Consider the following 72089-nt stretch of genomic DNA (forward strand, 5'->3'; position numbering starts at 1 on the left):
TTGCCGATGAGGAGACTGAGGGAGATGGGTAAAGTGATTGCTTAGGGTCATACGCTGATTTGAACTCAGATCTTCTGAACTCCTGATCTGGCATTCTAGTCACTCTGCCACCTAGCTGTCTCAAAAAGGTCCTTACAGCCCCTGGGCTTCCAGAATGAAGATAAATACCCTTTTCTACAATCACTCTACCTCTAACCAAGTGGACCTGTTCATCAGAAAATATTATCTAATGCTATAGAACAATCCTATGCAGCTTCTACTTGAAGACACAGTTCAGCTACTCCTTGGTTGCAGAGACAATGGAAAAAAAGAGAGACACGGAGTTGGGGGTGACAATCACTGAGTTTCATGCTGATCAAGTTTTATCAGCTCTTGCTTGTTTCTGAGAGGCTGGAAAAATTGAACCACAAAGGATGGGATCTTCCGGGCTGAGGGAGAAGAGGGGAAAAGGAAAGGAAGAAATTATTTAGATTGACATGCTCTCTCATGATCGCTTGCAAAAACAATCACTTTCTGATGATACAGCAGCCTTATCATGAGGTGTAATTTATAGGTACCATTTCAAGGGGGGAAACCCACAAAATCTAACAGCATAGAAATGCAGAAGGAAATATTGCTTAGAAAAAAAAAACAATAAACTCCTCCTGTGCTTTATATGTTGAAAAGGTTTGACTGTAAATTCCGATTTTGACATCCATCCCAGAGCCACTTTAAAGGCAGCCCACAGACTCAACAGGGAGAGAGTAAACACTAAATCATAATTACCTCATAAAAGCAAAGCCTGTTTCTCAGAATGCCTGAGATCTGGTTTGGTTTCTCAAAATATCATAAATCCATTGTGTTCTTTCCTGTTTTACTTAATGGCCAATTAATGGTTCATATTAAAAAAAAAAAATTAAAACCAGGACTTTGAAGGGGGTGGGAGAGGGGGAGGGAAGGGAAGGTCTCTAAACTTTGGCCGCCAGATAGCCATGGAGGGCAGATTTCTCCAATCTCATTAGAGTGCTGTTCATTAGAGAACTGAAATGTTTGATGAAAATTACAACCACAGCAAGCTGTAGCAAGAAAACCTTGCCATGCTCCATACCCATTGATATGATCTTGTTCCTATTAGCATACCGAAAAGGAAAATATTTTTCAACACAATCTTGAGTCAGTTTTAATATCCTACAGGGTGACACCTGACACTCCTGTAAGAGGTCTAGCACCTCTCTGGGTAGTCCCTTCTATCAGCTTCTCGAAATGAACAATCTGTGCCACTGATGTGGCCAATGTAATTAGCAAGAACAGTATGATGGATGAGAATGAAGGAGACACACAGACACACCGGGCAGTGTGCAGGGGAACATGGCTCTAAGCCCTGAACTCCAGGCCACAAGTCGGTTCTCCGGCTGGATCACATATATCCAAACAAAGACAATAAACATAGACTACATTATCACGGAGACTGCTCACCAAACTAGCCTGTCTGAGGCAAGTACTCCAGGGGCCTCACCCCAATCAATTCTCAGCAAAGACAGGATTCCAAGCTAGCTCTGTGATAAATGGAAAGAGCACTGGATTTGGAAGTTGAAAGGACTCCTGGGTTCTCGGCTTTGCTTTGCCACATTGTGACCTTGGCTAAGTCCCTTATCTTCACCCAGCTTCACATATAAAATGAAACGGGAGCAATGATGATTACTCAGGTCCCTATGAACTCTGCATTAATCATCTCCCCCTTGAAATCTGTCTCTCCTCCTTCCTAATACTCTTATTTCAGTCAAAGACACAGACCGCTATTCCCTAGTCATTCAGGTCCCAAGCTTTAGAGACCAGACCCTTGTTTTTATCTGTCTGTCTCAAATCCACACACTGAATCATTTGGAAAACCCAACTGATTTTACTCGTACCCCTGCCACTTTCACCCCTCCTATGAATTTCATCATATTTTAACTTACAGTTATTTACATACCTCATTTTTCCTCATTCCAGATTTAAGCTCCTCCTGGGTGAGGCATTGAGTTTTTCCATTTTGCATTCCTAGGACCTCACACAGGGCTGTCCCTATAGTGAATGCTTAATAAAGGATTATTGAATTGAGCATTGGTGGCTTTCTGACATATACTCTGACATAGTCACTAAAGTACTGACATAATGCTAATTGTAATAACAAATGAACAAAATGGAATTAAGGAGACTTATGCCTGAGTTACTCTAATCTCTAGAATATCTCCAAAGCACTTAGGTTCTCTGAGAAAACAGGCACTACAGAGACTAAGTACTATAATCACAAGACTGAAAAGGACCTTGGAGTCTGGAGAAATCTCTGGATTGGAGGCCTACTCATGCTCAGGTCAGTAAACTGCCTGGCATCACTCCCTTCTTTCCTGCCTCTTCTCTAGAATCCAGCATACATGGGGGTCTATGCTTAGAACCTTCTAAATTCCAATTTCTTTTTTTTCTTGAGGCAATAGGGGTTAAGTGACTTGCCCAAGGTTACCCAGCTAGTAAGTGTCAGATCTGGAGTCAGGTCCTCTTGATTCCAGGGCCTGTGCTCTCTCCATTGTGCCACTTAGTGCCCTGTAAAGTCTAGTTTCTTAGCTAATTGACACCTCTTTGCTTCCTATATCCAAAGTGAGAAACTGATTGAACCTATCCAAGTACCCAGAATCACAGAATTCCAGAGCTGGAAGGGTCTCAAGAAGTCACCTGGATTTTGCTCAAAGACCTCCAGGCAGGAGGAGCCCATGTTTCCTGAGACAGCCCATTCCATTTTTGGGTAGCTGTAATTTCCTAACAACAAGCTCAAATCTGCCTCTTAGCAACTTCCAGTCATTGTTGCTAGTTTGGTCCTCTGGGGCCCAAACGAACAAAGTGAAGCCATTTTCTATATGACAGCTTTTCAAATTCTTGAAATCATTTTTTTTTCCCTTCCCACAACCCAGTCTTCTCTTCTTCAGGCTCCTTCATCTCAATTTCTCAACCCCAGCCATCCTTTCCCTATAAAACACAGAAGCTGATTTGGTCTATAGACTGAGGGTGGACCCAGAAAAACCAGGGAGAATTTGGTGTGATGATGTCCCAGGTCCTGAGAGCATCTTTGATTACTGCCATGGCTTGAAAGTTATTGTCCCTGAGGCTTTCAAAAACCAATGTATCCCCTCTCTGCCTTTTACCAGGCCTGTTCTGAAGGTGTCAGACTTGGCCTCAGTATGCAGATGTATGTGTGTGGAGGGTTAGCAAGCTGCCCTTGTCTGTAGGAGATTGCTGCTGCTGCTGCACTATAGGGGTAAATGCCACCCTCTAGTATCCTTCCCTTGTGGCCCCGTCTTTCCTCAGTGATCCCTTGGATGTCTCCAGATATGTGACCTTCCCTTAAACCTGTTAAATAAAGGGGCAATTGCTTTCAGCATTGTTAGGCTTACCTGATTCTCAGGTAAAGCATCTTCAAATCTCAACAACAGATCCTGATAGATTTCAGCAGACCACCTAGTTCCTAGTCCTAACCTTTAGAAAGGCAGAAATTATCTTGAAGAGCTGGTTCCCAAGTTTTTTACTTGGATGCTTCCTTTTAGATTAGTATTCCCATGTCTCATCCCTGTTACAGTCAGGAAATTCTTCCTAATTATCCTAAATCCTTCCTGCCAAAAGTTAAGCTGGTTTCCTTGGTTCCCAAACGAGATGAATGACACTCCATCAGCCCTACAAAATCCCTTCTCATCTCAATTCTCTTAACCTGAAACACAGGGCCTAGGTGTTCCTGGTCTTAGCTGAAGCAAGAGTCTGTCGTTGGAAAATGGTTCACCTTGGGGTCTGAAAATCTAGATTTGAAGTCTTCTTGACCTTGACACTTAGGAACTGTGTGAGCCTGGGGAAATGACTTAACCTGTCTCTGATCCTTGGTTTCCTCATGTATTAAACAGGAATAGGTCTTGTATTACCTACCCTCAGGATTTTTTGTCCTTAAAAGCTATAACAAAGTATGTGCAGAGCATGGGCTGAGTGTAAAGGCATACCTTGTGTGAGCATTATGAAGGAGCGATGGGAACATTGACCCCAAGGTATATTGCCCTGCCAGGCCTTCTCCTCCCCAAACTCTGTACATGTCTCTGGGCTATGTAAATGTGAGTTGTTACCTTGACCATGTTCAAAGGGATGCTGATGTGGGGCACATCATACATGGTAGTGATATTTCTCCATTCCCTGCTCCCAATTTTTTATGCAGATGAAACCCAGTTAAAATGAAACACGAGGGAATTTTAGAAGGAGAAAAAAACTCCCCAAACAGATGCTGGGAGAGCATATCTTAAAGAAGACAGGGGCAATTTTTTTACTTTTTCTTGATGATGGTGATGGTGGTAGGTGAGGAGAAAATGGGGTGGGCTTCACAGGGTTGTTGTAGGATGCTCTTATCTTTAAAAATTCTTTTTTTCAGCATCATCATCATAATAATAGCTAGCATTTAAGATTTGTGAAGCTCTTCACATATTTTCTTATTGACCACTTAGGAAGGAAAGGAAGGAAGGAAGGAAAGAAGGAAGGAAGGAAGGAAGGAAGGAAGGAAGGAAGGAAGGAAGGAAGGAAGGAAGGAAGGAAGGAAGATTAAAGGGAGGAGGACAGAAGAAAGAGGGAGGAAGGAAGGGAGAAGAAGGGGAAGAAAGAGAAGAAAAGGAAAGGAAAAAGGAAATTAAAGAGGAGGAAAGGAGAAGGAAGTAAGGAAGAACAGGGGAGGGGAAGTGGGGAGGAAGGAAGGAAAGGAAGTCAGCTGCTCTTTAGGCAGTTAGGTGGTGCAGTGATAGAGGACTGGACTTTTAGTTAGGAAGTTATTATGCAGTTGTTTCAATCATGTCTGACTCTCCGTGACCCCATTTGGGGTTTTCTTGGCAAAGATACTGGACTGATCTGCCATTTCTTTCTCTAGCTCATTTTTACAGATGAAGAAACTGAGGCAAACAAGGTGAAGTGACTTGCCCAGGGTCACACAACTAGTAACTGTCTCAGGCAAGATTTGAACTAAAGAAGATAAGTTTTCCTGACTCTCTGCAGGGCACTTTATCCATCTAGCTATCTTTCATTAAAAAGACTTGTGTTCAAATCCCTGCTTGGACACTTCCTAGTTCTGTAACTCTTGGCAGTCAATTTGCCCCTATCATTCTCACTTGTATAATGGGGATAACAGCAGCATGTATTTCGCTGGCTTGTTAGGAGGATCCGATGAAATGACAGTTACAGTGCTTTGTGAACCTTAAAGTGCTATGTAAGTGCCAACTGTTATTATTTCATTTGATCTTCACCATAACTCTATGAGGAAAGTGCATCTGCATCTTCCTTTTACAGATGAGAAAACTGAGGCAGGGGTTAACTGATTTTCCTAGTGTCACATAGCTGGGAAATATCTGAAGCAGCATTTGAAGCCAGGCCCTTATTACTCCAAGTTCAGTGCTCTACTTACTATGCCAATACTGCCTTTTATCCAGACTTTCCTTAGATGTGAAGAGACATGCATCCCCGAGAAAGTTACAAGGCTAGAAGTTCAAGGGACCCTAATGAACAACCCTGGAAGTCATCGTGGCTGGAATGAGGGTTGAGTCTGTTCATTTAACGAAGACTGTTTGCTGAGGGTTACAGAAATGTCTAAAGACCGCAGATAGTTTAACTTCAGTTAAACTCAAAGTCAGCATTTGTGAAATGTTACAGGTAGACAGGACATCAATAGGCAGCTAGTTCATCTTCCTCACTTGATAGAGGAAGAGAGTGAGGCTCAAAGAGTCTGAGGGATTTGCCCAAAGTCACACAGCTAGCTAGCGGCAGAACCCTAATCCAATATTGTTTCCAATATAATATGTTACTCCTCATTCTCATATAAATTTAAAAGAGGTTCTGGTCACAAAGCTGGTTGGTCTTCATGGGAAAGTTCAAAGGACTATGAGGGTAAGCAAGGGTCAGGACAAGGAAGACAGCCCCTCCTAGCTACCTGTTTTCTTCAAAGGTATGGTAATTCCCTGCATTTGCAGGGAAACTAAAATACCTGTTTGTTTTGAAATTAATCACAAGTCCAAGGGCTTTTTATGAAACTTGGTTGTCAATGCCCAACTTCAGCACCGACTTAAGCTCATTAGTGATACACCCCATGCACTCAACCCTCAATGCTTGACCCATTTTTATGAGTGAGGGAGTAAAAGTTCATCTCAACTCACCATATCTAGCCATCCTCAGATCACACATTACAATCCATCTAGTCATCTATCAGGACAACCAGACTGGTCATCTTTGCAGACTCTCTTACATTAGGGAAGTACCACTTTCCTCCTCCTTCTCCTCCTCTTACTCATTCTCTGGAAATAATGCTGTCTTAGCTACTGGAAAGTGAGTGACAATTGACTGCCTTATGTGTTCATTCACAATCACTGTGACAGTCTAGACAGGGGTATGTCATAGATTCCTTGGACATTCTGGTTAAACTGATGGGCCCTTTCTCAGAATTATGTTTTTAAACACTCAAAATAAAATACATAAGTTTGCAAAAGAATCCAATTATGTTGAAATGCAGTGAGCAAGATATCTTTTTTAAAAAAAAAGTCCATGGACTCCAGGTTAAGAACCTTTGGGATAGAGATGATTTCATTATTTTTATTTGTATCCCTAGTGCCCAGCATGGGAAATGTATATTGATTGATAGAGCTGCCTGGAGCCTTGCGAGGGCCCAGAGCTCTCTCTATCCACTGTGCCAGATTGCAGCATATGATGATATAATCCATATTTTGAAAAGACCTATAATTTCATAGGTATAGCTTGTCCTCTATTTTACATTCTATGAGTTGCTGATAAAACAGTTATTGAAATAATTAATCAAAACAACCCCTCCCCCAGAAAAAGAACCCAATTTCAAAGACTCCAGGTCAAGAACCTATGGCCTAGATCAAAACCTCCTTCATTGACCATCACTTCCTATATGTATGCTATCCTTCCAACTCTCCTCCCCCCAATTAAAATGGAAACTCTTTGAGGGCAGAAACTATCTCACTTTTGTCTCTGTATCCCTAATATCTATCACAGTGCCTGGCACATAGTGAGTATTTGCTTAATAATTACCAGATTATAATATAATATGATAGACTGATTATACCTGTTGGATCTTTTATAATTTGAATAACTGTCATACTATCACTCTGCCCTACCATCACCATGACCTGAAACTCAGGTCCTAGACACAGTGAAAATGAGATAGGAACACAAATAGGGTCTAGAGGAGGAAGGGCTGGTCCTAGGTACAGAAGCAGCTGGCAGGATCTGTTCCCAAAAGCTCTTGAGCCCCTTTGGGGCAACATATTTTTTCATCATAAATGTGCAAAGTGGCATGCCTCCTCAAGAGAAATACCTCCTAAGTGAGCCTGGCCTCTCCCCAGAGGTCTGATTATGCTTTCTGGAACATTAATGGAGACCAGTCAGACATTTGAGATTCTATCCCTGCCAATCCCCAACCAGGCACTTGAAACCTGTTCTTTCATGTTCAGCCTCCCCATGGGTGAGGAGAGCAGGCTCACTTGATGGAGGAGGCCTTCCTTGAATCTGACAGCTCCTTAGCCCCCTGACTATCCTTCTCCATGTTGGATAATCCTCTCTCCTTAATATTTCCTTTCTTCCTCTTTGCTATCTTTTTCCTTCTTGTTCTCTTCTGTGCTTAAGAAACTGGGTCAACTTTAAACAATCTTTTCCCTAAAACATAATGATCTTATTTTGTTATTCATTTCAGATGGATACAGCATGTCTTGCAGGATTGTGCACTCAAAGATGGAATTATTAACAATTATATAAAGGGTGGCCATTTGATACAAAACTGTGTTAATTCAATCCACATTACTATTTTACAGCCTATGGACATTTTTTTTTTTGTTACAAAGCTCATAGCTCAAAAAAATTAAAAGAGCTAATTAAAGCAATCCCCAAGCCCCCAATTATTTTCATAGAAAAACGTGTGAAGTTGTGTAAAACATTCAAATGACTTTGGGTTGCAGACTTTGTCTTTCTATAGCTATGGATTTCTACACCTACTGCACATAAGGTACAGCAGCAGGTCATGGGGAAGTAAGAACAACAACTCATTTATGTTGAACTTTTACACTGACAATGCACTTTTCTCACTGCCTACGTGTGTGTTTGGTAGTATGCCTCCAGATGGAGTCTTGAAGACAATTAGATGTACCATGAGTGGAAGGGACTAGTGGGTATAGGTTTCCTCCATTTGACTTAGACGTCTTTGAGGAAAGGGTGGGTGGTCACTTGTCTAAGCTCTTTTAAAAAGGACTTTTTTTCATCTGTAGCTCAGACTAAAGATTTCTGAGGTCCCTTCGAAATCTGTGACTCTGCAACTACCCAGACATTCAGACTTGCACTGAAGGGTGCTGACAGTTTGCTGGTCTTCATCCCAGAGGATATCATTCAAAATAGAGGAAACCTGAGATGATCACGAAATTCTTGATTTTTATTTATTTATTTATTGGCTAGTTCAGTAATGAGTCAATCACCTGGAGAATTTTAGGATCACAGATTTAGAAGAAGGTACATAAGTGGCCAAATAGTCCACCCCCTCCCCCACCCCCATCATTTAAAGATTGTGGAATCAGAAGCCAAGGGAGCATAGGTATCCATAGATACAGGGTAGGTCTAGGCATTCTTAGGTCAGGGAGGTAAAGTCAATTGTCCAAAGTCACATAGATGGATGTCATCAGAAGTCCTCTGACTCCATAGCAACTATTTTCCCCACTCTATCATGCTGCTTTTGTGTATGTGCATATCTACATATATGAAAACATATATGTGTAAGTATAGGTACGTGTGTGCATATGTATATATGTGTATATATACATGCTATATGTGTGTGTAGATTCATATATACACATGTGTGTGTATTTTATATCTATATGTGTACATACATATACATGTATGTATGTGTGTTCGTCCTTCATTGCTGAAGAAGACCATGCCATCAGAGAAATATTGGCATGACTTGCACTTGACTTTGTTTTGCGTGAGGGAGGGCTATGCAGGTCACCAGCCTCACTTCTCCAGAGCCATCTGAATCCAGTAACCAGATATTCATCAGGATGACTGGAGGTGACCCAGGATGAGGCAATTGGGGTTAAGTGACTTGCCCAAGGTCACACAGCTAGTGAGTGTCAAGTGTCTGAGGTGAGATTTGAACTCAGGTCCTCCTGACTCCTGCACTGGTGCTCTGTCCACTGCACCACATAGCTGCCCTACGTGTATGTAAGTATTTAAGAGGGTGAGTGATTTCAAGCCTAAGGAACAGAGATATCAATATCTTCAGTATTCAATGACCCCACTTTGTGTGTTCAGTAATTAATTTCAGTAATGATAGAAATAAAATCATAAGATTCAGAGCTAGAAGAAACCTCAGGGTATATCTTGTCCAATTTCCTTATTTTACAGATGAGGAAATTTAAGGTCCAGAGAAGTAATAACCTACCTAAGGGTATACAATACCAGAATCAGAATCTGAACTCAGGTCTTCTTAATGATAGAGCATTCTTTCTACTATACTATAAGCCTATGGATTGACACAGTGGATAGAGTGCTGGGCCTGAACCCAGGAAGACCTCAGACTTTTCTAGCTGTGTGACCCTGGGCAAGTCTTGTAACCCGGTTTGCCTCGCTTTTCTCATCTGTAAAGAGAGTCAGAGAAGGAAATGGCAAAACACTCTGGTATTTTTGCCAAGAAAATCCCCAGTGGGGTCACTGTGAGTCAGACCCAACTGAAACAACTTAATAAAATAGGAATGATAAAAGCACCAAACTCCATTTTAAACTTTTAGTACAGTGTCTGGTACAGAGTAAGTGCTATATTAATATTAATTATTATTATTAGCTATCATATCAAGATAGAACATCAGCTATTAGGGCACATCTATCAACACACGCATGTAACAAATAAGTCTGGTTTTAGTCATCACAATGGGAGCTTGCCTTTCAGTCATATGGCCCAAATTGTTTCCCAAAGGAGTTTCCTTCTGCTATCGTTTTGTCCCTGATCCCTTGGCAAATGCAGGGTATAAAAGGCAACCAGGGAACTATCTCTTTGATGTTTTCAAGGCCAAAGAAAAAATTTTGCACCTTTCTGAAAGCCATTTGGTTTCAGGTGAAGAATGATACAGCTTGTTGACTGCTAATTAAAACCAATAATAATTAGACTGACCCATTAGAGCATTAACATTCCTGGTAAAACTTGCTTTGAACATGCAAAATAGGAAAATTGCCTAAGTCTGAATTGGGACACCCAATTATTTCTGCATCTACTTTTATTCGCTGTTGTTCCATTAGAGTTTCCCCATGTAGTCTCTATTTTCACATCTCTAATTTCATCTTTTCTAATTTATGAGTCTGCCCAAAGCTGACTTTTGCAGTGAGTGTGGCCTTGCAGGCCATACTTCTCTTGCTTTCTGATGTGTGCTTCTCCCAGTGACCCCTTCAAACTCAGCTCATGTTCCTACTCAAGCCTCCCCTGACCATCCAAGACACCATAAGAACCTCCTTTGTACTCTAAGAGCACTGGTGGTTCCCCTCTTGTGCTCTGTTGGTATCCTCATAACTGCCCTGTGCTATCTGTTATCTTTTCACACATTTCAGTCATCTCTCCAACTAAACTGATTACATATGCCTTGAGGACAGGGTTCTTGTGTTTTCTTTTCATCACCAGCAAAGCCAAGCACAATGCTTCCTACTCAATAGGCACTGAATCAATACCTGATTGACTGATGAACCAGGACCACTAGAATAATTTAGTTTTTTGTGGAACTTGATCATTTGTTTTTCTCCATGATTTGGAGTTGCAGGGTTTTTTTGTTTTTGTTGAACATTTAAATCAAGGTCCTGTGGCTGGGAAAGGATAAGAACAGGCCCTGAACTCTGGCCTGGCAAAGGCATTGAGAAATAAAGATGAGAAGGAGGGACACTCACCCAACCGACCTCCCAAAGGGTCAGGCTACTCTTGTCTATAGCCCTGGGTAAGGATAGACGCAGTGGCAGGGCCAGAGAATCAACATAATATCCTGGTCAGAATGAATGCTGATCTTGGAGTCCAGAAAGCCTAGGTTCTTTGAACCATGTCTCTGATACTTTATTAGCTGGGTGATCTTGGCAAGCTATTTCATATCTCTAAGCCTTGGTTTCCTTTATGAAACAAGGGGGTTGGACTAAATGACTTCTCTTCTCCCTTTCTGCTCTAAAGTTGTGATCTTATAATCTGATGATGCCTCACTCTATATCAGGCTAATGGGACTAGCCTATGTGACACTGTGGAAAAAGTGTCAGAATGGAGTTAAGGAGCTTAGATTCACATTCCACCTCTTACACTTATTAGCTAGGGATCGGGGCAAATCATTTGAACCCCCTCTGAATCTTAGTTTCCTCATCTTTAAAATGGGGATATAATTCTTACATTACCTGCATCACAGGATTCTGTGAGGAAGCTGCTTTTAAGCCTTCAATTACTATACAAATAGGAACTATTTTATTATTTCTATATCTACTCAGGAAAGCTCTCATAAAAAAAAACAGGAAAGTCTTAGGGATAATTAACAGTTAGAGATCATTATTTGCATTCATTCTTATACCATGTATTGTATCTGGTATCCTCAGGAGCACCAGTGAACCCATAAGTCCAGTCACTGGTTTCCCAGGTCAGAAAACCCTTTAGACCTCTAAGGTCATTATGGACCTAAAAATATCCACTTCTTAGTCAAGCCACAGTCTAGTCCCACAGCCCTAGATCTGGGCTACATGCTTCCAGGAGAACCTTGCCGCCATTGGGAAGAGTGGACATGCACTGAGATTGTGGGTGGGACTCACACAGCTTCTTATTTCTGTAGATATAGAATTCATCTATTCCAGGGGTGAGGAACCTGTGGTTTCAAGACCACATGTGGCCCTCTATGTCCTCGTGCAGTCCTTTGACTGAATCTAAACTGCACAGGAGGGCCTTCACATTTGAGGACCTAGAGGGTCACATGAAGCCTTGAGGCCACAGGTTTACTACCCCTGATCTATTTCAATCCCTTCATTTTGCAGATGAAGAAACTGAAGTCAGAGGTCACAGAGGCAGTAAGGCCAAGGAGGAGGTGGTCTACCTTATTACACTCTCCTTGTGATGAACCTTCCAGAAGCTAGGTCAAATGGCTCAAGAAAAGAGATGGAGCAAAGAAAGAATTAGAGGGACAAAATAATGCCAAGAAGGAGTGAGTGTCACTGATCACTTAAGGACAGCCAGGCTATGAGTTTCACTTGGGTGGAACCGCCATTCTTGAGGCAACCCTTTTAGACCCAGTAGTAATGCAAACAGAGATTTAAAATATTATGGAAATACAAAATCTCTTCTTTTTTAAATTTCCTTTTCTCTCTTCCCTTTAAAATAATAATGTCAATAATCCCTCTCTCCTTCAGTGTGTTTGTTATCATCAGCACATTCATCCTCCCTATTCCCCTGGCCCTTCCTCCAAATAAGACAGTGGAATAGGACTTCTTCCTCCCCTTCCCCCCAACTCCATCCAGCCCCACCTCCATTTGACTGACTTCCTGGAGCAGGAGCACTGGAGGCAGCAGAAACATCATAACTAACCAGCTGCTCCTCAGAGGTTGATTTTCATTCTGGAAAATCGCAGAAGCAATTACTGTGGCTCATTAGAAGGACTAACAAACTGGCTGCAGAACTATATTTGGAAAACCCTATTCCCTTAGCTCCAAAGTGGTTAGAGGGTGTGAAGGGGTACAGGGGAGATCTAGGTCTGACTGCATTTAGAGACAAACAAATGAAACAGGTCATTTCAATCTAATTCAGTCACAAAAGAGAAATAATGGGGCTGAGGCTTGGTGCCCTGTGTTCAGCTGTAATGTGAGACAGACTATAATGGGAGTTGGAGGCTCTCCCCTCTCTTGGAAAACACAGGGTTTGATCATGAAGATGTGGACATGCCAAGGGGATGACATGTAAAAGATACATACCCTGTTTAATGTATTCAAAGGAGAAATTCCATCCCAAACTTCAGACTGCCAAGGAGCAGGGATGTGCCACTGCTCTGGGAGATGTCATTCAATTACAGCATGGCCCAATTGGCACTGGGTTGAGAGTTTCCATTCTAATTTCCTGGTGTCTTCTGACTATGTGGTATTGTTGAGGTCTAGGGCTGCTGAGACCCTGAAATAGCAATAAGTGGGTCCTGCCTGAATGAATTTGACCCAAGCCTTCTTTCGGTCAAAGACAAATTTTATTTGAACCATGGTTTTATGAATCCGCCATATCTGTGACACTTGTATTGACAAACTAGCCAGACTGAATCTGAGCAGTTGGCTAGACTCTTAAGGAATCGGAGCTTTGTCATACAGGCAAGATGGATCTTTTATATGGAAGACTATAGGAACTGAGAAGGGAGCTAGATGGAATTAAGGGAGTGGTGATCTAGGGTGGGGCCAGATGAAGACAATGAAAGGGCAGTTAATTAACTGGGAAGGGCCCATTGCCCCAGGTAAACACCAGGGACCTGAGCCAGCAGGGAAAGTCCAGAGACTTTTCCTTTTTAGGGGTTCAGCTCCCATCTCCATTAGTATCAGCACTTGGGTAAGATATGCCCCATTCAACTTCCTTGAAGTTGGCAGCATCTGAGGTACCCTCTCTCAAACATGTACCTCAGAAAAGCTGGGTGGGTATACAGCTACTCACTATCAGAACCCCCAATCCCCCACCTCAACTTTTCCCTCATTAACCTGGAGTAACCCTCTCCCACCAAAAACATTTCATCAAGAAGTGAACACTCCTAGAGGTTATGAGTGGGACCTATACAGTTTCATATTTTTGTACAGATAAAGGTCATATTGTCCAACCTTTTTTATTTTACAGTTGAAGAAAGTGAAGCCAAATAATTTACATGATTCACCTAAGGTTCCAGAAGTAGTAAATGGGAGAGCAGGGACTTGAACTGAGATCCTCTGAGTACAAACCCACATATAGGGCAGGGCAGCTCATGCTTTTGATGCCACAGGATCACAGATGTCTGAAAATGTTCTCATGTATGCTCTCTGGGCCTTTTTCCAGCTGCCCTCACCTGGACCTGCACTTGGTACTATTATACCTTGCACTAGATACTATTATACCTTGTCTATTCCCTGCTGGGTGTGGCATTCCCTTTTTTCTTTCCTTACCTTCTGTTCTTTCTTTTATTTTTTGAATAAATGATTTATTTTTAGTTTTCAACATTCACTTTTATAAAATTTTGAGTTCTAAATTTCCACCTTCTCCAAGACGCCATGCAATCTGATATACACTATCCATGTACAATCATATTAAACATATTTAAACTTTAGTCATGTGAAAGAAAATTCAGAACAAAAGGGAAAAACCAGGAGAAACCCCACCTTCTTTTCTATCAAAGAAGCTTCTCCCTTTTGCCCCCTTTTGGGCTTCAGCTGCAGTCCTCAGCTCAGCGGTTACCTGTCCCACTGAAGACCAGCAGTCACCCCTGCCATCTTTCTTTTAGTTTGAAGTCCAGAGGCTAAACTTAATGCTCTTCAGAGACACTGGTTAGCTAAGTTATCTCCTCTTTACAATGGCATAATGGCTTTTAAAAAAAACCCTGTCTTTGATTAGGGAAGTCTTAAAACTCTTTAGTTATAGATAAGGCTTTAAATTACAATGCCCAGCTGAGATCCAAATAAAAACCATGAAAAGTGCTACTAGGCCAACATAAATCTATTCTGTGCCTGCTTTTGAATCACAATTCATTATCTTAGCTATTATCTGACTTAAAGTTAGGAATATCTGGTAACTAACTTAATCCCTTTTGGGTATACTCTGTGGTTAAAATGCTCTACCAAATAAATCAACTGGAACTATGTAGATCTCTTTTTGCCTCCCCAGGGCATAGCATGGTGCCTGGCACATAGTAGGTGCTTGATAAATGCTTGTTGAATGGATGAATGAATGAATGAATGAACTGAATGAACTGAAGCACCTTTTTTCTCTCAGCCCCCAAGAACTCTGGCTCTCCCTTGAGAAAGAATGGGTTGGAGAAAGGCATGAAGAAAGATTATCATCAGTCTTTTCATGGGTGACATTCTTGCCTTTTTTATAAATACTCAGGGGCAGCCAGGAGGTACAGTAAATAGAGCACCGGCCCTAGAGTCAGGAGGGCCTGAATTCAAATTGGGATTCAGATACTTGACACTTACTAGCTGTGTGACCTTGGGCAAATCACTTAACCCCAACTGCCTTGCCTTCCCCCCTCAAAAAAAATACTTAAAAGATGTCTTTGGGCAGCTAGGTGGCAGAGGGGACTGGGCCTGGAATCAGGAAGATGTGAATTCAAGTCCTGCCTCAGATACTCACTAGCTGTGTGACCCTCACTTAACTCTGTTTGCCTCAGTTGACTCATCTGTAAAATGAGCTGGAAAAGGAAATGGTAAACCACTCCATTTCTTTGCCAAGAAAACCCCAAAATGAAGTCACAAAGACTCATACATGATTGAAATGACTGAATAAGAACAACGAGAAAAGATGTCTTGGATTTTAAGATACTCTATACTTACATTTGATAAGAAACCTAAACAGTTAATGCTACATGAAAAAATAAAGTTTTAAGGGAATAGAGAGATAGTCTAAAGAGTTTATAGGCACAGCCTCAGACATATGACACTCACTAGCTGGGTGACCCTGGGCAAGTCATTTAACCCTGATTGCCTCACCCCCCTCCCCCCCAAAATTATAGAGGATAATCCCAAAAGGAAATTAACAAAAATCACTTCACCAAACCTTCCCTAGTTAATTCAATCTGATTCTAATTATTTGGATCCTTCATTCACCACTACATGCCTCCAGTATTTCTAGGTCTGCACTTATTTCCCTGTTTTTTCTGGGGACATTCTTAGATTTTTTTCAGCTATCTATGTATTGGCCTGAATGTGCCTTGAAGGAAGGGACCAATAGATTCATATTCTATTTTCTTTTCCTTGCCACTCTTCCCTAAGCCAGCCAGCCATCTATTCCAGGACATTGCGCTTTAGGCCAGATGACTAGAGTTTCAGCACCAGTCTTGCTTCTTAATTTTGTGACTCTGAAACTCAGTTTCCTTATCTGGAAAATAAGATTAATGACACTTGCGGAGCATAAAGAGCTTTAAGTGCCAAATAGAGAATTTTATATCGTTTATATTGTTTTGGAGGGAATAAATAGGGAAGGCAGCTAGGAGGCATAGTGAATGGAATGCTGGGCTCGGAGTCAGGAAGACTCATCTTCATGAATTCAAAATCAATCTCAGAAATTTACTAGCTATGTGACCTTGGGCAAGTCACTTAACCTTTTTTGCCTTAGTTTTCTCATCTGTAAAATGAGTTGGAGAAGGAAATGGCAAACCATTCCAGTATTTTTGCCAAGAAAATCTCAAATGGGGTCATGAAGAGTCAGACACAACTAAGATGGTTGAGCAACGTCAAATGGACAGTCTGAGCAGGATGGTGGCTGTAAGGTGGAAAGAAGGGGACGTGTATGAGAAATGTTGTCAAGTTAGAAATGACAAGGTTCAGCGATGTATTACATCTGTGGGGTACACGGGAATGATGAATCAAAGACAATGCCAAATTTGGGGGCCTGCATACTAAGGAGGATGGTGGTACACTCCACCATAATTCAATTCAGTAAACATTTAGGATGTCCCTACTCTGTGCCAGACACTGTTCTAAGTGCTGAAGATACAAAAAAGAGGCAAAAGACAATCCCTGTCTTCAAAGAGCTTGCCATCTAATGGGAGAGAGAACATACAAACAAAAAATGCTCAAAACTAGCTATATACAAGATAAATCAGAAATAATTAAATGAAAGTAGAATTAAGAGCAATTAGGGAAAACTTCCTCCAAATGGTATGGTCTTATTTGGTACTTGAGGAATTCAGGGAGCTCAGTAACAGAGAGGTGAGGAAAGGGATGAGAGTTTGGAGAAAAAAGATGAGTTCTGTTTTGGACATGTTGAAATAAGATGTTTATAATGCATCCAATTTGAAATGTATAAGAGGTAGTTGCCTATATATGACTATAACTAAGGAGAGAGAACAGGACTGGATGCATAGGTCGGAGAATCATCTGTCAGAGGTGATAATTAAACCCTTGGGAACTGATGAGAACATTAAATGAAATGTTATAGAGTTTAGGGAAGAGAAAGGGGCTCAGAAAAGTCTTAAGGGACCTATGGTTAATAGATGTGACATGAATAAAGAACCATCTGACAGATAAAAGGAAAACAAGGAGAGAAAAGTGTCACAAAAACTTGAAGAGGAGAGAGAATTCAGGAGACAGTGATCAACTATGTCAAAAACTGCAGAAAGGTCAAGGATAATGAAAAAAGGACATTAGATTTGGACATTAAGACATCATTGATAATTTTGGAAAGAGTAGTTTCAGTTGAATGGTGAAGTTGGAAGCCAGATAGAGAAGAGAGAAAGTGGTGGTATCTGATGTCAATCACTTTCTCAAGCAGTTTAGCCAAGAATGGGAGGAGAGTTATATATAGCCAAGGGGAAATGATGGGGTTGAAAGAGGGTTTTTTTTTTTAAGTGGAGGAGAGATGAGTAAATGATGTAAGCAACAGAGAAGGAGCCAGTAGATGGGGAGAAAATGAAGATAAGAGAGAACAAGGATGATAATGGAGTCAATTTGCTGGTAGAAGGGATCAAAGGTATATGAAGAGAGATTTGGCTTAAGAAAGACAAGGTCCACTTCTTCATTTGAAACTAAAGTGGAGGAGCAGGTAGTAGAGGAAGATATCATAGTGATGTGAGATGAGAAGGAGGAGAAAAGAGAGAGCTCTTGATGTCTTTGACTATTTTTTTTAATTGATAAAGTATGAGGCAAACAGAAACCCACCCACACCTTTTTGTCCTATGCAGCTTTTGTTCACCTTGTTCCATAAATCTTCCAACAAGGGATCCACCTAAAAGTCTGAGGGGAGGCTTCTTTTCATGGACCATTCCAGGCACTCCATAGTTCATTCTTACAGCATAACTGGCTGTTGTATTTACTTAAGTAATGTTAATGCCTGTTGCCTATGTAATAGATGCAAAAGATCTTGGAGCCCAATGTAATGCTAATGTAAGTTTAATGGTAGGAGGGAGAAAGAGTTAAAGATCCTCCCCACCCATTAATAGACCTCAATACCTTTGGTAATTTTCTATTGAGGCACTGGGCCAGAGGGTTGTGCCCTCCAGCTCTGAAAAGTGTAAAAATACTCTGAGGTGAGGTTTTACTTTGGGGCTTATTCATTGGAAGTGTTTGTTTGGCCAGACAAGACTCTGGGCAGCTGCTAAGGAGTCCCTGGCTTTGAAAACCCAGATGTTGGTGCTTCTGTCTGGTAACTATGTATGTATATAATGGTCAGACAGTTGTATCTGTCTGTTGATGTGTGATGTATGTGTTGCTTATGGTCAGACAGTTGGAAGCCCTCTCTGTTGGTCTTTATTTCTCTATATTTTCTCTGAAGTTCAGGGTACTAACTTTTTCCCCTGAACTCAGGGAATGATATAGATGTGCCTGATTGAAGTAGATTGTTGACCCTTCAAAAGCTGCTTTCCTTTTAGAAAAGCAGATCTAAGAACCTGTACAGCAGGCCCTCCTGTGAATGCTGGAGTCCTTGCTGTTACACTGGCCTACCTCCCTTGCTAGTTAGATAGCTCTCTGATGATCTTTTATATCATTTCTCCCATCAAATTCTTCAATGGTAATTAGACAGGAAGGAATAAGAACTTCAGAAAGGACTTTAAGGATACTCTGGCCCCACGCTCTCATCTCACAGATGAGAAAACTGGTCCTCAGAGATTCTCAGTCATGGAGCCAATTGGCAGCAGAGCTGACATTTAGGTCCCAGGTCTCCTAATTCCCTGTCTTTTGCTATTTTCATTATACCAGATAAAAAGTGTCAACTTTTGGTGATTCATTCTCTTTTTTTCAAGTTCCTTCATGTCTAGCATTTTCGGGTAGATTAAGGCAAAGGAGGTAGAAGGAAAGTCTTTTCCCTTTCAGTTTGCTTCCATTTTCTTTCCTTAGGATGACAGATTGAAACTAGAAGATAATCCAGTCCAATCACTTCATTTTATAGCTAAGAAAAACTGAGGCCCAGAAAGGAAAAAAAAATTATTTACTCATACAATAAAAGGCTAGGTTTTGAACACATCTGCTGACTTCAAATCTGTTGTTTCTCCCACTATACCATTTTTGAGTTTGGATCTAAATCCTTCCATGTGTACAATAACCTGTGGATTACGAGTCAGCAGCAGAGGATGGCCAGGCAGGTGATTTCACAGATTCTATTGTTGTTTCTTAGTCAATTAGTCATGTCCAGCTCTTCAGGGTGGGTTTTCTTGGCGAAGATACTGGAGTGGTTTCCTTGTCTGATTCATTTTACAGATGAGGAAACTGAGGCAAACAAGGTTAAATGATTTGTCCAGCATTACACAGCTAGTGCCTGAGGCCAGATTTAAGCTCAGGTCCTCTTGCCTTCAGGGCCAGCTCTCTACTCACTGTACCACCTAGCTGCCCTTCACAGATCACGGGGACTCTGGATTCCTGAGCAGCCCTTTCCCACAGTTCTGACAGCTGTCTGAACACCATCCCCCAGGGATTACAAGGATGATGAGCAAGAGATAAAAGGAAGGAGAGGAAGGACAGGAAAGCTTTCCTTCCAGAATTGATTTAGAGTAAATGAAAGACTTTTACCTACATTAAAATAGATATTAAAGACAGGAAACCATTGTATGAGAACACCTCTGAGATTTTCACCTTTGCTTCCCCTCCTCACTTCCTGTCTGGATTGTGTTCCATCTCCCTTCCCTCCTCACCGGCCCCCCCCATCTCCCCTCAGCTCTTTCCCTCCCCTTCTCCTTCCTTTCCTCACTCCCTCACGCCATGTTATCATCATTGTCAGTAGAACGAGCTGCGTGCATGCCAAATCAGGTCATTCACAAATATAGAACAAACGTCTGTCACTACAGATTTACCACTATGACTAAAGCATGGCCCTTCTGTCTGTAAAAAGCTTGCTCCATTAGCTCTGAAGGATCACAGTCCCCACAGCTTCTTAACACTCTCTACCTTTACTTAACAGAGGTAAGGCATTCTTCCAGTAAACATCCCCTGGTTCGTCTTTGAATGATTCATTGTGATGACTCCACTGGTGCCTCAAAAGCTAAAGACAATTGTCAACTCTTTTCATTACCTCCTGGCTACCAGTGCGCAAATGCTCGTTTGCGCGCGCGCACACACACACACACACACACACACACAGTTTTCTGGGCTTGAGGGCTCAACTGTAAATATTTGCTCTAGGCTGAAACCTGGTAATGCTAGAGAGGGCATTAACCTAAGACCAGGCTGGCTAACACCCCTCCTTTCTGAGCAGACACTCAGCGAGACCTTCTTAGTTAAAGAGTAAAGAAAGGAAGGAGGTGAGAGAGAAAGAGAGACACGAAAGAAAGATGGGGAGATAAAAGGAGGTAGAGAAAAGATGAAAAGAGTAAAAGAAAGAAAGAAGCATGTTGATTCTATCTACCTTCACAATAGCTTTGTTTTTAAAAGATTGATTTTTGTAGATCAGTCAATTCTGATTTTTCATATAAACAACGAATCAAGGTCTAAAGTCAGGTCTGTCTGACTCAGGGAATTAGCAATGGGCCCCACATTCCAACATTTGAAGAAGGGAGCCCAAAGCTAGAATTCCAGCCTCTTCTTTTTGTTTGTTTTCTGATATTTTCTTTTCCAGTCACAGTGGGCTGGATTTGAAGCTAGAGCATCTGAATTTAAATCCTGGTACTTCCATTGTATGTGATTGTGGATGGGTAGAACTCTTCTCTCTTGTGGGCCTCAGTTTGCTCATCTGTAAAATAAGAAGGTTGTATTAGGTTAAGTATGAGGGGGCTCTAGAAGGCATGACTCAAGACTATCCAAGTCACAGAATTACAGCCTGGGGAGAACAGTCCCAAGTACCTGTAAAAACATTCCAAAAATCCCACATGAGAGACAAAAGGGAATACAACTGGCTTTCCCTGGCTTGTTAGGCCATAGAATCTATTTTCAGATTCAGGATATGTTTTATACAGAGGCAGCAAAACCCAACAAAGAAGGGAAGAAAAAAATTGACTATGTTGTAGCTGCGCAAAAGAACAACATCGCTCAATTGACCCTCGTTGTAAATGCCTTTGAGAATTAATTATTGCAATATCGTTATTGTCATCATCATCGTTAGTATTTTGTTCTTTCCTCTTATCATTAGATTGCTGATTCAATCATCATATGTGGGTAATAACAGAAATTCATTACCATCTGATGGTTGTTGGGCAGCCTATGGGAAATGAGTTGATAGTCTTGCAAACACTGAATCATGCAGTAAATTAACACTCATTTTCATGCAAGTTTGCCTGCATGTTGATGACCTGGAAACACATGCTTACACTCCATATTTTTTCTGGTTGCTCCTAATAAGTTTCTTCTATGGTAAGAGTGGAACAATATGGGCTTCCTCCAGGGGACAAAGCAACACCTCAGCTCTGGCGCATGGAAAGGAACAAGGAGCAGATGGATACGAACCGTGTTCAAAAGAGGGCCAACGCAGTGCACACAGAGAGGAGATGCAGCTACCTGGTATCACACCTGGGCAACGCCAGCCTGCTGCCAGTGATTCTTGGCAGACATGCTGCCTGGGAAATAGAAGACCATGAAGGAAAGGCCAGGAGATAGAGTAAGAGTCAACAAACAGCTTTAAAAATATGCCCCCATGGAAGCGCATGCTGGGTGACTTGGAGCGTGGGGCAACTGTGCCCTTAGAAGCATTGGCCTCCCCTAAGCTGATAAGACTCAGAGGGCAAATGGGCAATCTCCTCCCTCTATAAAAATCTATTTTACCATGATAGCACTCTTAGTTTGTAAGCTATGAGTCTAATCAAAAGTTACATCAAGTTTCTTCTGGTCTCAACTGTGAAGCAAATAGCTTTCCAATGCCATCACCTCTCTACCCTCTTGCCTCCCTCTGCCCTCCCCTCCCTCTGCAAAGCTGTCTGTGATTTAATATTTTGTAGAAATCACAGTCTTCTCAGTTCAAAGCATAGTTCTGGGCTCTGCTTTTCACTTGAAGATGAGTGTTCTTCACTAAGAAAACAGCACTATTTGGAGCAAGCACCAAGTCCCTAAGGAAAGATAAAAAAATATAGTACCTTGCTAGATTGTAGGTGGTTTGGGGCATCTGTTAAATCCAAAACCATACTCCTTTATGGATGCTTCTTTCATTGAAAACTTTGATCTGATTTTACCACTCACTTTTCCTAGCCACTAGTCACTGGGTATGTATTCTGAAGAACTGAATGGATGAATTCATAAAAAACTCCAAATACTTATTAAGCACCTACTATGTACTAAAACATCATTGATTGAAAGAAAAAAGTGAGCAGGATCCCCCAAATTGTCATAGACATCAAAGTACTACCCACCCCCTGCCAGGTTCAGTGGAGGAATTGATTCATTTCACACTGTTTTTATACCAAAATCCAACTTTAGAATCCAGCAATCTGGTGCGTTGCTTTAGGTTTCCAGAATACAAATCTTCCTGGGTTGGCCCCATGTCTTTATGGCCATTTCTACAGTGCCTCCTTCAACAGTTCAACCAAATGACTTCTTACTATCTTGTAGGAGTCATTCAGGTCTTCATAATATGACCCCTTACTCTTCTCATTTTTACACAAAGACTGGTCTCATGCATTTTGTTCTCATGGATTCCAATTATTATTTTATGAGCAGATGATGCATAATTTTTTTTAAACTCCTGGCTAGCTTCCTTCTATCAGTCTCATGTAGCATTCTGTCTCTGGACATCTCAAGCTGTTTGTACCACCATCAACTTGAGCTGAACATGGCCAAGATGGAATTTGTCAGCTTCTCTCTCCCTTTTCCAAGTTCCCCATCCCAGCAGGTAACACCATAATTTTTCTGACATCCTAAGTAATGGACTTCAGAGTTAATATTCAGCTCCTCTTGATCCTTTGCTCTTCACAGCTAATTAGTTGCCAAATCAAGACACTTTCCCTCCCCCTTCCACATGCAGATACATTCTCCTGTGGCCACCTTTTTCTCTCTATTAGCCCACGTCCTTGTCATCTCTTTCCTGAACTAATGTGACCTTTTCTTTGCCAGACTCCATCTCCAGCAGGCTTCACTCCCACAATTCTAATCAATCATAAATCATAGGACTGAAAGCTGAAAGGGACCAAAGAGTTCATCTGGTCCAGCCCTATTATATAACAGAGAGAAAAAAAAATTGAGGTACAAAGGGTTAAGTGATTGGCCCAACATCACATAAATTGCAGAACCAAATTTTTGCTTTCAATCCATCTCTTTGACTCAGGGAACTGGCAGAAGGGGTTCATCATCTAATACTGAAAGCATGAAACTAACTAAATATGAGAATTCTATGATGTTTTTCCTGTTTTGTTAAGCAGTCATATATGGAAAGACTTTACCCATGTCCCTAAATATCAGTTTTTGAATCTACAACAGAAGAATAAAAGTCTTTGAAGTAATTTAAAGAGTTTTCAGAATTTGGGGTAAAAGAGATGAGATATATGATAATACTACTCCATTGCCATTCTATCATGTAATTTGCCTTTGGTTATTAAATGGTGGTTTCCCATGAACCTACAATATCTCTTCTCAACTCAATGCTTGAAATCTCTTCCCCCAGCCTTCCTTGCTACCTCACTGACTTTATCTACTCTGAAGTCCTAGACAGCTTCCTTTGCTCAATTCAAACACATTTATTCTTTGTGTCTCCACCCACCTCACTGCCTCTATCAACATTCTGGATTTTCTTGACCTTAACTCACTAAATCATCTCTTTTATCAAATGAAGGGGAGACATTTGTGTTGAGAGCCTCTGGGTGATGTTTCCTAACATTACATTTCTAGCATGGCTTCTGTGCCAAGACTGGTTGGCCATGTGCATGGAACTAAAGAGGCACATATGGAGCATGAAGGTCAAGTTGAGAAGTGGAGAAGGAAAGCAACCAGGGAGAGATGAATAGAGGCACAGACTTAAGAGATTTTTGTTGGTCAGGCTCCCTCTAGCTTTGATTAGCTTATGAATATTGATGGTCCTAATCTCTACTTCTGTTGTCTCTGGAAGTCCCTTCAGATACTCACCCCTCCGTGAGGAAAGCCTCTAGCTCTGAGGCTTTACCCATCTGTGCTGAGAGTTGAGTTTGAGGTACAGTGGGGAAAACTGGAGTTTTAGGGGCCATAGAGGGGAAGCAGGAAGTCAGTCCTGAGATTGTTTGCCTAGGAGCTGAACTTCTAGGAGAATCATAAAAAATTCTGAAGTACACTCAGGTCTTGTCCTGCCATTTTGCTAAGAGACTAAGATGATCCTTATTCCTATTGTATGGGGAGAAGGTGGGTTTAATGATAAGTTACAGGTTTATTCTCCCTTAGCTCGGGAGAAACCAGAGAATTAAAGGAAAAAGCTGTTAACTGCTTTGATGTGTCATGATATTACCAAACCTTTTTCTCGAAATAAACTGCTTTTTTCGACTATGGCCAGAGGCATAAATGAATTTTAGCAGTCACATCCAAACAGAAGACATTTTCAGTGGGTGGGGGTGACAAATAACCTTATTTAGAATTTCTAAGTAACAGGAAGAAGGCAGTGTTTGTGAGACAGTTGTCTGTCCTATCCAAACAGGAGACCTGTCACATAACTTCCCAAATGACACTTCTATGAAACCTTTTTAGATTGATTAGAAAAGAGCATATGGCTTTCCCGTCACCATGCCTTATTGCTACGCCCATTAAGACCTTATCTTGCCACTGCGAAAGTATACTTGAATGGACTTTGCCCTCTTTTCTGTATCTGATGTAAAGACTGTCTATTCATTTGCCAGTTATCCACCACTGCCTTGATGACTTCATGGCCTTTGTGTGAGTGGCCGAGTAAAGGTGCCTGTCCTAGATGGAAAACTGCTGGTAGGAGCAAGTATCCCCTAACCATCCCTAGAGAAATGGTGAGGAAAGTACTAGGTGAACCTTAAATATTAAGCATTACTGGTATTATATAATGCCTGACAGTAACACAGTAACTGTTTCCCACATGACATCTGACATTATAGATGATTTTATCAGTGGAAATAGTATGAAGGAAGTGGCATTAATGTCTGCTTTGCTGCAGAACCCTAAGGACCATGGGACCCTTCTACCTGACTTCCATGTGAGTTGTTTCCCCCTTTAGAATGTGAGCTTCTTGAGAGCAGGGACTGTCTCACTTTTCTACTCATGTTCCCAACTCTTAGAACAGTGCTTTGCACACAATGAAGGCTTAGTAAATTTTGTATTCATTCATTTTTTATTATGCTGGCATGGAATCACATATGAATGTAAGTGTGTATGGGAAAGGGGAGGGTAGGAGTGAATAAAGTGCAAAAGCATCTTGTGTCTGTGTGTTTACACATTCAAAAGATGGAGTTACCTTATGCCCCAGTCAATAGAAATGGTAAATATGCACAATAACAGGGGAATCACAGAAATGTTTGTGATCCTAACACCTTTAAGTGCAAGATTAAGATTGAATCTGTAAGTAGAAGATGTCCTCACATGCACAAGAATGCAGTTAATAAATAAGTCAATATCAATATTTAATGTATAGTATTAATTATTAATATGATTAATGTATAGTATAATGTATTAATGTAATATTAATGTATAATATTAATTGATAATTATCTTAATTATTAATCTATTTAATATGTAATATTAATGTATAGTATGTAAAACAATGATAAAATTTTAATAAGCAAACATTAAAATACATACTACATTCCAGGCACTACACTAAGTGCTAGGGATACAAATAAGAGCAAAGACAATCCCTGCTCTCAAGGAGTTTATAATCTAGTGAGCAAGACAATGCACAAAAGAAAACTGAAAAAGGAGGGGACTCCACCCAGAGGGTCCCCCTCCATGATGTTCCTAGAGTTGAAACCAAGTGGAGCAGCTGATGGGAAATGAAGCTAGCTGGAAAATTCTGAGCCCTCTACAAAGGGAGCCGTTGGGAGGAGTTTATTGTCTCACCCTCCAGCCCTTTGATCTGAGGAGAGAGGCAACTGAGGATGTTGAGAAGGGGCTGAATATCAGAGCTGAAGCAATCTCCATGACTGATCATCCACATATGATATAATGGCACCAGCTCTCTAAGATACAATCAAATTATGAGTTCAAACTGAAGTTTCTGTGTAACTGGAAATCACTTGAAGTTGATAGAGACAGGTATTTAAAGGAGGAAAAAGAGAGAGGAAGGAAAATTAAAAAAAAAGAAGGTGGTGGTAAGCTAGATGAGGTACCACTAGAGAATTCAAACTTGACAGATTTATGGAATCGCTGGTTCCATAAGGATAAGTCCTGCTGTCTCCACCTTGCTATAACCTCCCAGTGGCAGCAATCAATGAGAAGAATGTCCACTCAGACAGATGTCTGAGTGCTTAGAAAAAAGGGGAAAGGGGATGTTTTACATAGAGGTTAAGTAAATATCAGGGGAAACTTCTAGTAGCTATCTCATTCCTGCCAATCCAGGATTCTTTCTCTGAAACATAAACTACTCAAATGTAAAGCCATGGAGATGGAAAAGAGGTAAAAGCCAACGTGATTTATGGAGTCCTGACCTGTTCTGCATGTAAATAATAAGCAATGTGATGTGTTGGAAAGAATACTGGCATTTGAGTCAGAAGACCTTGGTTCTAATGATGGTTCTACTAACTAGCTCAGGTCATTTAATAGAGAAAAATTATTTCACTTCCTCACTTATCCTCAGCTTCATCTGAAAAAAATGGGAGGCTTAGAATAGATAATCTCTTAAGGTTTGGTTTAGCTCTAAAAATGAATGGTTTACCTAAAGGCAGAAAGTGTCTAAATGATTGAAACTGCAATCCTATAGTTGAGCCAATTCAACAAATATTTACCTGGTTCATGCTATATGCAAAAAGAGGCACCCCATGAGGAGAGAAGGGTAGCATCATGAGTTCGTTGATTCAGAGATTTTAGGAAACTTTGACATCATGGAGATCTGACCCCTCATATTACAGGTGAAGCAACTGAAGTTCATAGAATTTATGTGATTTTTTTTGTCCAATGTTATGAAGGATGAGGCTCTCTATTGTTTGTCCTTATGAATATAAAATAAACACTCTCATATGACAATCAGAGAGCTCAGAAAGTATTTTTCTCCAAGTCCTTTTTTTCATTGCTGGCAGTTTATAATGTTACCTCATCAAGTAGTGCTTTGCCAAAAGATCGTTCTACACCACATAATAACCCAAACCTCATTGCAAAAGTCCGTTGTAACCTTGTTCATATCATTGCCAACTTATGCCATTTATAACAATATTTCTGTGAAACTAGTAATTCTCTGTAACATTATTCTGGCTGGCATAACTTTTTCCTCTTTTTTTTCCCGAACCAATGAATGGCATTAGACATAACTATATTAGGTCTCATGGCTGAGGTTCTTTTGGCTGGTCCAACAGAGGTACCCAGCTTGGAACTTGAATACAGCATCTCTAGACCAGTTGTAGAATGAGCCAAGAGGCTTTCTCTGGGCATGTGATAAGTATTTATTCTCCCTCCATTCCTGAGCCTAAGAGAGCTTCTGAGAGGAAAGAAATAGTATCTCTTTTAAGTATTAAGGAAAAATAGATGAGAAATATGCAATTTTAGGATAGAGAAATATGAGAGAAAATGGGATCTTATGAAGTGACTTGAGAACAATATCTCCAGAAAAAAAAATTATTGCCATATCTAGAGACCTGTCTGTTTATTATTCTCAGAAACCAGACTAAGAGTACAGTTTCTGCTGTTGTTCAAAACAGAGTAAGGGTCTAAGTTTCTAAGCATCCTATTATGTCCTACAGGAGTAGCTACTATTGTCAGTCAGGTCCTGTTCCAATTAAGAGGAAACCATATATCTTCCAAGAACATTTCTGTTTTCTGTTTAACTCATGAAGTTTCATGCCCTTCCTGTAGAGACTTTGATGGGAGTTCTTCAGTTGCTACATAATGGGTTTTTTGCGATTCATAGATTTGCATAAACAGATAGATGCACAATATTTTTTATCATATCCTTCACCTTTAAAGATGACAGCTTTGCTTATTATTATTCATCTAGGGTCACAGTTATTTAGTAAGTAGGAGATAGCATCCTAAAACAGACAGCAACTTTATTTATGGACAACATGGTGGTAGATGCCAAAAGAAAGAGAAAAATCTGATAGAGGAGGTTGAGTGTTGGGTGTCTTAATGATCAAATTAACTGTTTGGTCAAGAACATTCCTCTTTGCCATAACTCTAGATAAAAGGTCCTTTCCAACTACCTCCTCTCTCCTGGGCTTGAAAGGGGTTTTTCAGAAAAAGTCCTTTATACTGGCTCTCAATGACTCAGGTTCATACCCTCCCCTTATCTTCAGTTTCTTCTCCAGACGGAAACGGATAATGCCAAAGAGGAAACACATTTTTAGGTCAAATACTTTAGAAGCAGAGTTTGGCAAGTCTAGAAATTATTGCATGATAGAGGAAGTCTTTTCATATGATTGTGGGATCACCCCACCCCACACAGACCTTTTGTTCTGTTTTCCCTGCTCTCCCCATTTCCTTTAAAGTACAGGCCCCTTGGTTTCCACATTGTAATTGATGATCACTCTAGCCACACCAAAGATCTCCAACTTCCAATATGTGAAATACAATGAGAATGTAGAAATGAGGTGACTGGGAAGGAGGCCAAGCTTCTAGGCCAAGCTGCTTCTCAATACTAACAGCTCTGAGCTAGGCCTAACATCCCAGAGATCACTAGGCCACCAAGACTCGTAATAAGCTCTAGGATAGGGCTGCTAGATAGTGAGTAACCAATGATTCCTCACATCTACAGCTATTCCTCAGGACAGGAGAGGTTATAATGTATTGTCATAGCTATAAAATGAACATGGAGGGAACAGTGGAATAGTGGATATAGTCTTGGAGATAAACCAGACAGGATTTTGAAATCAACCAATAGACCCCAAGGTCCTCTAGTTTAATTGTCCTTGACTCTGGCTGCATTCCAGCTTCACTGAGATGTCTGCAAGTTATACATCTAGGTGTGGAGGCATTGCTTAGTTTCCTCCCTGCTGTGACTAGATACCAGCCCTACTTCCATGTTATGAATATATGTTTCCATATAGATCATCATCATGTCTGTGCACTGACCAGAGAAGAGATATCTCCTGGATTTGGGTTAATGATGGATAGCTGGTGACAATCTTTAGCTGTCAAGTCTGTGAGGGTTTTCTTAGGGACAATTATTTGAATGGATGACTGATAGATTATGAGCTGATAGATTATAGGGTTTTGTTTTCTTATCCAATATGGCACTGTTTTTAATTTTATTGGAATGTTTAATCCATTCACATTTAAAGTTATAAGAGGTTTACATTTTCTTCCATCTATCTCTAAAATTGTTTTTTTCAAGCTATTATTTTCTGTCTCTTCTATTGTAAAGTATTATATTCTTTCAGTTATTTTACTTTACTCTTTTTACTCTCTTCCTGCCTCACCCCCATCCTATCCCCTCTTTTTCTTTGCTACTCTTTTCCCTTTTGGATTTTAGTTCTTTTCCATTTTTTCCCCAGTCAAGTAGATTCCCCCTTTTTCTCCTTCCTTTTAACCAGTCTTACTCGCTAGCTTTTAAATTTCATTTTTGAGCCTTTTTTCAGAAAAGTTTTTCTCTCACTCTCTTCATTATGTATCTTTTTCTTTTTACTTTAGGCCCCCATTCTCTGAATCATGATGCCTGTAATCATCTAGTCTCTCTCTTTTCTCTGTATTTTTCAAACAATCAAAGCTTCCAAGGTATCCATAGTAGGCTCTGCCCTCTAGGTGATTTCTGCTACTGCCTTGTAGAGTTTATCCCACATATTCCCCTTTTCTATTATACCCCACTCTCAGAACAATGCCAATTATTGCAATAGTCAGAGAGGACCATTTCTCCATGGTAAGGCTATCTGCAACCCCCTTCCACTGATCTATACCCTCTCTTGTTGACCTTTTTCTCTACATTTACCTGGAGATCTCCTCTCTATGTCCATGCTTTCCTACTCCTCCAAGTACCAGTTGTCCCCAAGAGTTCTACCTCTCTTTTCAGAACTGGTAGACTTTTCAGGCACTAAATCTTTCAGGCTTCATCCAGTGTAAGGTCCTCATCTCCCTTTATCCATTGGAGACTTTGTCGGTGGAATACCCTACCACCTCCAAAGCAAGGTCATCTTCCTTTCTCCCTCCTTTCATTCTTTCCCCTCTCTCCTTTCCTACTGCCATGTAGGCTCTTCTTTTTCAAAGACCAGAGAAGTCACATTTCCCTTATTGCTAGCTCTTGATTTGATCCTGATGCATTTTCACTTTTATTTATCTCCCTACTCCCCTTTCCACCTCATATACCCACCCATGTTATAGTGTAATCCTACAAAAGAAGCATTTACCTATAGGCAGGATGTTGCTGGGTCCCATCCATAATATCCCCTGTCTACTTCTTCACTATCAACTCTACCAGATCTCCCCCTTCACCCTTGTCTCCTTGTGGATCTTTAGAAAGGAGTTTCTTACTGGCTTTTCTGTTGTCACTGTTGCTGATGTCATCTGCATTTATTTTCTCCTCTTGTAGTTCTATTGTTTGATGTGTTTAAAAAGCAAATAATCTTTCCATTTCTGGTTTTCTTTCTAAAACTGTTTCAAACTCTTCTTTTTTATTTAATATCCGTCTTTTGTCTTGTATAGTTAAGCTCGTATTTGCAGGATAGGTCACCTGGGCTGCATCCTGAACGCCAATGATCTCTGGAACACATTATTCTATTTCCTTCTTCTTTTTTTTTTTTTTTTAGAATGTGTGAAACAGTCTTGTGTTATCCGAATGTCATTTATCTTGTGTTAGGTGGTCTTTCTCCTTATGACTTGCAGAAATGATTATTTCTGAATTGAATTTTTAAATTAAACCATTATGTGTCTTGGAGTTGGTAGTTTGGGGATTTTTTTAGGAAGTGATCAGTGAATTCTTTAAACTGGAATTTAATTTTCTGTGTTCATATATTCTGGGTGGTTCTCTTTTATTATTCCTTCATTATAGTGTTGAGGTTTTTTTGTCCTGTCTTGTTCTTCTGAGAGACCTATAACCTTCTCTATGCATCCTGTCTTTGAGATTTGTATGCTTTCCTTGGTAGTGAGCATACTTTCTTTTAATGCTTTTGCTTTTTACTTTAATTCTGGGTTGTCCTTCATTTCTGCATATTTGCACTTTCAACCTATTGTTTTCTCTATTGTTTCTTTGGTGAGACTTGGAACTGCAGATTCAAATTTTTCTGTAATTTCATTATTTTCTATACTGTTCATTATGTTTGCATGCAGGACATGAATTCTTCTCTCATAATTTTCATTTCTTTTTTAAACCACTCAGGAATAGCATCTTCTGGTTCCATGTTCTCCTCAATTTCCACAGGATCATCTTTCTCATGAAGTGTTGGATCATTTTCCTTCATTGTAGTATTTATTCATAGATGCCTCAACTCATTTACTAGATCTAGAGGCCATATTTCCTTCTGTTATTACTGTTTTTCCTATTGACTTTTCTGTGTATATTCAAAGTCTTTGAGATTTCTTCTTTCTGAAATCTTTAGTACTTTCAATCTTGTCCCCTCCCTTATTTTTCTTATCACTCACTTTCTGATTCTCTGTCCCCTGATTATAGTTTCTTTAGGGGCTGGATCTTAAAGCATCTCAGCCTTCTTTTACATGGGGCAATTCATGGCTCACCAGCCTAAGCTTTTGCACCAACTTACCTTTAGGTGACCAGAAATGGCTCCAACTAGATGCTGTGCTCTTTCCTTCAGACTTAGTGGAGTGGTGCACAGTTCCCCTCATGCACAATGTCCTATTCTGGTGACTTTTCCTACTCCCTTTGTTTGTCAGTTCTCTGGTCCAGCACCAGCACTTCAGAGTCTGCTTTCTTAGGCACTGGAAGTTCAGAGCTTTGCAGCACTGGTGCTTCCAGGTAGCAGTCTCCAGCATGCTTTAGCTCCTGAGGGACTGTAACTAAGATGGCTATCAAGGCCTGAACAAACTTCTTCAACTTAGAACTAGGACATCTACAGCACTAGAAATAGGGAATGAGGAACAGGGTGCAGTAGTCAGTTTTTATGTAGACTTATACGGTGTCTTTGGGTCTGCTATTGTGACTTTGTTGGTAGCAGGGCAAATGAGGGAAGGGTGCTAAGTGAGTTTGGAATCAGTGAGCTCAGATTCAGTTCTTGGATTTTTTTTTTAAACTTCTTTTGGATTCTGTGTGTCCTAGACCATGGAAATAGCTGAAATTGCTTTATATTAGATGCATAATTTCTTTCTTGGAGAGATTTGAGAAGTCATGAGGATCAAGGAAAATGTCTAGTCTACCATCTTGATTCTCATGTGACCTGTCAATCCAATACCTCTACTATATTCTACTCTCCATATGATTATTGAGCACTTATTGTTTATTTGTTGATTAGTGTTATATTTTGTGTTTATATTATATCCTTCCTCTTGGATTTCAAGTTTCATAAGAAAGCCAGATTTCAGTTATCATTGTATCTTTTGTACCACTTAGTTCACTGCTATGCACATATGGATAGGGATAGAGATAGTGACTGGGCTTGTGATTTCATTGATATAGGGAATTCCTATGTGAGAAATTCTCTGTACCAATGCATGCTGGCCTTTTCTAAATTAACGAATGAATTTTAAAAATCATTTGTTAAGAGCTTACTATGTGTCAGGCACTGTGCTAACCTGGGGACACAAATGAAAAATGCAAGATAATCTTGCTTTCACAAACTACATTCTAATAGAAGGATACAGCTCACATGGGGGAACAGAGGCCAGGAAGAATTGTTTTGGTCTGAGAAAGCTCAGAGATGTGAGTGGAGCCATTTAGGACAATTGCAGCTTACAGTTTTAAAGAGTTGCTTCCAGCACTGATAAGTTAAGTGATTTGCCTAGGATTATATAGCAAGTATGTGTCAGAGATAAGACATGAATCCAGAGTCTTACTAACTCTGAGACCAATTCTTTGTCTTACCTCAGTGACTCACATTACACAAATAGTAGGTACCTAAATAGAATACTTAAAGAATAAATTCTTTAATGAATTTAATTTATTGAAATTCATTAATGCATAAGGCTCAGCTGATAGGGAGAATGATACTGAAGCAAAGCCAATCATTCTCATCACATCTACATCAGTATACATGCATCAACCTCATTGTCAATGTGCCAGAGCTTGCTCAGTGTTTGGGAGGCTCTGAAGAAAAGTTTGGGAGAGAAAAGGTATTAGACTGACTACAAAATTGAAGTTCTACAAAGCTGTTGTGCTGACCTCATTGTTTTATGCCTGTGAAACATGGACAGTCTACCAGTGCCATGCCAGGAAACTGAATCACTTCCATTTGAACTGTCTTAGTAAGATTCTGAGGATCACCTGGCAGGATAAGGTACTTGACACTGAAGTCCTTGCTCGAGCTGAACTGCCAAGTATTCAAATTATGCTTCAGAGAGTACAACTCTGATGGGCTGGCCACATTGTTTGAATGCCAAATATATGCTTGCCAAAAAGACTATTTTATGGAGAACTTTCATGGAGCAGGCAATCATATGGTGGTCAGAAGAAACGATACAAGGACACTCTCAAGGTCTCTCTCAAGCACTTTGGATTTGACTGTGCAGCATGGGAGACACTAGCACAGGACCACTCAGCATAGCATGCCCACATAAGAAAAGGTGCTGTGCTCTTTGAGCAAAGCAGAATTGAGACAGCACAAAGTAAATGCAGGATGCACAAATTTGGGGTATTCACCCCAATATTCACACAGACTATCTGTGCCCAACCTGTGGTACAGTATTCGAGCTCATATTGGTCTGATCAGCCGCAGTTGGGCACACTGAAATTTCACTTTACAATGGTGATTTCATTTAGGTCTTCTTCAAAGACAAAGGACAACAACTAACCAACCAACATCAGTATAATTCAATGCAGTTCAAAAGTCCTCTCTATCTCTTCCTTATGAAAAATTAGTTTTGATTTTACTTTTAAGTTGGCTGGCAATGTAGCAATGTAGCAAGCAACTTGGTTGTTCAAGTCACTGATGGGAAAAAGAATTATTTTTATGGCACTTTGCTTGGGGGGTTTGGGATGAACCATTAGACTGCTGTTAGGCAATCTTTTCTGTCCTCAAACAGACCAGCAGAATTCTACCAGAAATTTATCCTCTCTCCAAATCACAAAGGACAAAATATGTGTACCCTGGACAGATACCTTGACCACTGGACCTGAAAAAAAAAAAAAACTTGCAAAACAGAGAAAAATAGGGATGTGCCACTGGACAGCATCCTTTAGATGCAGAATCCCATTCATTCTTGGGGTCATTGAAGTCACCCTCTTGGATTTGCCTTTCATCGGTGTTTAGCTAACCAACAACTTATAATCACCACTCCCATGTCATTGTTGAGGGTAGTCAAACCAATATGACCTGTTTTCCTTATTAGAGAAATAGTCTCTCTGTCACCTGGTACAATGGTTTAATGAAACCTAAGTTTATTTTCCTGGAAAGCTACAAAAGGGATGAGGTAGGAAAGGGGAGAGGAGCTAATGAGAAGAAGGGAATGCTTGTATTTTCCTATCCCATAACCCATACCCTGCCTTTCTTTTTTTCAGTCTTTTGCAAATTAAATGTTTACTAACTGGATTGTAGGTAGCTAGACCCAAAAGTACCTCTGAGTGTTTAGAGAATGGGGGAATCTCTTCTTATAGGAAAGGTAGAAATCAAGGAAAAGGGAATAAAATTATGACACCACTCTCCTGGGGGACATTGTCCCCCTGCTCTCTGACAGCCTGATCACTTTGGTCATCATCACTCACTTGGGTGAGTGGCAGATGGCTTCATTGCTAATGGAATTTGCTCACAGAGAATTGACTCCCAAGCTAGAACAGCTTCTTTGGATCTATCAAAGTAAAGGGAGGGGGGCAGGCAAGAGAGATACTGTTAACTGTGAGTTCTCCTTGATGGGGAATGTACCCACAAGCTAAAGAAAAGGGAGAGAGGAAAATTTTGCTACAAATTCTACATGCCCTTTATTCTTTACCTCCTATCACAAATATGTACAGAAAGAAAGACCTTCTTTGCCTTTGGGAGAGCAAGATATCTCAAAATCTATCTCACAAGGACCTGAGTTGGCAGCATCAATAAATATGTAGCTCACACACAGAGAAATCATTCAGGCCATTTCAAAGCCTCTGGAACAGAAATAAAACAACAGAGACTAAAAGATAAGACTTTATTGCCATGCAGTTCTCATCGGATTTCAGGGAAGGACCATTCCTAAGGCTCCAAACACCAGAAAGCTAAGTTCCCAGGTCTCACTGCCCTTGACTGTACTGTAGTAACCAAAGGCTCATCATTCAGTGGAAGTATAATTTCCCCCTTGAACCAAATGAGGTAGTGGAAAGTTCCTAATGATATACTGAACTGACTTCTTTGCCTTTGGGGGAAGATCAAGTGTAGGATTTGTGAAGAAATCACTACCCCAACTTTCTGAATATCAACCTGTGAAGTGACAGCAAATGTCACTGTCTGTTTGATATCTGGATATGTTATGTGGGCACAACCATCATTGACTAGTCAAAGGCAAGATCTGTTAGGTATTCTCTCCTCTCTGATCTATATAAATTGCTCAAGATATGCCAGTAGCTTATTTTAGTCATTTCTCTGGTGCCTTTCATGTCATAGAATGAGAATCTTTTTATTGGAAGGGACTTGGAAAGTTTTCTAGTTCAGATGCCCTACCACATGCAAAGAATGCCCCTAGAAAATCTCTTCAGAGTACCTTGAAATGTATCTTAGTAGAGAGAGTGTGAGACTTTGAGTCAGGAAGAGCTGGATTCAAATCTTTCCTCTCCCACTTACTAGCCATGTGATCTTGGGCTAGTCACTTAAATCTCCTATGCCTCAATTTCCCCTTTTTGAAAAATAAGAGAGGTGGACTAGAAAGCCTCTATGGTCCCTTCCACTCCTAGAGCTATGATTTGAGGATCCTATATCACATTCCTGACAGATGGTCCTTCAGCCTGTGAGCTCTTCAGTGATGGAGAGTTCACCACCTCATGAGGCAGCCCTTTCTAATGGACAGAACTAGTTTTTTTATTTTTAGATTCTTCCTTATATTATCCCTGTAACATATGCCCATCTTTTTGGTTCTATCTTTTAAAGCTATAGAAAGTAAATCTAATCTGTCTTCTGAGGCAAAGTCCTTCATATATTTAAATAGAGCTTTCACATTCCATCCCACCCCCTAGTTTTTGCTTTGTGCTGTTCATGCTTTCTTATATAACCTGGTCATTAGACCTCTCATCCACCATCATGGAAGTTAAAAACATGTAATGAGCATATTGGGTGGCATACAGACCTTCAAATGAAAGCTGGTACAGTACCTAATCAGATAGATTCTGAGGTTCCTGTCAATCAAATTGTTGTTGAGTCATTTTTCAGTCTCATCTGGCTATGATCTTATTTGTTTTTTCTTTGTTTGTTTGTTTTGTTTTTTGGTAAAGATACTGGAGTGGTTTGCCATTTCCTTCTCCAGCTCATTTTACAGATAAGGAAACTGAGGCAAACAGGGTTAAATGACTTGCTCAGGGTCACATAGCTAGTAAATATATGAAACCAGATTTGAACTGAGGAAGATGAGTCTTTCTGACTCCACACCTTGCAATCTATCCCACCATGCCATCTAGTTGCCCCTGTTTAGCAAAGTCTGAATTAAAATCTTGTCTCAGATGTCTGAGTTGCGTGATCTTGCACAAATCACTTCATGTCTCTCAGCCTCAGTTTCCTTATCTGTAAAATGAATATATTAATAACACCTAATTTCTAGGGTTGTTATAAGGATAGAATGAGATAATATTTGTAAAGTGCTCTGCAAACCTTAAAGCACCAGATAAAATGTGAGCTACTGTTATTATTTTAGTTCTGAGATTCTGTGTTATTTTTTAAAAAATATTTTATGATTTTACTTTGATCAATTATTTCTATTCAGAGAAGCATTGCACTATAATGGATGGAGATCTGGCCTTGGACCCAGAAAGACCTGAATTCTGGTCTTACCTCTCACACATGGAGACTGTGTAGTCCTAGGCAAGTCACTTAACCTCTCAATGCTATAGGTAACTTTTTAAGGTTGCACAGTGGATAGAATGCTGGACCTGGAGTCAGGAAAACCTCTCTTGATGAATTCAAATCCAGACTCAGATACTTACTAGCTGTGTGACCCTGGGTAAGTCATTTAATCCTGTTGGCCTCAGTTTCTTCATCTCTAAAATGAGCTGGAGAAGGAAATGGCAGAAACACTCCAGTATCTTTGCCAAGAAAATCCACAAGTGGGGTATAATGTTAATAAGAGTTAAAGATCTTCCCCACCCATTAACGGGTCTTCCTGTTAAGGGAAGTTTGTTCAGAAGTTTTGTAAGAAGGCCTACACTTCTTGTTAATTTCTAATAAGGCACTGGTTCTCCAAGGTTGTGATGCCCTCTGTCTCTGCAAAGTGTATATATCCTCAGGTGAGGTTTTGTTTTGGGGCTTACTCTTTAGAAGTGTTTGTTTGGCCAGATGAGACTCTGGGTAGTCGCTAAGGAGCCCCCTGGCTTTGAAAACTCAGATGTCAGTGCTTCTCTCTCTGGTAACTATGTATGTATGGTCAGACAGCTGGATCTGTCTGTTGATCTGTGATGTATGTATTGCTTTAGGTCAGACAGTTGGAAGCCCTGTCTGTTGCTCTTTATTTGTCTATATTTTCTCTGAAGTTCAGGGTGCTGACTTTTTCCCCTGAACTAAGTGAATGATATATGTGCTTGATTAAAGTAGATTGTTGATCCCTCAAAAATTGCTTTCCATTTAGAAAAGCATATATAAGAACCTGTACAGCAGACCCTCCTGTGTGTGTTGGATTGTTATTGTTACATGCAGTCATGGAGAGTCAGACCCAACTGAAATGGCTGAACAAGAAATCTCTAAGACCATCAATTGCAGTAAAGCTGCTGAGCTGTATTGAGAGAAGAAATTTCCTTACTTAGGAGCTCCTATTGTATTCCAATGAGATGACAGGTACAGTCCCTATCCCTTCCCTTCTCCCAGTTATTCATAGCTCAGATTTTGGGTATTCAGTCTCATTGGAAGCACCACTGAGAGCTTAGTCCTATCTGGTTTCCTAGGTCCTTGGCTTAATAGCACGCATATTGTTGGATCTGAGGTTCCAGACTCTGTTGACTTGAGCAGCCATGTAACTGCTGTCTGACAACCAACATGGGAGAACTTATCAAAGTGACCAAAGTCTCCCTTAATTACAGATCTCTTACAATTAAATATTTGCTCCCCACGCATATCAAAATGGGATTGTCAGCTCCTTGAAAACAGAGACAATCTTTTACTTCTTTTCATATAACCAGTTATTAGCATAGTACCTGACACACAGTAGGCACTTAATAGATGCTTATTGATTGACTGCTTGTTTGAAGTATATTGGTCTGTATCCTTAATTCCTGATAGCTATTAGCAATTTGGAGAAGCTCCACTAGTTGTCTTTTCCTTTACTGTTTTCCCTAGGGCTATGCACTAATTTCTGGCAATGCTTGTGATTCTAAAATATTCTCCAAGTTAACAGTGTTTTAGGAGTTCCCATAGCTAGTAAATCTGGTGATTATATTTGCCTCTCTGAACTCCAACACATAATTATGTGAATTTAACAAGCAGATGAAATTTTACAATGTTCTCATTGATGCCTTAGTGTTTATAAGGTTCTATTCCAACAACAATAGCAAAGTTTGGAAAGTGTTTTAATCACATTTTATTCTTTTAACAACTTTATAAAGTAGATGCTATTATCCTCATTTTGTAGATAAGAAAACCCAGGCAAAGAGATTTATATGATTTGCCCTGGTTCACATAGATAAGAATGTGTCTTGATTAGGATTTGAACTCGTATCTTTCTGACTCCAAGTCCAATGCACTGTGCTAAAGTTAAACACAGCTAACAATGTTATTTGTTTTTTTAAAAAAAGAAAAAAAAAGGTGGGGTGTAAACAAATTTCCCTACTTCCAATATGTGGGGCTCTACAAAAATGAATTTGAGACTTGGGATTAATTGCAAGGTTCTCTATCATTTTCAGGTGAGATACCAAATTATTGTGTATGAAAAATTTTACACGGGATCCCTGTAGTATATAAGACAATCTAATTTCAAGTTCCCAGAAAGCCCTAGAGGAGGAACTGAGGCTGATGACTTTGCACAGCCCTCCTTCATTCAAATCCAAAATCACAAGTCATGTCATCAATTTCATGATATCCTGGTCCTCTTCCAGAATGAAGGACGAACCACTTACAACACACACACACACACACACACACACACATACACACACACACTCACACACACACACACACACACACACACACACACACACACACACACACACAAAATTTCAAGTTCCTAAAGAGGAAAGAAGAGTATCTAAAAGATTCTTTGTAGAATGTAAGGAAATCCGAATAGAACTCCAGGATGAAGTTTCATGCCCTTTAATTTCATCAGGTTGAGATGGTCATCAAATTGACCAAGTACTCCCAAATAAGCCTTTATGCATTCAATAAAGTCTATTATCACTATGTGAATGACTGAATGAAAAGGCATTTTCATGTGCCAGGAACTGTGCTAAACACTGTGATATAAATACAAAATGGGAGAGACAGGCATTTCCCTTAGAGAAACTTACATTTTAAGGGAAGTTATATATGTTGGGAGTGGAGTTATGGGAAAGGTGGTTTGGTCTGGGAGGTCTCAGGGTTGATGAGGGCAGCCATTGGCAAATCATTCCCAGAAGTATGGTAGCATTGATTTGTTTACAGTTCCCCCACCACAAGAGGGGTATGGAGAGGATAGTATTAATATCATGCAGTATCAGGGTGAAAATTGTTGTTTTGGGGGCTAGTTAAATATGATGGACTCTAACCAATCAGGGCAGCATGGCCCCAGGGTGGTAAATGGAAGAGTTTAGCAAGAGCAATAGTGTCATGATGGCATCTAGGTGGTGTAGTGGATAGATTGCTGCATGTGGACTCAGGAAGCCCTGAGTTCAAATCCTGTCTTGACCCTAGCAGCTTGATTTTAGACAAATCATTTAACCTTTTTTCAGCCTAGGTTTCTTCACCTGTAAAATGGGTTCACTTTATAGGGAGGACTAGTTGAGATAATACATGTAAAGCACTTTGCAAACCTTAAAGCTCTATATTAATGCTAGCAATGATGGTGATGATAGCTGCAAAATGGAAGAAAATATACAGAGAACAGGGTTCAAGGACCAATGACTAGGCTTCTTAGCCACTGATTAGTTGGCAAAGGAAGTAGCACCATTGAGAAGGATAATTTTCCCAGGTCACTTTCTCCATTAAACTGAGGGGTGGGGTAGAAATCCGAAATCATCCTTGTGTTTATTGGCTGGGATACCCAGAAGCCTCCCAAATGGCACGGACTTGGCCCTCTAAGCAGTATTGCTTCAGCCAGATGAGTCACACTGCTTCACTTAATTGTCTTCTGAGTCTGGAATTAGATCAGCTTGGACACAATATGTGCATACACTAGGAGCAGAAAGAATCATGACTTTGCCAAGAGGGCCAAGTGGGACTCTGCACAACAGTGATAGGCATCTCCTATTCAGAAAGTGCTTTGTCTCTGGGGACAGCCACTTCAGTGAGTTCATCCTTAAATTCAGTCCCGTTCCTTAAATAAACTCCCAAGGTCTTTCTGAAATTGTCAGGACTATTTTTGGTGATTCTTTGTGTCACTTGGAACGGGCAGGAGATACTGGTTTTCACAAAACAGAAACCTCTTTAATTCCATGGGAGAGAGGAAGCTCTGTTAGGATAAAACTTCAGTAACCTAAGGTAGGAAAAAACTTGACCTCAGAGGGAAACACTGAATCAGGGTTCTCAGTGGCCCCTGCTGTTGCTAAAACCATCTGTGTTCTTAGGACCCATCTTGGTGATTCAGCATGTGTACCCTTTGAAGCAAAAAGCTTCCAGATTCCAGCCATAAAACAAGTGGAAATTAATATCTGTTTCCTCTTCCCTCATTCTAGGGGACTAGCTTTTCCCCTATAATCTGAGATCCTACATCAAAATCCCCAGGACCTCAACCTTGACACAGCCTTGCTCTGTGTCTGCCCATGTTGGGGGTCCCAGACAACTTACCTATTTAAAGTAAAAACAAAATAAATTTATCAATATAATACTTATTTCAAATTAAAGGATATTTATGATCTTTATGCTAGAAGCCAAGAAAATGGAAAGTTAAATAATGATTACTTTGGAATATAACAAAAATGTTTTCAGAGACATTGTCTCATCTGATCCTCTCTGTGACATGGGAAGGTAAGTAGGGCAAATATTATTTTTCCTCTTGATAGATGAGAAAACTGAGTCTCAGAGAAGATCACTTACTTATACAAATGTAAGCTGTAAAGCTTGGGCAGCTAGGTGGTGCAGTGGATACGGTGCTGGGCACAGGGTCAGGAAGACCTGACCTAAAATCTGGCCTCCCATATTGACTAGCTGTGTGACCCTGGATAAGTCACTTAACCCTGTTTACCTCAGTTTCCTCACCTGTAAAAATGGAGAAAGAAATGGCAAACCACTTCAGCATCTTTGTCAAGAAAACACTTGAGTCAGATATAACAGAAATGACGAAACAACAAGCCGTAAAGTACTAGGAGGCAGAGAGGATAGAAAGTTGAACCCAGAGTCAGGAAGACCTGAGTTCAAATCCTGCCTCAGTCACTTATTAAGTATGAGACCCTGAACAAGTCATTTAACTTCTGCCTGCCTCAATTTACATATCTGTTAAATGGGGACAATAATAGCACCTATCTCCCAAAGTTATTGTGAGGATAAAATGAGACAATATTTGTAAAGCGCTTTGTAAATCTTAAAGTGTACTGTAAATGCTAGCTAGCCATTATTATTAAGTAGCAAAATTCTTTTTAAATAACAATAAGATTAAGGACTACATCCGTGAGTCATTGATACAGGGAATTTCTGAGGGAGGGAAGTCTATCTAGCAATGTAGTGTGGCACCTTCCCCTAACTTAGAATCTTTGGAGTGTTGCCTAGAGCATTGGGAGATTAAGTGATTGGCCCTAGTTCACACAGGCTGCAAGTATCAGAGGCATATTGAAGTCTTTCTCAGTTTTCTCTTTTATGGGAGCTCTATCTATTAAGAAGCAGAGGCAATCAGTTTTAAATAATAGTAAAGCATTTAGAAAATAGTTCAAAATAATAATATTGCAGAGCAGTGAGTCATTAAGTGACAAATGGATTATACAAATAAATGCAACTGGAATTTAGAGAGCAGAGAGGTCGCTTGAAATTTCATTGAGAATAGAGAATTACAGGTTGGCCTTAAAGGCAAAATAAGAATTCGATAAGTAGAAGAATGTTCCAGACAAGTAGAAATGCATGAATAAAAGTTTAATGATCTAAGATCAAACTATGTTAAGAGAATTATGAATAAAAGTGACTTTTGATGGAATGAAGGATTCATTTATAGGAACAATGAGAGAGAGAGAGAGGGAGAGAGAGGGAGAGAGAGAGAGAGAGAGAGAGAGAGAGAGAGAGAGAGACAGAGACAGAGACAGAGAGAGAGAGACAGAGACAGAGACAGAGACAGAGACAGAGTGAGAGAGAGAGCTGGAGTACTACACTGGGACCAGCCTGAATTCCTGACCAAGAAATTCAAACTTTATTCTTCAAGCAATGGGAAGTCCTTGAATGTTTTTGAGTAGAAGAGTAACCTAAAGAAAAATCTTTGTAGTATTATATAGGTAGAGATGGCCTTTTCCTGTTAATGGACATTCTCTAATGCAGCAAACATAGATAATATACATGGGAAAAAGCTCTGGGAAGTTAGACTCCCAGGGCATTTTGCATTTGAATGCAGGATTGCAATGGTCAGAAATAAACGGAAAGAAAATAGTATCTACATGGAATAGAGAGAGTAATTGCACGAGAAGGAAGAACAGGAGGTAGGAACATGGATGAAGGACAGACGATTCATAAAACAAGTATTACAGAACCAAAAAACATGAATCAGGAGGAGAACCAGAACCAAGTGGTACAAAAGCTGTGGGAGCTAAAAGAAGGAAGATAGTAGGAGTGGAGCAATAGTCTGGCATGACCTAGCCATGACACAATGATTTCAGGTCCACCAAGAGACAGCACATTGGAAAGAACATATCAGAGGACCTAGGTTTGAATCCCAGCTCTACCATGTACTACCTGTGTAATCTTGGGTAAGTCATCTATAAAATAAAGATTGTAAGATGTAAATTTGTAAAATGAGACTGTGCCTGATGAACCCCATAGTCCCTTCTAGTTTTAAATCTATAAGCTGAATAGCTGGAAGTCATGGCAAAGAGTCTTCAGAACCTTCACTTGACCCTGAGTCATCCATTTTCTCTGTCTTTCCCTGCCGAGACAGAAGGAGAGGAACTCAGGAGATAGATGTCATCCAACCCCTCTGCCAAGCTATAAAGTATAGTCCTGATGGTAGACTGTGTCTGTTGTCTTAGGGATCACTGGGTGATGAGGGAGGGAGGGAGATTAGGAGTAGAACTTAGTTACCTTCCATGTAACCATGTTACCTTCCATGTATTAGACATTCTTAGTTCTACATGATTTTTATTAAATGACCAAAGAGATGATCAACTCACAAAGCAATGAAAAGCAAATGAGAAAAAATGTGCCTGCAGTAAATTTGTTGGGAGCCAGAAAAGCCATTCATAGCTGATACTGGAAATAAAACAAAAAAAACAGATATGAAACACAACAAACCTACCCATATTTCTAAAGATATCTGTCTTCATCAGTGATGATAGTAGAATCCTAATGTTTGGATTCTTATATCTCATTACCCCAAGTACTCTATGAAAAAAAGGGCAGTGACCCTTAAGAAGATTAGGAAAATTAGAATGAGTGATTGGACCAAATACAAAAAGAAATAAATGCACTGGATGCAACACAACATTGAAAGTACTTAGGGATCAATTTTCATGGTAGCACAAATGGCAAAGATCCCAAAAGAATCATGATCATGGATGGTATTACTATCAGATAAAGGCAACTAAGAAGACATCTGTGACAACTAACTGATATGCGTGCTTTCTCATCTGTATAAAATCTTTATTAAAATGGTTTGTCACACACAAATGACATACCTGATCAAAACATAAAGAGGGAACGGGCATGCTTCCAGACACCAGTTAGCCAACCATGTCTTTACTGTAACACAATTGACTGAGAGATGCAGGGAAGATGCTATCCTGATGCATTTTGGGGGGATACAGAATGAAGTGAGCAGAGACAGAAGGACAATTTATACTGTAGCATCAATGTTGTAAAAATGAACAATTTTGGGGGCTTTTATAAACTGATGAAGAATGAAGTAAGCAGAGCACAACAAATTGTATGATAACAATGCCATAAAAACAAGCAACCTTGAAAACTGTGAGAACTGCGATCAATACAATGACCATTTATGATTCCAGAGGACCAATGATAAAACAGAATGAGAATTCTTTACACCTATTGATCTATCAGATAGATATGGTTTTCCACATCTATCTCTCCATCCAGAGAAAGACAGAGAGAGAGATGGAGACAGAGACAGATAAAGAAACAGAGACAGAAGGAGAAAGTATACAAACATTGAAGGAATTTGTTTTGTTTGACTGCTTAATTGTTACAAGAATTTTTTCCAGTGAATCCAGAGGCAAGAAAAGGGAAGATAGACTTCTATTAATCAAAAAAAATTAAGGAGGTAGCACAGTGCTACAGATGTAAAATGTTACCTGCACTTTCAGATGAAGTTACTGTATTATTAATTTTACTTACCTGTTCTACTTTGTTACAGAGAGATCTCTCATTAAATGGGAATTATCTGTAAAAGTTTGTAATTTTAAAACAAAACACATTAATAAAACTTACAAAACATAAAATATAGCTTTTTAGTAAGATATGGTTTTTATTATACTGACATGTAATGGATTTATTATTGTAATTTAAAATGATTAATAGGCAAATATTTTAAAAGTATCAGTTTTAATTTCTAACAGTAAAGTGTTCTCTATATATGTATATGTATACACATATATATATTCCATATTTTAAAAACTCTTCAGCTGTCTTCATAATTTTTAAGAATATAAAGAGGTCTTGGTAAAAAGTAGTACCAAGGACAGAGCATTGAGGGACACTCATAGTTACAGGACATGACATGGAAAAAAATCCAACAAAAGAAGCTTAGAAGGAGCCATCAGGCAAGTAGGAAGAGAACCAGGAAAAAAGAGTGTCATAAAATCACAGAAGGAAAGAATAAGGAGGAGATGGGAATCAACATGGCCCAGGGCTGAAAAGAAGTTAAGAAGAATGAAGACAGAAATACTCATGAGATTTGGCAATTAAGAGATCATTGGTAGTGAAAGACAGCATCCACACTGTACCATCAGGACCATATTTAAAATATTGATAGCTTTGTAGAAAGTTATAGATGTTATCCTCTTCTAGCAACCCCTCAGAAAAAGAAAGAAGATTGGTGAACAAATTGCAGAGTTTACAAATGAGTGAGAGGAGAAGGGCAGGTACCCAGGCTAAATAGTTTTCTCAAGGAGTTTAGCCAACAAGAGGAGGAGAGACTTTAGATAATAACTAGCAGGAATAAAAAGTAGAGTCAAGGGAGTGTTTTTAAAGTTGGAGAGACATGGACATAGTTGTAGGCACAAGTAAAGGAACCAACAGATGATGAGAAAATGAAAACTAGAGAAAGAATTGGGATAATGGTGGGGGAGATGTGCTAAAGAAGTCAGGAGGGGATGGGACAAAAATGCATAGAGAAGACTTGGTCTTACCAAAAAGAAGGGCCACATTGTCAGCAAAGGCAAGAGTGAAAGAGGGCACAAGAGAAAAGATGTCTGAGTGATATGAATTGAGGAAGAGGGAAGAAAACAGAGTTCTTAACAAATACTTTCATTTTTTTCAGTGACTTATGAAGTAAAGAGCCATGCTGAGAAGAAGAAGGTGGGGGAGGAGGGTACAGAGGTGGGAGACTTGAGAAGACACAAAAAGGCTTGGAACAACCTCTTTTATAAGTAGGATAACAAATTTACTAGGGAGATGTAAATGGATTGCTTTTCTGTGAGGGCCCATTTGAGATTATGTCATATAAATTTGCAATAGACCCATTCAGTGGTTTTGTAACTTTCTCCGGCTCCGTTCAGTAGCATGTGAATAGGAGAGAAGAAGCAGATGGTAGGAATAATCCATGGTTGGGGTTCGACATCTATGACCTTCTTTTTTACATTGTCAGGGAGTTTTTCCAGATGCTTCTATTTGAAGATAACTGTGCTGATTCAATGAGCCTTGGAAAAATCCAGAGCCTTCTAGATGACATTGTGGTCATTAAAAGAGACCAATTTAGTTATCTACACCAATAAACAAAGTCGATGAAAAATGATGTGATTTAGTTCATGAGTATACACACGTGCACACACATATAAAAGTATATACACATATGTTTGCATGCATGTATATATGCTTATGTGTATATTTACATATATACATATACACACATGTGTGTATATATGCATATACACACACACCTCTCTACCTCTAGATAGATATGTATATGTGTGGGTGTAGTTTACTTCTTGGCAAAATTTCACATTATACAGATTTAAATTCTAGAAACCTTTCTAGACACCTTTATACCTATCTATCCCTCCCCAATAATACATGATTTATGCATATACATATATATGTCAAATATACATATGTACTTATACATCCATAATATATGGTTGGCAATGATATGGAATGGATAGAGAGTTGGTCTTGAAGCTGAAAAGTCTCACCCTCTATCATATATTGGCTGTGTTACCCTGGGGAAATAACAATCTCTCAGCACTCTAGCCAGATCTCTAAGACTATAATTTGCAAAGGGGATGCTGACCTGCATCGATGGAAGGGAGCATCTTACATGAATGAAATCACAGTGTGATCCTTATCGCCATCCTAGATATTTGCATAAGATATACATGCATATATTGCTTACATACGATACTATGTCTGTGTTCAAATATATATATATATTTAAATCCTATCCTGTTCTCCCTTTTGGCCCCATTCACATTTTCCAAGGCCCAAACTGTCTCAAACACTAGTGTTATAGAAACACACAAACAAGTCTTAATTTTACCCTCACAAAGATGAGAATGAGTAATGAAATCAAACTCCTTAAAGGAGCCTTCAAAATAAATGTAAAGTTTTTATCTAATCAGAAAAAATGATAAAAATAAATATCTGATGTCAAAGAAAATTACTTCCACCATTTTCATTGGGCCATTTTGATTTTTAGTACTCATGGCCAACTAATCTTGAAAGTCCACCCTCTTTATATACTATATTGACTGGCTATTCCATTTCTACTTCCTCTTCTCTTCTAATTGAGGCATGGATGACTTTCAGCTCTCCTTAGCAAAACTAGGTAAATGCCAACTTGCTACAGGGAAGGTCCTTGGGAATGAAGCATGGTGAAGCGTAAAGGGAATTTGCTATTGCAAGGTATAGATTAAAGTTCTCTCTCAACAACAACAATAAAAAAAGTGACCGAAAAGATATCAAGAACTGCCTATCCATAAGTCTGCTATCTCTTCTCCGTGAAATAGAAGAATGACCTGTGCATTCATCAAGAACATCGTCAGTGAAATGAAAAGGGTGTATTCTTTGCAAAGATTTTCTACGTAGACCACGTCTTCATAGTCACAAACTGACAAAGAAGTCTCCAGAATAAAACATTCTGCTGGGTTTATTGTTTCTTGATTTTTAAGAATGCATTTAACTCAGTAAAGCAAAAGGCAGCCTTACAGGTTCTCTTCCAACAAGGTGTCTCCCACAAAAAATCAAAATCCCATAGTCTCTATGATGGTCAAATCAGAAATAATTTTCCTCAATGATCTGCTGGAGTATTGACACTGAGAAATGTGTTAAACAGGGAAAGATGTGTTTGCCTAAGTTGTTTGCCACTGTCACGGACAATATTATGTACAAAGGCTAAAAAAGAGGAGGATTCTTTGTTAATGGTAGTGTTCTCCAAATGATCTTGTCAAAAATGAGATTATATTAGTTTCAATAAATCCCAGGATGCAGCAAAGCCCTTTCATGGATTTGAGAATCAACATGAAACACATTGGTCTAACCATTCAATACTGTAAAACAAAGTAGATGAAAAGAGCATATTGTCCAAATTAGAGGTGTCAGATAGGAATGGGACTTTATATAAGCTTCCCAGTGGATTCATTTTGACTTAGAAAAGCACATATTAGCATTACCTATATTCTATTGTATTTTTTATTTGTCTTCTTAAATGTTGCATAATTATATCTTAATCTGATTCAGCTAAATTGGTGAGTGCTGCCTACCGCATTGTAGGCTGCGTTGATACCTATGGTCTAGATGATGGCATGCAAATAAAGAACTTGTTAGCTTAGTGAAACAATATGTACTGTTGGTTGGTTGCCTATGGATGATGAACTGAGCCTTAAGATAGTAATTGATTAGAAGAAGAATTGGATGAATTGCATTTGGGAATTTAAGTAACTTCAGTAATCTAAACACTTAGTTACACAAAAGCTCACCTCTTCAACATCAATATACTTCTAGAAAAACTTTGGCTACAAAGCAAGTAATACTATCCTATCAGAAGAACTAAAATGATCAGGCTATCAAATTGCAATTCAAAGGCCCATGATGGATATAAGTGGGATACAGCCTATTAGCAATGATGATTTGCATATGGGATATAGCACAAAAGCTATAAGGGTATGGGACATTTTTGTTGTTCAACTGTTTTTCAGTTATGTCTGACTCTTTGTGACCCCATTTGGGATTTACTTAGCAAAGATACTAGAGTGGTTTGCCATTTCCTCCTCCAGCTCATTTTAAAAATTAGGAAAGTGAGGCAACAGGATTAAGTGACTTGCCCAGGGTCACACAGCACAAGTGTCTGAGGCCAGATTTGAACTCAAGAAGATGAGTCTTCCTGACTCTAAGCCCAACACTCTATCCACTGTGCCATCTAGCTGCCCATAGGACACATAGTAAGTGCTTACTAAATATTTATTTACTGACTGACTAATTAGAAACAGCAGTGGTCTGGCTACAGAGCAAGAATAAGGGACAACAGACAGAAAGTGTAAGTGGCATAATGGGACCCCCACAACAGAAAAAGAACAAGAAGTCTTCCAACACGTTGGGTTCTCACAGGAGATTCACTGGAAAGTGTAGACAAGGATCACACAGAATGAGATTTCATGGCAGGGTTGTGATCCATAATGATGGAGGGAGAGAATGCCTACAGTAATGAACCCACCAAAATATCTTAACCATCTCATCTTAAGACTCTGTTGCTACCTCTGAGACTCCCACCCAGAGTTCTAATCCATTTTGAAGCCAACGGGATGTGTGGCAAGAGAATTTTAGCATCATGCATAAAAGCAAGTTGACCACCCACTGTGGGAAAATTCAGCCAGTAAAACCTATATTGCTCCAAGGGAATTTTCCCTAGTCACAGAAACCGAAGGCTCTCTCACTAAGGTGCTGACCTGGGGATGTGTGCCCAATGAACAGGCCAAGAACAGGAATGAAAATAAGTTTCTGGGGGCAGAACTAACTAGAGGGGAAGGAAATGATTGAATCACTTTGGCCATCTGAAGTGCAGCTGCTTCAGAACTGAACAAGCCAAAATTATTTTTTTTAAAGCCCACCCAGTATATATTTCACTCCTAAAAAAAGCAGGGGGGGGGGGGGGGAGGCAGCTGTGCAAATCAACTTAACCAACCTCTGGAGTTATTGGAGGAAATGAATGACAGGTAATTGTGTTATAACTGCTGCCAGACCAATTTGCTTAAAATGGCACTTTCTTCACATCACTCACCTGTTCTGTGACATTCAATGGCTCCCTACTGTCTTCACAATAAAGTAATTTCCTCAACATGGCAACAGAGTTCTTCCACCATCTGACCCCAGACTGGTTCTCCAATCTTATATCCCACTGCTGCATACACAAAAGTTTCACTCTTCAATTCAGTTAAATTTTTTATTAAACATCTATGGCAAACAAAGAATTAAGTATTAGAGATAAAAATATAAAAAATGACAAATCACCCTATCCCTCGAGGAATTTAGATTTTTTCTGGCCATTCCTAAGCATAGCTTTTGGTATCTTCATTTTTGGGATCATCACTTTACTCAAGTCCTTGTGGTGTTAACATTCCCTATCACAATTATTAAGGTCTCATTCCTCTGGGAAAGCTATTAGAGGATATTGAAGCTCCAGTTCAATCTTCTTTGTTTTCCAGATGAAGCAATTGAGGCCCAAAGGGTTGTAGTGACTTCCTTAAAGAGCTTCTTTTTCTGCTCTTTTTCTCACCCTCCTGATGTCACTGGTCCTCTTGAAGAAGGAAGGATGACCTGTAACAAGCTCACTCTCCAAGTTTTATTACCATTCCTCAGCTGCTTTCTCAACCTGGAAGGGCCTTCAGCCCTTGTGGCCTTCTCATCCCAGAATATCTCTTCCTCCCTGGGCCCCCTTTTCCCATTGGTGAGTTCTTTCAGGAACCTTCATTTGGGAAGTGCTCAGGTCACTCATCCTGTCTTCCTCACTTGGCTCTGCTTCCAACTCCCTGGATTTGACCACCATGTCTGTACACATGTATTTCCCTCTCCCTGCCCCCTGCTTTCCAGCTTCCTTTTCTTCTTCCATAATAGTGTACTCTCCTTGAGGGCAGGGATTTCTTTTTGTGTGTATTTGTATTGCCAGCACTTAACAAAATGTTTGGCACATAATAGGGTCTTGATAAATGATTGGTGATTTTCCTACAGTCTGATGGATCTAAAGTGTGAATTTCATCCTAAAAAATGCTAAATTCACTCCAGATTTTTCTTGCTTGATCTTGTCTTTTACCCATTCAATCTAAATGAAAACAGTCCTTAATTTCTTCATTTCTATCTTTCTCTCTACACCCCCTCCCCATTTCTCTTATCTCTTCACTTACCCTGGCCCCACATTCTGTCATTCAAAGCATATGTAGGGTGAGGTAGCAGATGATTAATGTATTATATTATGATTGATTGGAGGGGGTAGCAGAGAAAGAGAGGTGCATCATGAGTATCTTTCCCAATAGCATCGCAAGAAGCCTTCAGAAAGGTCTTCAAAAGAGGATACACAGGGACACATTAATCAGAGTACTATGTTATAATAAAGAGATAAGAGACACTTCCCCCCACATTAATTCAAAGCAGCTGCAGTTAAGAAAAACATATTTAAAACTTTCCAACAGAAAATGTTTTAAATGATTGGGGACAGATTGTTTGGGAAGGAAATAGGGTAAGTAGAAGTTAAATTTAAGACATTTTATTATTGAGGAGTGGGGAGAGGAAGGTATAAAAGTGATATTCATGGTTTAGAAATGGTATTGGATGAAGGATGTGCTCTAAAGCTGTATAATATGGTGGGGGTTAAGTTGGCCTGTATTGGTGATCCCAGGAAAATGGGCCCAGAGCTCCCTTGGAAACTTTTAGGGACTTCAGGGATGTGGTGACAGTTTTGGGGTATCCAGATGCTTCCCTCAGCATGACTCAGTGCTAATGGAACTAGACATTTTTTAATGATGAAACAATCCTTTCCTTAAGTGTTAAAGGCAAGAAATGATGCCTCTGTGGCCCCTTTAAGAGGAGAAACAGAGTCTCTTGTAGCAAGTAGCATCCTCTGTCACTCCACAAAGGGTGTGAAGGGAACTCTTTCCTTCTACCCTTCTGAAGCTCCCATGGGGATCATGAACCCAATCAGGCAAACCTGTCCCTGGGCCCCTGAATGCCTTTACTGCTCTCTACTTCCTTTTCTGAGTAAGCTATTGAATTCTGTTCTCAAGGTGGATGAAGACAAATTGAGAGATATTGAGAACAGACAAATGGACAAATTACAGACAGAATAAGGAAATAAGAATTCCAGGAATGTGAATCTCATAGGTAAGAAATGGAGGAAAGGGGAACGTGGTTCCACTCCCTAAAAATGCTTGTACAGTGGTACAGAGGAAAGAATACTGGAATTGGATATCAGAGCAATTTAGGTCCTCTGTGTGAGCTTGGCCAAATCATCTACCTTCTCTAGGTCCTAATCTCCTCATTTTTTAAGTGTGGGAATAGGCCTGGATGATTTCTAAGGTCCTTTCTGAGTCTAAATTTATAATCCTCTGACCCAAGCATCTATGGACTCCTCAAGAAAGTCAAATGTCCTTTTTTCTCAGTTATAACTACATGAAGGAGGAGTTTTGTGGCAGAGTACCATGGGGACTTCAGCTGATAGCCCTAGCCTTTGTAAAATGATTAGGCATTAATGCACCCCCATAATTCCTGGAGAATCCAACCTTAATGTTGTGTCAGAATATCAAAGAGAAATAATAATTCACATGTATATAGTGCAAGCCAAGTCTTCAGAAAAGCCTTCAAAAGAGAGAAGCCCATTCATCAGGGCACTATTCTACAATGAAAAGATAAGAGACATTTTCCCTTCATTAATGCAAAGCAGCTGCAATGAAGGAAACATATTCCAGTGGATCTAGGGGAAAGATAATGATTACCAAGTGTTCTCTTCTTATAGGAGCTGTGTGAGCGAGGTAGGCCAAGTATGAGCTTTTGAGAAGAGAGAAATTAAGGTTAAGTAAAGTTAAGTGACTTGCCCCAGGTCACACAACTAAGGAGAGAAAATTGGGAGAGGGAAAGTCAATTGTTAAAATTTCTATGTGAGTACTTACGCTTCAGAAATCAGTTGATTATTAAATTATCAGTGTGAGCATTTATACCTCAGAAGTAAGCAAGTGCTATAAATCAGGGCTTGATTTAGTGCTTTGTAGAGTATTTAGACTTAAGAAAGTGATGGAAAAATGTTAATAATGCAGATTAAACTGAAAAATGTGGCATGAGTACATTTGTTTTCCAGCTGTTAAACATTTACCAGCAAGAACGGAGTACAGGGCTGCGGACTCCAGGTCCTGCACTCCTGTTGTGGACCATGATCATACACACACACACACACACACACACACACACACACACACACACACACACACACACACACACACACACACACACACACACACACACACACACACACACACACACACACACCCCCTAAGATATTCCCTGGTTAAATCCTTGGCCTTGGCTTTAGAGAAATTCATTACTTTGGCCAGTCAGGAAAAAAAAAGATTTTTATCTTTATTTCTCTGTGTACCTGTCAATATTTGGTCCCTCACAGAATAGCTGCTCACACCATTTGTTTGAATTCTAAACCACAACAGGTTAGACCTATACATGCTTTCATAGGCTATTGGAGAGTCTGTGAGACCAGCTTCTGAAGGGTCCACGTGGTCACTGCACAAGCTAACATCTTCTATTCTGGTGCTATTTTATTCTGGACATCAGGGATCCCTGGGGAGCTTAGCTGATCACTCCTTAATTAACACTGAGAGAATGGACAGTCCTTTGCACTTACAAACCCATTAGGCCAGAGTGTGGAGGATCAATTGGTTAAAATTATTTTGAAACGTAAATAAATTAAGAAAGTCTAAGCTAATAAAACTTTAAAAATTTTATTAGAGTGGGATTTTAAGAAATTTGCTCAGCATCTGTTATTTGCCAAAATACTAACTTTGGCATAATTAAATATATTTAATACACATACATACATGTATATACAATACACATATACAATTATATTATATAAATATGTAATTTGATATATGTATATATTATATAAATATATAATTTTGCAAAACTACATACACACATATTGTATATATGTATGTATGTGTGTATATATGTACATATATACAGACATATATACAAACACACACACACACACACACAGCTCTGAATTCAGCAAGACCTAAGTTCAAATCACATCTGACCTCAAACACATACCAGTTTTGTGACCCTCAGCAAGCCACTTAACCCTGTTTGCCTCAGTTTCTTCACCTGTAAAATGACCTGGGGAAGGAAATGAAAAATCACTATGTAACTGAAAACAACCAAACAACTCTCTCTCTCTCTCTCTCTCTCTCTCTCTCTCTCTCTCTCTCTCTCTTTTTCTCCATTCCTCCCTCCTCTCTCTCTTTCTGTCTCTCTCTCTGTCTTTCTCTCTCTCTCTCTGTGTTTGTGTGTGTGACACAGAAATAAGATGATGCTACACCTAAAAGAGGGAAACTATACGATATTATGCCATATTAAGAGGTAGGTTGAAATTGGCAAGCTATCATAGATTTGATAAAGAAACAAGATGCAAGGCATCACTGTTGGATCTAAGGACCACAAGGGAAATTTGGGGGGAAGGGGGACTTCAAAAAATCCTAAAGCAAATTGTACACATGCACCTAAATCTGGCAGAGATCCTTTTCTAAATTACAAAGTTATAGAGTTGGCTTCCCCAGGGAAAGGACAGGGCTTTCCTAATAATATTTGAGTTTAGGTTTCCATTTGTGGAGACTGCAGTGGATCTACAAAAGCAAGCTTGAAGTCATCGTGTTTGACAGCAAATAAAACAGACTTGTTTGGTTACATGTGTCTGCGGGATTTGGTACTTGCCCTTAGGCAAATGTAACTCCTACAATTTGAAAATGAGCTTTATTGCTTAAAATTCAGAGATCTTTTAAAGAATGTTTATTTTATTTTATTTTAAAGCAATGTGCTTGTATCTGGGTTTGGTAGTATGTCTGGGTTTTCTTTCTGCATGTGTGTGTGTTTATACTTGCTCTTTTATAGCATACAATGATAAATGATTTGCTTTTGTACTTGTTTTCTTCTCCATTAGGATGTAAACTTTGGGAAGACAGGAACAGTTTCATTTTTGTCTTTGTACCCCCAGAGATCAGCGTGGTGCCTGACACATAGCAGAGGCTTAAGAAATCTTGATTGATTGATTGACTGGTTAATTAATACATGAATCCCCAGGTGCTGAAGACTTTTCAAGGATTTGGGACAAGAATCTGTCTCTCTAGCTAAATGTGTACTATTAAAATGTGTCTACCAATATATTGGGCTCAACAATATGCATAGAGCATGGGTAAAAAGTGCCCACAGAGCCATTAATTCTGCCCGTTTGCTTCATACCTATGATCAACGTTAATTTTGTCTGGCCCATTGAAATTATAGAAGATTCCTTTTTCATCATTTTAAGTCCTATAATGTTCAGTCTTCTTCAGTTGCAAACTCCTTAAGAGGAGGCAATTCAAATGAATTTAGTCAACATTTTTTAAGTGTCTTCTGTGTGCAGAGAGCCTTATGCTAGGCTCTGGGGGAGATGCTGCGTTTGGATGGAGGCAGTAAAGTGAAATGGAAAGAACCCTGGCTTTGGAAAGGACCTGGATTTAAATCGTGCTGCTGCCAATCACTATCCGTGTAACTTTAGGGAAAGCTCTTAGAGAACTGAGACTCCAGTTTTCTGTACTCTTGGTCTTTGGGGAGTTTATAGTTAAGTTGGGGAATATAACATGTACACAAGTAATTACAAGATAAGTGCACTGATGAGGGTTGGAGTGAATGGGGATGGAATATCATTAGATCCCATAATGTTTGAGCTGAACTTTTAAAGAATACATGGAAGAGGGGCTGTAGTTCTAGGCATAGGGAAAAATTTGAACAAAAGCAGGAAACTGCATTCTGAACAGAGGATGGGTCATAGAGAAGTAGTGGTTAAAGAGAATTATTTGACTCTACCCTCTCACCAGGTTAACCTCTGTCTCCTCTCTCTTTCACAGCCAAACTCTTCATCATCTATATTTGTGGCTTCTGCTTGCTTACCTCCTGCTCACTTCTCACCCCTTTGCAATCTGGCTTCTACTCCCAACAAGTGACCACCCCATAAAGATGAAATCTCATGACCTCTTGTAATCCTAATCCTCTTTAATTCTCTTTCTCTTTTCAGCTCTAGTCCTGTATCACCAATCATTTGATGACTCCTAACCTCTGGACATCCTACAAACATCTCGAACTTGCTGGTCCCAAATAGAATCCATTATCTTCCCACTCCATTTGGTCAGTTCAATTAAGTATGCATACATTAAGTACTAATGATGTGAAAACTACTGTGCTAGATGATGGAGATACAAAGACAAAGAATCTTACAATCTACTGGAGGGATAAATAGAAGGGTATATCACATTTTTTCATTCCCCCAGAGAGAGTAAAGTGGAAGTAACTGAATGAGAAATATTTGGGGATAGAAGAGACAGGACATGCTAACTAATGGGATAGGAGGGTCAAGGAGAGAGGGAAGAGTCATTGGTTCTTTTTTGAAGATGCTACAATTCTTTCAGACTGTCTTGACTTTTCTCTCTTCTTCCCTGCCCATAGCCGTTGACTTGACAAGCCTTGCTGATTCTGCCTCCCCAACATCTCTTGCATCTATCCCCCTCTCTCAATTCACATGACCACTACTCTAATTCAGGCCCTCACTAATTCCTGTTAGTATTGCAATACCCTTTTCAGTTTCTCTGCTTCCAGGTTCTCCTTTCTTCAATACCATCAACCACACAGTTGTCAGATTAATTGTCTGACCACATCATTCCCCTTTCAATGTGTGACCCCTTCCCCTTGCCATTCCTCTTCAGTGTGACTCCTGTGGTCACTGGGATGAAATACAAATTCCTGTCTGACATTTAAAGTCTTCTACAACTTAGTTCCCACCTTCCTTATGAAGGCTTTTTTTCATATTATTGTCCTGCACATCTCTAGATTCCAGCCAGATTAGCCAAACTGTTCCCAAACTTGCCATTCCATCACCAGCCTTTGCACAGATTTTCTCTTTCATTTCTGCCTGTGCTCCCTCCTTGCTGCTACCCCTTGGGTTCCTTAGCTCCCTTCCAACTTTGTTGTTCTCAGTTTCTAAGTTAACATTCTCTCCCTCTTTAAATTTATCTGTGTCTGTGTCTTTGTGCTATTTCCCCAGTAGAATGTAAACTCCTTGAAGATTTAATTTCTGCTTACTGAATTTAATTGAATTAAATATAAGATAAAATTAGAAAAGCAGAGTGTTGATAGACTACAAAGAGCTAAAGACAGACTTTTTTTTCCAATGGTAACAGAGAATCTTTGAAGACTTTTGATCAAGGGAATGGTGTGATCAGAGATATGCAGTAGGAGACTAATCTGTGATTTGTCCAAAGGATTGGAGGTCAACGAAACTGATGGCAAGGAGACTACTGTAGTGTTCCAGTAACTGAATCAGAATGGTAGCCACATCCTTGTGAGACTGCCAGGAAAAATCCAAAGGACTTGGTAACTGATTAGTTGGGAGAAGTGGGAGCAATGGAAGAGGCAAAGATGACTGGGCTTTTCAACTTTAAGCATAGAAGTCAAGAGGAGGAGCCAATTTAGCAAGAAAGATGCTGAATTGAGTTTTGGACACATAGAAGGATTGATAAGGCACTATATAAGGAGCCTCAGTTTCCTCATCTGTAAATGAGACGGTTAGACTCAGTGGCCTTTAAGGTCCCTTCTGGCTCTGAATAGATAATCCTATGAGCATATTGAGTCAGATCTTCCTCTGTGACCACTCTACTCCACAGCCACTTGGGGATGACATCAGTGCTACCATATGGGAAATTGTACACCAGCATCAGACAACAGATCTTGGGTGAGGGGTTACAAAAACAGAACCCAGAAGTGAGATTTACAACAAATCCCCCTTCTGCTCAACAGCTTATTCAGTGGGAATCCCCAAGCCCTATTTTGAAAATGACTTGTTCTCTCATCCCAACCTGAGAGTATGTGTGTGTGGGGGGGGAGGATGTCATTCATTCTTGTTGATCAGGAAGGATTAAGTACTGTAAGATAACAAGAATAATAGTAGACTTCATTTAGTGCTTTAAGATTTGCAAAGTATTTTACAAATAATGCCTCATTTAGTCTTCACTCTGAGAGATAGATACTATTATTATCCCTATTTTATAAATGAGGAAACTGAGGCAGACAGAGGTTAAATGACTTGTGCAGGGCCACATAGCAGCTAATAGAGGCAGGATTTGAACTCAGGACTTCCTTACTCAATCCCATCCTCTATTACACCATATAGTTGCTTAGAATAGAGATGAAATAATACTGCAGTAAAATGGTCTTGACCACTTATTAGGTGTGTGTTTGGGAGGATAGAAAATGGGAGAGGAAAAGATAATGTTGATATTTTAATATGCCAGTAAATGCTTACGTAAAATTATGGTGATAATAAAAATTGCAAACATTTGTATAACTCTTGACAATTTGCAAAGTGCTTTATATATATATTATTTAATTTGATCCTCACAACAGCTGAATGAGGTAAGTGCGATTATTATTCTCATTTTAAGGATGAAGCTGGGGTTGAGTGACTTGCACAGGATCACACAGCTTGCTAGCGTCTGCAGCAGGATTAGAACTCAGGGCATCTCACCAATGCTCTATCCACTAAGTCAAGCTATTTCCTTTAGTAAAAGCATCTAGTCCTTAGTGTACATTGCTGAGGGGAATAGGAGGAAGAGGGAATACATGAAATACCAGTAACTCAGATTCAAAGGTAGGGAAATGATTAGCTCCTAACCTAAAACTAAGAAAAGCTATTTGCCTTCTGTTGGTCCTCAGCTATATTCATCAGCTTAGCTCAACCAACAGTGGGAAGCTAGGGGCTGGCCCACAGGAGATCACAGGTTCAGAACCAGAACATTAGTTATCTGGTGACAATGAACCATGGAATAGTGTGATGAGTTAGGCCTAAGAGAGGTTTATATGTTTTGGTCATTTTTCAGTCATGTCCAATTCTCCACGACCCCATTTGGGGTTTTCTTGGCAAAGATACTAGTTTGCCAGAGTGGTTTGCCATTTCCTTCTCCAGCTCATCTTACAGAGGAGGAAACTGAGGCAAACACAATGAAGTAACTCACCCAGAGTCACACTAGTAAGTTTCTGAAGCTAGATTTCAACTCAGGAAGATGAGTCTTCCTGACTACAGGGCCCATGCTCTACCCACTGTGACACCTAGCTGCCCAAGACAGGTCTATAGACCTGTTATTGAGATTCAGGTATACAGCATATAGGTGAACACAATGGTATTTTTCATTAAGGACAGAAAAACTAGACCATAGATTCTACTTTAGGAGGAAAAGGCAGAAGACAGTAATAGCGCAAACTAGGCTCCTAAGGAACTGTAGTGTGGAGGTTTCTAGATAGGGTAAGAGTAGGAGGAGATGACTTTGGGGCCCAGATAGGGACAAATTTCTTTTCCTTCTGTGAGTACTAGGTCTAAAGGAGGACGAACCTTATAATGAACTCAAAACTGAGATCTGGTGCTACCTTCCACATTCATATTTCCTTCTGCACTAGTGCCTTCTTCAAAATTACCTTGTATCTAATGTTTTGTATATACCTATATGGGGGCAACTGGGTTTCACAGTGGATAGAGTACTGGGCTTGGAGTCAGGAAGACTCACCTTCATGAGTTCAAATCTGGCCTCAGACACTTACTAGCTGTGTGACCCTGGGCAAGTCACTTAACTCTGCCTTAGGTTCCTCATCTATAAGATAAGCTGGAGAAGGAAATGGCAAACCATTTCAGTATTTTTGCCAAGAAAAGCCTAAAGGGAGTCGCAGAGAGTCAGAAGTGACTGAAATGACTAAACAACAAATATACTTACATACCTACATGTTATCTCCCCCAAACGCTTGAAAGCTCTTTGAGTGCCAGATCTGGTCCTCTTTTCCCTTTGTATCCCCGGCACCTGGTACATGGTAGGCACTTTCAAAGGGCTTGTTAATGGATTGATTGATTTTCCAAATCTTGGCTAGTGGATTGAGTGTCATGAATGCCAAGATGCCTGAGTTAGGGTGAAATATGAGAAAAGTTCCTTTTTAGATCCTCTCATGACATACTGAGGGCTAGGGTAACCAGCTGTGGAGAGGTGTCGGTGGCAGCTCTGGTTGCCTATCCCACAGTCATGGAAACACAATTAAATTAATATCAAGGCCCAGATCCAGAAGAACTTAATAGCAGGAGAGAGCCAAGGAGAATAATAAATTTCATCAACTCCTATAAAATACGAACTGCTCTCTTTTTCATCTGTTATTTCACACTCTACTCATTGTATGGGTCCCTGTAGTACCTTATAGAATATCCCCTTTATAGAATAGCTGGGAATTAAGTATGCTATTATCTGAGAGCTAGAGGTGGGGAAAGAGTGGGGGGAAGGAAATGCTTTTGGCCGAGCCACTGCAAGGGACCTGAAATTTGGGAAGTGTCTTGTATGTGCATAGTTGTTTGCATATTTGTCTCCCCCATTAGAATGTGAGCTGTTTGAGGCTGAGGACAATGTTTTTGTCTTTCTTTGTATCTCTACAGTTTAGCACAGTGCCTGGTACACAATAAGATCTTATTAAATGGTTGCTGATAGCCCGATTGCCTGATTTTAGTGGGGGTGAGCAAGGGAAATACTGATCTGCTAGATGGCAGCATCTCCCAGCAAGACCTGAGTATCCCCAGAGACCCAGAGGGCCAGCTCCATAGGAGGTGTTCTAGTCTAACAGATCTAAGGATCTCCTGATCAACCGCATTACAAATGCTATAATGCTAAATGACTGTGAAGTCACTGGCTCTTCTCTGGCAGCCCTCACCAGTAAACAGCACACCCAGCAGCTCCAACAGCTCACTGTTACGGTCAAGGGTAATGGTCCTTTTGGATCTCAGAGCCCTGTGACACCCTTAAAATTTTTTGCAGACTTCAAAGAGGTTTTACTAGGTGGACTATATCTAGTGATATGCTGGTAAATGTTTAACAACCAGCTTTCAGAAACCAACCAACCACACTTTTAAGTTTAATTTGTATTATTAACATTTTCTCTATTACTTTATTATATGTAGACAATCAACAAAGCACTAGTCCTGACTTATAGTGAAGTCTAGCGAAGCTTATAGACTCCTTAGAAGCATGTTTTTAAATGTATAAAGTGAAAAGCACATATTATTACAAAGTAAGCGAATTACACAGAAATACAGTTATCAAACGGGGCAGTTAGACGGCACAGTGGATAGAGTGCTGAGCCTGGAGTCCGGGAGACCTGAATTCAAATCTGACCTCAGCCACTAGCAGCATAGCCCAGGGCAAGTCACTTAACCTTAATTGCCTCAGTTTCCTCATTTGTAAAATGAACTAGGGAAAGAAATGGCAAACAACTCCAGTATCTTTGCCAAGAAAACCCCAAATGGAGTCACAAAGAGTCAGACACTCCTGAACAACAATAACAGTTATCAAAATATAAAAATATTTTCATGTATCCCAGGTTAAGAACCCCAGGACTCTAAGGATTGTACCAGTTTAGTCTCCTATGAACTTTAATGCCAACAACAGTTAAAATCAATAAACTCTGCCCTCTTCATTTCATTCATTTCAATTCAACAAACATTTATTAAGTGATTACTGTATGCAAGGAACTGAAGTGAAGTATAGAGATAGAAGGAAAATGGCATAGTTCCCTCCTTCAGAGTGCTTATAGGCTAGTGAGGAGGCTATGATACGTACATGAGTAAACTGGATACAAGTTGGAATGTAAGTGCCAAAGTACAAGCCAATAAACATTTATTAACTGCCTATTATGTGCTAGGGCACCATACTAAGCTCTGGGGATATAATTAATAAAAAAAAAAAGATGGTCTCTGCCCTCAAGAAGTTTACAATCTCAAGGAGAAAACATAGAAAAGGAAGCAGGAAAGGTGGAGGAAGTCAGGAGACACCAGAGAGGATCTTGTTGCATAGAGTTGAGAGGAACCAGGGCAGCAGCTGCAGAGTGGAGTGAGAACAAATGTCCCATTTCTGCCCTCTATAAAGGAAGGCATTGGGAGGAGTCTGATTCTTCTCCCTCCAGCCCTCCAATCAGAAGGGAAAGGAGGTAGAGGGAGAAGGTGTCAGTCAAGTAATGAGGTTAGAGGTAATAAGCATAACCTGTAGGATGAAGTGGGCATCTTGTTTCACAGAGTTAAAAAAACCAGTTGGGGCAGCAAATGCAGAGTGGAGTGAGTACAGGTGCCAAGGGACAGAAACATCACTTTCAACTATTTGACATACCATCCTCTTTTTGCCCTGTGATTGTGCTCTTGGGCTTGGGTTTAGGATCAGCCTAGTTCAGCATTGCTATTTGACTTGTGAAAGAGCCTTTTTCTGAGCTGACAAAGTTTTCTCTAGTGGTTGGCCTCTAGGTGGTCTCTTGCAGCTACTGCTGTCCAGTTTCTTGTTTTGACAAATGTTTTGCCTCTGTCTCTCTGACTCGTAACATCTGAGTCAGATTCTGGTTGGGAGTGGGTGAGGGAAAGGAAGAGGATAAGCATTTATAGAGTTTCTACTATGTATACACTGTGCTAAGTACTTTACAAATATCTCATTCGATCCTCATAACAATTTTAGGAGGTAGATTCTATTATTATCCTCATTTTACAGTTGAGGAAATGAGGCAGAAGTTAAGTGACTTGCCAGTTAATAAGTGTCTGAAGATAGATTTGAACTCAGGTTTTCCTAACTCCAGGCCATGTGCCACCTACCAGCTGCTCCTGGAAGTTGGATGGCATCCTGTTTTCTGGTCCTACTCCTAACCTCATGCTTTAGCTTCAGAACCACTGTCCAGGCAGGAGTATAACTGGATTTGTCTGGGCCCAGTTCTTATCAAAGAACACAATCCTGGCCACCTGGCCAATTTAGTCCAGCTTCCTCATTTCTTGCCAACTGCACACATATAAAAACCAATAGGACCACACCAAGCATCCATACTCTCCCAGTATGCTGCCTTCATCCCTGAAGGGAAGAATTAGATAATAAAGGCAGAATCATTAAGGCCACATACTCAGACAAAAGCCTAGTGAGCCTACTTAGGGACCAGTTCTTATTAACAACTGCCATCCCTAGCAATCTCAAGTCAGGCCCATTCTCTGCATTAGACAGACCTACATTAGTACAATCCAGGGGAATCCTCTGGGAAAGACAAGGACAGGCTATGCCTCACTGGTCCTACACCTTAATGGGAAGGACCCAAGGGAAGGAATTCAAACAAGGATAATAGAGGAGGTGGGACCTCCCCTGGCCAAGTGCCTAAGTGCTGACCCAGAGGAAAAACACATACATTTAAATAAATGGATAAATACCAGATAATGTGGAAGTGGAATTCCTTGGGCTGGCCTGAGGTCCCTACTCCCCAGTGAATCTGGGAAGTGGCCAGTCATGAGCAATGAAAAATTCCTGGTGCTGGTTTACAAATTACCATTCTGAAAAACAAAAACTACAGAGATCTCAACTATTGGCAGAAGGGAATCTAGGGGGTGACTTCATGCGCAAAGTTGTTACTAGAAGTTTTTGATACTTTTTGCTCTTAGACTTCTCTTCTACCAACAAATGGCAGCCCCAAGCCCTTTACAATGATTCTAAGTTATCCATTCTTACGTGGATAAAGTACCTAATTTATGTGGTAGAGCTCTTAGCGCAGACTCTTGTGCCTCTTGCTACCAATGACTGTTTCTGTGTGTGTGTATATGTGTGTGTGTGTGTGTGTGTGTGTGTGTGTGTATTTGTGAAGAAGATGGTTTTGTTTTGGGGAAATATTATAACATTATTTTCCTTCCACCACAGGTCATGTTTGCCAGCAACAAGCAGGGCAGTTTATATAAGATGCGGCCCATTCAAAGCTGTATCACCTCATTAGTCATGTATTACATGGAAAGATTTTTCATGTTTATCCTCTCATTAGCACAATGCAGTCACATTGTTTAGTATTTTTGTATAACAACCATACGTGGTACACAAAGGTCAGTTCTACCTAAGCTGAGGCAATCCTAGTCTACTGGGGGAATGAGAAGAGAATTATGGGCAAAGCCTTGAGTGGGAAGCTGGAAGCCCCACTTTTTTGTATCCCCTCCCACCATCTTGAACAGGTGTTCTGATATTAAATGAATTAAAATTTGGTTCGGTCTGGTTTGACAGGTATTAATTGACTAGTGTGCTCTGTGTGTCCTTGTTTGTGATGGAAAGGTGAAGAAAAGGTTCTGTTCACAAGCATCATACAGTTTTGTTGGGAGAGAAAAGCTGGGATTAAATAACTAACCAAATATGGCAGCAGAAGACTAGGTGCCCAAATGAGGAAAGAGGATATATGTACATTATGAATTTAGGGGAAGAAATCTTTTGCCATGAGCAAACGGTCAAAGGTTCCTGTTGGTAGTCCTCTATTGCAGTACACATTGACTGTAGGAGGCAGTAAGGCTCCTTGAAAAGAACACAGAGAGGGGAATCAGGTGACCTGGGTCATAGATTCTTCTCAGCCACTAATGAACAATAGGACTTTATGTTCTTCTGTAAAATAGGGGGTGGGGGTATGGAGGGAGGTAGGGTGGACCAGGTGACCTTTAAGGTCCCTCTCAGCTTTAAAAGGGAGTATCATGGTGCTTGAGGGGACCTCAGGGGTCCCCTGGTACAAACCCTTAATTTTATGGCAGAGGAACCTGAAGACTTGTGACATTAAGTCATTTGCCCAAGGTCACGCACATAGCAAGTATCGAAAGAATGATTTGGATGCTAATTCTTTTTTTGTTAAACCACTATAATGCAAGGATTTCTAAGGTGCTTTGCAGAGCCAATATTCTGAGTCTTCATGTGACCTTGGGCTGGGGAGGGGTATGTTATGAAGGCTCCTTGGTTGGTTGTCCTTTGTCTTAGAAGAGGACCGAAATGACATCACCACTGTAAAGGGAAATTTCAGTGTGTCTGACTCTGGCTGATCAGACCAATATGAGCTCAGAATGATCTACTACAGGTTGGGCACAGATAGTCCATGTGAATATTTGGGGTGGATATCCCAAATTTGCACATCCTGCGTTTACTTTTTGCTGTCTCAATTCTGCTTTGCTCAAAGAGCGTAGCACCTTTCCTTATGTGAGCACGCTATGCTGAGTGGTCCTGTGCCAGTGTCTCCCAAGTTGCATAGTAAAATAAAAAGTTCTTGAGAGAGACCTTGAGAGTATCCTTGTATCGTTTCTTCTGACCACCATGTCATTGTCTGCCCCATGCAAGATCTCTATAAAATAGTCTTTTTGGCAAGTGTACATTTGGCATTTGAACAATGTGGCCAGCCCATCAGAGCTGTGCTCTCTGAAGCATAGTTTGAATACTCGGCAATTCAGCTTGAGCAAGGACTTCAGTGTCTGGTACCTTATCCTGCCAGGTGATCCTCAGAATCTTCCTAAGACAGTTCAAGTAGAAGCGATTCAGTTTCCTGGCATGGTGCTGGTAGACTGTCCATGTTTCACAAGCATATAACATTGAGGTCAGCACATTGACTCTGTCAACCTTCCATTTGGTAGTCAGTCTAATACTTCTTCTCTCCCAAACCTTTCTTCAGAGCCTTCCAAACACTGAGCTAACTCTGACAATGCATGCATCAACCTCATTGTCAATGTGCACATCCCTGGAAAGTACACTACCAAGGTATGTGAACTTATCCACAGCATTCAAAACTTCTCCATTTGTTGTAACCACATATGGATGGTGTGATGGTGGTTGATGGAACACCTGTGTTTCTTTGGTGTTAATTATTAGGCCAATAGCACAGGCAGCAGAGAATTGATCCATACTTTGTTGCATCTCAGCTTCAGAGGCTGCATTGAGTGCACAATCAAAATCTGCAAACAGAAAATCATATACCAACATTCCCTCCACTTTGGTCTTGGCTTGTAACCTTTTCAAATTGAAGAACTTACCATCAATATGGTAGTTGACTTTGATGCTGTGCTCATTCTCATTGAAAGCATTTGTCAACATGGCTAAAAATATCATGCCAAAAAGCATGGGAGCAAGCACACAGCCCTGTTCCACTCCACTGGTGACTGGGAAAGCACTAGAACTTTGTCCATTATCCAGAACCCAGGCAAACATGCCATCATGAAACTGACATACAATATTAATGAACTTCTCTGGGCAACCAAATTTTGACATAATTTTCCAAAAGCCCTCATGACTAACAGTGTCAAAGGCCTTGGTCAGATCTACAAACATTGTGTACAGACCTCTGTTCTGCTTCTGGCATTTCTTGTTGAGTTGTTGGGCAGCAAACACCATATCAACTGTTCCTTGGCCCTTTCTGAAGCCACACTTGCTCTCAGATATATGCCCATTTTCCAGGTGAAGGATAAGCCTATTAAGGAGGATTCTAGCAAGAATTTTGCCAGAAATGACTAAGAGAGAGATCCCCCTGTGACTGTAGCAGGACAATCTATTCCCTTTACCCTTATAGAGATGGACAATGGAGGCATCCTTGAACTCCTAGGGGATAACATCCTCTTGCCATATAACCTGGAAAATTTCAGTCAATTTTTGTATGAGCAATGGTCCCTTTACCTTGTAAATCTCAGCTGGAATAGAATCAGCACCAGGTACTTTGCCACATGAAAAGAGCCTAATGGCCCTCAAAACCTCTTCTTCAGTTGGAAGTTCAGCTAAGGAGGAAATGACTTCAACCTTACGTAAACAGTCAATGGCCTCAGCATTAATTGATGATGGTGTGTTGAGAACACTATATAAGAGTTCAGCCCAACTCTCTAGGATCATGTCCTTATCACTAATCAATGTGACTCCATCAGCACTGAGTAGTTGTGATGCACCATAAGTTTTTGGTCCATAAATAGCTTTCAGTGAATCATCAAAGCACTTTGGATTGTTACTATCAGCATAAAACTGAATTTCATCTGCCTTTTTGCTGAGCCAGGAATCCTACATCTCTCTAAGCTTTGCTTGTACTTTGTTTTTGATGGAATTAAATGCTGCCTTCTTAGAGGTGGATGAACTATCATGCTGGTAAATCCTGTGGAGTTCATGTTTTTTGTTTAGCAGCTTCTCAATTTCCCCATCATTTTCATCTAACCAGTTTTGGTGTTTGTGAGTGTTCTGACCCAGATGAGCAAATGCTGTGCTGTACACCAAATCTCTGAAAGCTGCCCGCTCCTTTCTGCTCCACTGTTGCCAACTGTGTTGGCTCAACTTTCCCTCCCAGTTAGCAACAAACTGTTCATGCTTAGAGAAGAGCTCTAATTTGTTGACATTAATTCTTCTGATAGTCATTTTGCCTTGAAGGCGGCGCTTTTGATGAATGTAAATATTTAGCTGGGAATGGATAAGTCTATGATCAGTGCAGCACTCTGCACCATACATTGCCTTTGTCACTGTCACATCTTGTCTGTCTCTTCTCCTTACAATCACATAATCTGTTAGATGCCAGTGTTAGTTGCAAGTGTGCATCTGTGAGTTTCTATTGTGTTTAGGTAAACAGAAGACAGTGTTGGTGATGAGAAGGTCATGTGATGCACAAGTCTTCAGCAGTAAATTACCATTGCTGTTGCTCTTTCCAACTCCATTCCTCCCTAGGACTCCCTGCCAAGTCTGGTAGTCTGAGCCTACTCTAGCATTAAAGTCACCCAGTATTATAAGCTTGTCCTCTTTTGGTGCATTGACGATAAGGGTCTCTAGGTCTTCATAAAATTTTTCTTTGACTTCATCAGGGTTTGTCATGGTGAGAGCATAGGCACTGATGATGGTGGCATGGCATTTTCCTGTGAGTGGCAATCACATTGTCATGAGCCTGTCATTTACTCTTTTTGGCAGGCTAACCAGCTTGCTGATTAGATTAGTTTTGATTGCAAAACCCATGCCAGCTTCATGGCGCTCCCCCTCACTGCGCCCACTCCAGAAAAAGGTGTATCCAGCTCCAACTTCAGTAAACTGGCCTTCATTTGTCAACTTCATTTCATTCAGGGCTACTATTTGGATACGATACCCCTTGAGTTCTCTTGCAACAAGAGCAGATCATCTTTCAGGTCTACTGGATTTTGTGTTGTCTATTAGTGTGCACACATTCCATGTGCCAATGGTGAGTGGAATCATCTTTGCAGATGTTTTCATACTTTTTTTGTGTTTCGACCACATAGTGGGATTTCTCACCTACCAAGGTAATCAGGCCAGGGTTGGGTAAGCAAGCAATGTTTAGGGTACCATCTCTAGCCCCCTTCTTCACACCAGGAAGTGAGCAGTGCGATCCTTAAAAGGCTGCTCAGACACCCAGGGGGCTGCCGAGTCCCACTGCTGCATCCAGGGAGAAATGACTCTATGACCTGGGCCGCCTGTATGCAAGGTTGGGACTACAGCTCCCAGTTTATCTGCACCTGCTACTTCATCACTTTCCTGTCATCACAGGACTTTGAGGCATAATAGTGAAATGGTAACTGATGGGGTGCTTGGGTGCTTGTGCTTGGACCCCATTTCCAAGATCACATTTCTCTCTAGTTTCAAAACATTATCCCTGACAATTTTCTCCCCAGTCCAAGGACACTATACCTAGCAACAACTAATGAGTGGTCCCCAGTAAGACAAAATGTCTTTCCCCATCACAATTTTTCCTCTGAAGAAATTCTCTTGTAAAAACAGGACTATCTTATAACCACAGAATTATCATATATTGATTCCCAAAGTTATTATATTCAATCCAAAGATCAAGCTATAGACATCAGCTTCCAAAGCTATCTTGCTACATATGTAACAGACTAAAATACACCCCTGAGAAACCTCTTCCCTTGGTTTCCAGTAGTAAATGACACCAGTGACCAAGGTTGTAAGTTATCACCTAATTAGTATAGCTGCCAAATAATCCTCTACTTTTCCTATGTAAGCTTTAACATCATTCCTGCTAATTTGCAAATTCCTTGGGAGCTCTGCCCACCATATTGGTTTGATAATAAATCTTTGTCAACTTGACTTGAGGAAGGCTTGAATCCATGAATTCATTCCAGATAACCTTGTCCAGTATTCCAGTCTTTGGGGGGTCCCTGAACTTCTTAAACTGGATCATTACTATCTTAGGAACTCAGATTCCTCATCCAAAAAATGAAGAGATGGACCAGATGCTCTTTGCAGTCCTCTCCAGTTTGAGATCAAAGTTATGATACTATGATGGGAATTCTTAACCTTTTTGTGTTTCCTGGTCCCCTTTGGCAATCTGGTGAAGACTATGAGTCCCTTCTCAGAACAATGTCTCTGAAATGCATAAAGTAAAATGCATAGGAATACAAACTCATATTTACATAGATTCATTATTATTATTATCAAAATATTAAATAAGCATTATCAAATTGAAAAAAAATAATGTATCCCAGGTTAAGAATACTTTTAACTAGGAGATACAATAGAAGGTACTATAAGAAGGAATGTACTTTAAGAATACCTCAAAGGAGCAAGAAAATTTTTGCATCAATTGATACATCAGATCCTTCTAGTGAAGCAGCTGTATTTATATCATTGAAGAATGGTAAGGTAGACACTCCCTGTGCCAACATGGGGAGTTGAGATGAGAGTTACAAACCCAGGAGGAAGAGGGAGTGAACTCTAAGCAGAGGTGTGTTTCTGTTAACAAGACCTACCAGTCAGAAATGTTGGCTCCAGCTATATTTGGAGACATTCAAGTAGTTTTGAATAGGATTCTTCAAAAAAGGAATTCTTAAATCCAAATAAAAAGTAAACACACACACTTGGGTCCTTAGATTTCTCTCAGCAGGCATAGAAGGGTGACTGAAAAAAAAATTTGTATTTTAACCTTTGACCCTAAGTAAAAGCATTTCAATCTTTTTCTGTGTGTGTGTGATCATTAACAGGAAAGAAAAAAGAGGAAGTAATAGAGCTCCATTCTCATTTTTTTCTTCAAGTTGTACTAATATATTGCTTATTTTGGGGAGTGCTGTTAAGAAGTAGGATTTAAGGAAGCATGGAATAAATTACCTAAAAACCCTAAGGTGACCAGACTACCCAAAGAGAGAAGGAGAAAGAGAAGGCAGGTGAACAGTTGTTCCAAATATAGTTTGTACTTGGGCACTGAGAATGAGAGATCTGTTGCTAGCAACAATTCCTTCAAAAGTGTGTGATCTGGCATGCTTGGAGCTGTGAAGTAGATGCAATGCGGGTAGAAAGCTGCTGGAGTTATGGGGAGGGAATATGAAGGGTGCTAATTGCCATATGCAGATGCCTGGAATTGTTGGGAAGGGCTTCCTCCCCCCATAGACTTTCAAGATGGGAAAATATTATTGCAGTCTCCAAGCCTTGAGATGACTGTGTGGAGACTGAAGCAGGAGAGACACCTTACCAGGGTGGGAGGGGAAACAGGGTGGAAACCAAACAAAAATTCTGGGGTTTTTTCCTACTTGCTACAACATTTTCCATTATTGGCCTTTTCTTTTTTTAAATCTGAAAAACATCTTAACCAAAATAGTGGGTTTCCATAAGGTAACACAGATGATTCCAATTAGTACAACATCCAGGACTGAAGATACGGGCTAGTTTGCCTGGAGTGAGTCAATAACTCTATTTAATCAGGTGAGTCTTAATCACTGTGAATATAACAAAACATCTGAAGACATGAGTCTAGGAAATCCCATAACACTGTTATACCCACTTAGGAGATGCCTCAAGGACAGAGAAAAAGTTGAAGTAAATCAGTAAGTGTCTTCTATCAGCATTTCCCAGTTGTTGCTGTGTCTGTTTAGTCCTCTGCTTGTATCCAACTCTTTGGGACCTCAACTGGGATTCTCTTGGCAAAGATCCTGAATTGGCAAGCCTCTTCCTTCTCCTATCATTTTATAGATAACAAAACTAAGGCAAGAAGAATTAAGTGTCTTGTCCAAGGTCACATAGCATTTCCCATACTACCTTTCAATAGGGGAGAACAAGAAAGAATGAATGAATGAAACATTCGTTAAGTGCTTTCTCTATGCAAAACACTGTGCTAAGCATTAAAGATACAAATAGAAAAGTAAGACTGTCCCTGCTCCCAAGGAAGACATCATATGTTGAAGGTTTCAGTTGCAAGTCACCTGGAAAGGTCCCATGGTCCTTACATTACAGTGGCAAAGTGGACAAGGATGACTCTTTTTAAGTGTCTTTTCCACTGAAAAAACCATGTTAGTTTCTGCTATTGAACCACTTGACGTTGTCAAATCCTTTAGTGACTAGAATTTTCTTTTTGGGGTCTACAAAAGGTAAGTCTAAAGCCCCTATAGGAACAGTGTCCAGGCTGCATCTCCATCCTGAACATGGCTAGAAGATGATGCTGGAGCTATACTTGATAGCTTCCGGTACCTGATCATGTTGCTTCTGGGACAGGAGGAAAGGGTAAACCATCAGGTTAGGTGAGAAGCATAACTAGAAACAGAAAGCTAAGTCTGAATAAAGTCACTACCGTGGTGTCAAGTTAACTGTCTGTCATAGTTTTGCATTTCCATGGCAGTGTATTTGCAAAGTTTCTAACAATTGCCTGCGTATTATACTTCTCAATGATTAGGAAGGTATGTTAGTCCTGGTCTTTATCTTCCTTATTACAGAGGGGAAAAAAGGCAATTAAGCTAAACATGAAAACTAACATGGAACCACAAGTCTGGAGCCTGAAAAAAAAATTTGTCCAGGTCGTAGAAAGAAATTAGGCTTTGAGAATTAATTTTTAATGTAAAGAGAGTATATGTCTATTTCATGTTCTCTTTCAGAATTGCAGGGGCAACTTGATGGCCCAGTAGATAGAGCCCTGGAGGCTGGAGGACCTGAGTTCAAATGTGGTGACGCTTACTAGCTGTGTGACGCTGAGCAAGTCACTTAACCATATGAAAGAGAGACAGAGATAGTGAGACAAAGACAGAGACAGAGGAACTGCATTCCCTAGAATCTTAGAAGCTTTCATTGGGCCAAATTTAAAATAAGAATAGGAATC

The sequence above is a fragment of the Notamacropus eugenii genome, chromosome 4, assembly GCF_028372415.1.
Source record: "Notamacropus eugenii isolate mMacEug1 chromosome 4, mMacEug1.pri_v2, whole genome shotgun sequence".
Lineage (NCBI taxonomy): Eukaryota > Metazoa > Chordata > Mammalia > Diprotodontia > Macropodidae > Notamacropus > Notamacropus eugenii.